The 72,089-nt window shown below is 45.3% G+C and overlaps 1 protein-coding gene across 1 annotated transcript; it reads left to right on the forward strand.

Annotated features, from left to right (window-relative positions):
• The first annotated feature begins 21,414 nt into the window (after window positions 1-21,414).
• On the forward strand, window positions 21,415-59,435 carry LOC144680379 (heme-binding protein 2-like). The gene is made up of 4 exons (XM_078541345.1): window positions 21,415-21,537; window positions 33,643-33,772; window positions 50,411-50,585; window positions 59,264-59,435. The coding sequence occupies exons 1-4, from the start codon at window positions 21,415-21,417 to the stop codon at window positions 59,433-59,435; spliced, it is 600 nt and encodes a 199-aa protein (XP_078397471.1).
• Window positions 59,436-72,089: the final 12,654 nt, after the last annotated feature.

The raw sequence follows: 72,089 nt of genomic DNA on the forward strand, positions 1-72,089 counted from the left end.
GAGGATTAGGAGACTAGCGGGGCCTCTGCCGGTCCGTGGACCTTTCAATATTGTTGTGGGCCATCTTCTCCTGAAACAACAGAGGAGCATTGATGAGTCCACTCTGTACCTGCAGCACCATTGCAGCCTGGCCAACCCCAGCTGAGGAGCACCTGGCAGGGCACATCCGAGTCATGGCCCTCTAGTCACAAGGCACCCAGTCCAAGCAGCCAGGGCTCACCCCCTTGCCCAGCTCCGGTGTGATTGACAGGTGGCACTCTAGTAGCCCTGAGATCCACGGGGAGACAGTCAGACCTTAACACATCTGCACACTGACCCACGCTAACACGGGTACTCACCCTTCCTGAGCGCAGCAGGTCATGGAAGCACTTCCGGCACTGCACCCAGGAGCGCCGCACCACGTCACAGCTGCTGACCAGTGCTGCCACCTCCTCCCATGCCCTCTTGGTGAGATGTGGTGGCCTCCTCCTCCCATCCCTGGGGACAAGGGTAACGCTCCTGGCAGCCACCTCCTCCAGGAGGGCGGTGAGGCACTCAGAGAAACCGGGGGTGGTGGTTGGGGGTGGGGGGCGGTGGGGGGAGTCATGGGGGGAGGTGCCGAGTGCCCACCCGACCTGCCTCCCACCTGCCATGTCCAGCTGCACTCTGGTCAATGGCGCCGGCTCAGGGAACGTCCTCAGTGGCAGCCTTCCAGGGGCTGCCTGGGCCGCTTTTAAACCGGCCGATGGGTCACCATTGGACCCAGCAGTCGACAGGCCCCCGCCCCTGCTCGGCCCTTCCCGGTCAGCGCGGAGCCGCATTTCCCGCGTTTAAGGACGGGCCTTCATTGGCCGGTCTGTGTGAAATCAGGGGCGGGGCCTGATCGCGGGCGGAGGTCCTTCTCGTGGCCTCTCCCTGGCCTGCCCGACGAAGGGGAAATCCTGCCCTAGGGGTTCTCGTGCATGAGTCACAAAAAGTTAGTTTGCAGGCACAGCAAATAGTTAAAAAGGTTCATGGAATGTTCTCCTTTATTACGAGAGGGATTGAACATAAGAGTAAGGATATTATGTTTCAGTTATACAGGGCCTTGGTGAGACCACATCTCAAAAACTGTGTTGAAGACGGTTCAGAGGAGGTTTTACTAGATTCATAGCTGGAATGAGCAGGTTGTCTGATGGGGAAAGGTTGGACAGACTGGGCTTGTTCCCGCTGGGGTTTAGAGGAGTGAGGGGTGATTTGAGTGAAGTATATAAGATTCTGAACGGTCTTGACAAGGTGGGTGTGGAAAGGATGTTTCCTCTTGTGGGTGAGAGCAGAGCTAGGGGGCACTGTTTTAAAATTAGGGGTCACCCATTTAGGACAGAGATGAAGAGAATTTTGAAGAGAAAGTTGTGCGACTTTGGAACTCTCTGCTTCAGAAGATGGTGGAGGTGGGGTCATTGAATATTTTTAAGGCCGAGGTAGGTAGATTCTTGATAGGCAAGGGAATCAAAGGTTATTGGGGATAGATGGGAACGTGGAATTCGAAACACAAGCAGATCAGCCATGACATTATTGAAAGACGGAGCAGGCTTGAGGGGCCGAATGGCCTACTCCTGCTCCTATTGCTTATGTTCACATGTTCATATCCTGAGAGAAATCATTTCTAGAAGCACTCTAGTCATAGGGTTGTTTTCTGTAAAGACCCTTTTTATAAAAGCACTTTATGCTTTTTCTCTGGGATTTCAATTGATTTTTTTTTGCCAAAGCTACAACGAATGATCAGGAATAGTCCTCCCCAGGGACATTTTAGTCCCACAGTGTGACCACATTCTGCTAGATTTTAAACAGGATGGTGCAGGGTGGGATGAATCTAGGATGGAGCAGGGATTAGTAAAACCTTCCTTTAACCCAGGCTTGTCCAACCTTTCGACTCCGGGGGCCACATTTGCATATTTTTCACACTCAAGAGGCCCACAAACAAATTTCAGAAAGATAAGATTTGGCACAACAATAAACTGAATATTTTTTAAAAGCTGAAGTTTTAAGGGAAGAAACATTTGCTGAGCAGAAGTACAGTAATGTCATAGCAATAAACTGTTCAGTTTAAAAAGAGTAATTAATAAAAATGACCAGAGTGTGAGAGGGTCAGATTGTGTGTGTGTGTGTGTGTGTGCGTGTCTGTCTCACTCCCAGTCTCAGGGTGCTCACTCACTCACCCACCCTCACCCTCTGTGTGTGTGAATGTTGCTGTGTCGTTGTGAGAGTGAGTGACAAACCTGAGACTGGGCGCAAGGCAGGCTTAGACTCACCACCCCCCACACTCAGTCACTCAGTCACTCACATTCCTGAATCACTCAGTCTCTCACACTACCCGCCACACTCAGTCACTCAGTCACTCACACTGCCCCCCTGCACACTCACTCACTCAATCTCTCACACTGCCCCCCTGCACACTCAGCCACTGAGTTTCTTGCATTCCCCCCGACCCAAACATTCAGTCACTCAGTGTCTCGCACTCCTTCCCCACACGCTCACTGAGTCACTCACTCTCACTCCTACACAAACTCTTAGACACGCGCTCTCAGTCCCACACACACTCAGTCACTCACTCTCACCCCCACAGAGTCATTCAGTCAATTGATTTCACTCCCACATGCACACTCAGTCACTCACTCTCTCATATGCACACAAACAGTGCCCCCCATTCACACACACACACTCTCAGTCACTCACTCTCACTCCCACACACATACTCAGTCACTCACTCACTCCTAAACACACTCTCAGTCACACACTCTCACTCCTAAACACACTCTCAGTCACTCACCCTCACTCCCACACAATCGTTCAGTTACTCACTCTCACTCCCACAGAGTCAGTCAGTCAATCTTAGTCCCACATATTCACTCAGTGACTTGCTCTCACTCCCACACACACACTCAGTCACTCGGTCTCACTCCCACACGCAGATAAGATCTGGGGTTTGAGTGGTAAGGTTGGGTTGCAATCAGGATTTGGGGGTAGTCAGGATTGTAGGCTAGTTTGGGGATGGGATAGTTGGGGCTGGGTGGCCTGGATGGTAATTGGGTGCTAGAAAGGGGCAGGGGTAGTCAGCGGTGGAGGGGTGATAATTGGAGAGGTGGGGTAGTCGGCAGTGGGGGGTTGGTAATTGGAGGGGTGGGGGTATTTGGGGGTGGGGGGTGGTAATTGGAGGGGTGAGGGTATTTGGGGGTGGGAGGTGGTAATTGGAGGGGTGGGGGTAGTAGGGGGGTGGTGGATGGTAATTGGAGCGGTGGGGATATTCGAGGGTGGAGGTGTGGTAATTGGAGGGGTGGGGGTATTCAGCGTTGGGTGGGTGGTAATTGGAGCAGTGGGGGTATTCGAGGGTGGAGGGGTGGTAATTGGAGGGGTGGGGGTATTCAGCGTTGGGTGGGTGGTAATTGGAGCAGTGGGGGTATTCGAGGGTGGAGGGGTGGGGGTATTCAGGGTTGGGGGGGAGGTAATTGGAACAGTGGGATATTCGGGGCTGGGGGGTTTAGTCAGATGGGTGGGGGGGCTTTAGTTGTAGTGGGTGGGCAGTTGGGGATTGGGGATTGGGGTAGTTGGGGGGTGGGATGTTTCAGGTGGTAGCCAAGGTGAGGGGGGAGGGGTGGGGGGTGCGGGGGGCTGGCGGGGAGCTGGCGGGGTTGGGGGGGGTGGCTGCTGGGGGGTAGTCAGGCCTCTCACCGGGTTACTTTTTCACTGGCATTGCCAGGGGGCGCTGTTCCCCTGGCTTTGATCCCACTGGGTTTCTCTTTCCCTCGCACTGACTCTCACTGGGTTTCTGTTTCCTGGGCGCTGCCTCTCACTGGGTTTCTGTTTCCTGTGCACTGATTCTCACTGGGTTTCTGTTTCCTGGCACTGCCTCTCACTGGGTTTCTGTTTCCTGGCACTGCCTCTCACTGGGTTTCTGTTTCCTGGCACTGATTTTCACTGGGTTTCTGTTTCCTGGGCACTGCCTCTCACTGGGTTTCTGTTTCCTGGCACTGCCTCTCACTGGATTCCTGTTTCCTGGGCGCTGCCTCTCACTGGGTTTCTGTTTCCTGGCACGTCCTCTCACTGGGTTCTGTTTTCTGGCACTACCTCTCACTGGGTTTCTGTTTCCTGACATGTCCTCTTTCTAGGTTTCTGTTTCCTGGGTACTGATTTTCACTGGGTTTCTGTTTCGTGGGCACTGCCTCTCACTGGGTTTCTGTTTCCTGGGCACTGCCTCTCACTGTGTTACTTTTTCACTGGCATTGCCTCTCACTGGGTTTTTGTTTCCTGGGCACTGACTCTCACTGGGGTGCAATTCCCCTGGCACTGACTGACTGGGGTAAAAGGGAACCTGAAACAAGGGGGCACAGTGTAAAAATAAGGAGAAGCCTAGACATGTGCATCTTATTAATGTTTTGAGGGCTTCCTACTGGACAAAGAGGACAGGGATAGATAGTACAACCTCTTGAGTCTGTCGCTCCATTCAGGACCAACAGTCTATATGAGTGTCACTCCAGGATCCACTCAAAACCCTTGTCCACCCTTCGGAACAGGCACCCCTTCACCTTCCCCAATTCCAATCACTTCGCACCTTTTCCCTGACCATTTTCCCAATGCCAGGGAATTCTCTCCAGCCTCAAGCGGTGGCCTTTTTTATGGTTCGACTATTTTTAGTTCCCGGCAAGGTAAGCCAATTCCCTTCAACTTATTGCTAGCTTAAAGTCTCAACTCAAAGAGATTTTAAGCATTAAATGAACGAAGTCTTAAATTGGTCCTCAAATACAAGACCTCTCCCCCACAAGTCTCAAAGCCCACATAATTATCTTAGGATGGGACATATATTAAGACATGTCTTAGTGGACCAACTTCTTTGAAAATTTACTAATATCAGCTCCTAGAAATCTTATTAAGACTTCTGCAGTACTGTATTTATGTGGATTGCCGAGATAATACATTTTTCAGACTACACGTTCCATATGCTTCAAGAACATACACATTTTAGTGAAGCTATAGTGAAGTTATAATTAATAATTAAAGCTAAACATAATGTGTCAATAAAAGCCTTAAATACATGAAATTTATAAATCCAACATGTCTGCAAATATTGAAACAGAAATATCTGGAAAAACTCAGCAGGTCTGGCAGCATTGGCAGAGAGGAGCAGAGTTGAAGTTGCGAGTCCTCATGAACAAACAGTAACAATTAAGAAAGATATTTACTCACGAATTCAATATGGTGATATTGAATTTTGATATATCTCTGTCTCAACCGGGGTAATTCTCAAAAGGGAACACTGACCCTTTATGTTCCAAAGGTGACTGACTGATCTAATCCTCATGGTGTGAACTTTTAAATGCAGTGAGTGGTATCATCTGTGCCCGCTGGCGTCGGGCGTGTTCGGTGGTGTGAGCGGACAATATGGCAAGAAGGCCAAAAATGGGTTCCAGGGAGTTGTGAAACCAGTTTGCGATCGTCCTCTCAGTCCATCGATGGCAGGCCGCATTTCCATCCATTGGACATGGGGAACCTCAATGTCGTACACCTGCATATCATTGTAAGGCTCACCTATCAGACTCATTCCTCCCCCAGCCGGATCGTCCACCCACGCTGATGTGTTTCACAACAGCATATAAAAGGCATGTGCTTGACTTTGAGGCAAACTCGGAGGCAAACTTGGAGGCGAGTGCACAGTAACATTGCAGAGCACTCACCAAGGACGCCTGTTAGACTTCAATGTTCAGGCGTGTTTTTCAGGGGGTTTGGGGCAAAGGCTGCCCTGCAGTTGAAGGTAGTGCACAAGCCCGTGTGGGGTGGTGGGTGGGGGAGTGGGTGAGGGAAGCGGCCACGCATTAGGGACACCTTGTATAAAGTGACCCTTACTCTGCAGCTGAGACAGTTCAGGAGCAGCCACATTGATATGATTGGAGTTGGGCCTCGAACTTATCTGCCCACTCAAGCAACACAGAGGCATTAAAGTGCCACCAAGTGCTCCAGAGTTTATTACCCCTCGGACACAGACTGTAAACTAATGAGCGTTTTGGTGGACTGCAGAACAGTTGGATGACTGGGCACATTGTACAATCTCCTTGCTAAAGCTGGCCATGGAGCAGTCACTGGTGGAGGTGCTCACAACCCTTTGCATTGTCATCATCCCGGTTTGGACCAGTCTCCCCCATGGTACAAGCTAACAGGGCAGTTTTGCAGCACGGGTTAGGAGAATGTCTGCCCCTGAGCTGAGAGCACAGCATGCAGTCCAATGGGCAAAGCTGCCGCCAATCGGCCGGGTGGAGTGGGGTGGAGGAAGGTGGGGTTTCGGGCAGCCATGCAGCGCAATAATCTCTGGCCATCCAAGTGGTGGCCAGCTCCCTCCGGGATGTGTTAAGGGGCCTTCAGACTTAACCCAGAGAGGCCCTTTGTGCAACCATGCTAACCCACATGTCTCTCTCTTTCATCCTGCAGGAGGAGTACACCAGGATAATGGAGTTGGCTGAATTAGCAGTCTGCCTCATGGCTTACAGGGAAGGAAGATGATGGCGAAGAGAGTGACTGAGGCACTGGCTGTGCAGAGGGAGGAGTAGCACCCTCAGGAAGAAGGGTCGACTGGGACTCCCGCTCACGCCACTGAAGGGCCACAGTGAGCCATCACTGGTCGGCACCTAGCTAGACCTAGGGACTATACGAGAGCCAGGATGCAAGAGTGATTAGATTTGTCCAGGTCTCATGTTTCCCACATGTGCAGGGTGCCATCGACTGCACTCATGTGGCGCTGAGATCTCCGTCGCAACACTCGGTCCACTATGTGGGTTTCTGCTCCCTGTCTCCCTCCCTTTTGGAATAAAGAAGTTACATTTGTTATTTCCAAATCTAACGCACCCTTCTCCAAATATAGGAAATTTTGGAAAATTAAAACCTGTGCATCAACTATCTCACTAGCCACTTCTGTCAAGACCTCACAGTGAATTCCATCTGTTCCTTGGGATTTGTCAGCCCGCAGCCCCAACAATTTTCTCAATACCACTTTTCTGGGGATTGTAATTTTCCCGAGTTCTTCCTCCCTTCCATTTCCGGATTTACAGCTAAGCCCATGATGTTACTTGTGTCCTCTTTAGAAGATCGAAGCAAAATATCTGTTTAATTCATCGGCCACTTCCTGACTTTCAATTATCAATTCCCCCGACGCACTCTCTAAAGGACCAACACTTACTTTGTTAACTCTTCTTATTTAAATATCCATAGACCAATCCATAGGCCAATCGGATGACCTGTTCTAGGGTTTTGTCTTTTGTGCCAAAGGAGAATGGGCAGGATTCAGCAAAAGTGTATAAACGTCAGAGCCCAAGAAGACATCAGCACTGCAGGCGGAGGATAGGGGCCTGGTCACTCACTGGGAGACATGGGGAGACATCGTCCAGCGGGCCGACCACCTCAAGGGTGACCCCGTGCACGGGGAGTGACCAAGCACCCGGTACAGTGAATACGAGCTGTCACTAGTGAATGAATAAAGGTTTCCCACCTGAAGTAGAAATTGCATCCAAGACTGGTTTTGTGTTGTTGATACCCAGAGAACAGGTCCTGAACCTTGTAGACTTCCTGCTTCTAGTGTCTTACACCTCCAGGACAACCGTTGCAGTTCAGAGCTGCATACAGCAGAACTAGACAACACCCTGGCTTGTCTGATGAGGGGTAAGGAAAATTCATGCCACCCAAGTGCCAGGCAATGACCATGAACGATGGCATCACCATTGCTGAGACCCAAGCATCAACCTCCTGGTTATCACCTTTGAGCAGAAACTGAAGTGACCAACCTCACAAACACTGTTTCTATCCGCCCAGATTAGAAACTTCATACTGGATCACCTCCTGCACACCCAATCCTCACTGCAAGGCAGACGTCTGGGTGTAATGTAATCCTCACCATTTTCCTGGATGTGTGAAGGTCCAGCAACACTCCAGGAGCTGACACAACCGTCCACAACAAATCAAACCCTTTAACCAGCACCACATCTATTAGCTTAAATATCCACACCTTCCACCATCGGTATGTTGTAGCTACAGGCTGTAATCTCTACAAGATTCACTACAGCGAGTTACTAAGACTTCTTCTGCAGCCCCTCCCAATTCCACAACCTTCACCACCTAGAAGGACAAGAGCAGCAGGTCAATGCAACACCTTCACCTCCAAGTTCCCCTCCAAGTTCTCAATCTCCATTTTCTCACTGTCGCTGGGTTAAATCCTGGAACTCCCAGTTTAACAATGTTGGTTTCCCTGCACCACATGGAATGCAGCCGTTCAGAAAGAGGCCTCACCACCATCTTTGGGCACCAAGGGAAGGGTAATAAATACCAACCTTGTCGGCAACTCTCACATCCCAAGAAGCAATAATAAATATCATGTGACCATAATGTGCAATGACTCAACTAAACGTGTTCCTGGTTAAAGTTTTTACAGTTTCATTTTTCTATGTGATTGAAGGGCACTTGAACAATTTAAAATATAAAAAATCAGCTCCATCTATTACTCTGAAATGTAGGCCTGTAATTGTCCAGATGGACAATTGGGATGTGTTTTCAGATCTGCCTTTGGAGGCAGCTTTACTTCAGTGATCATTGGGTGGTCCAGATCTCACTGACATTTACAATGACCCTGTTTTTGAGTGAGGTACTCAGCTTATTTTATTACTTTGCATTGAGAGAGCCAAAAGTCATGTGTTGGCCTCTCTTCTCAGGAACATTTACAATGTGCTTTGCATCTTTTGATGTAGAACTCATGAGAGATGAAGAAAAACAGCATCACAAGACCTCAAGTGACTTCATCTGCACCTGGACAAACCAAACACCTGAATTTTAATAATTGGAGATTTTACAACCTGAGACACAAAATGTACTTGTAATTCTCTCTGGCTCTTTATTCCCTGGGTTAGTTACAAAGCTTGTAGTCAAACCCGAATCTAGCAGACATGAGGAGGTGAGTGTTGGGGAGCAGTGCGATTGCCCACAGCATGAAGGTGTCAATTAAGTTACATATTAGGTGGCGAATCTAAGATTTTAAACTGTTAATCCCAAGATTAGCAGCATCAGGTTAGAAACATAAAATGGCAGAATTAACTTTAGCTAGATAACTTGAATTATTGCCAATGTATTTATAAAACAACGGAAGCTTCAGATGGTAAGAAATTGGAATGTATCCAAAATAGACATCTGTGCTCAGAGTCAGTCTGAACGCGAAATTACTTCAGATAAGCAAAAAGTAAAAAACACTTAGTACAGCGAAACCTTAAAGTTAAATTACTTTTAGAAGGTAGCCAACCGGTCAGTCATTTCAAAACGCCCCATTACACAGGTTGGAAAGAAAACATTTAGCCTTCACTAATTCTTAAATTGATAAGATTTATTAACAAAATAGACAATAGGAGCTTGTTTCGTCTCTGCAGACTGTCTATAAAAAGCACACACCATTAGCTTTCGGTCAGTCAGCTATCTTTGGAACATAAAGGGTCAGAGGGCAGTCTTTTGAGAATTCCCCTGGGTTGAGACAGAGATATATCAAAAGTCGATATGACTATAGTGAATTTCTGAGTAAATATCTTTCTTAATTGTTACTGTTTGTTTGAGTTACCCAACAATATTTGCTGATAAGATAGATTTATAAATTTCATGCATTTAGGACTACATTATTTACATGTTATGCTTAGCTTTAGTTATCATTTAGAAATTAATGTATAAGATATGATCTATAATGGGCTTCAATAAAATGTCTGTTTTTGAAGCACATAGAATGTGTAGTCTGAAATATTTATTATCTCGCCAACCCACATAAATACACTACCCTAGAAGTCTTAGTCAGATTTCTAAGAGCTGATGCTGGTTAACTTTCAAAGAAGTTCGCCTACTAAGACAGGCCTCAATGTATGTCCTGTCCTACGATAATTTTGTGGGCTTTGAGGCTCCTGGAGGAGAGGGCTTGTATTTGAGGACCCAGTCTAAGATTATCTTCCCTTAATGCTTAGAACCCCTTTTAGTTGAGAATTTAAACTGGCAATAAATTGAAGGGAATTGGCTTACCCTGCTGGGAGTTAAACTTGTAGAACCATTAACAGCTGGCGCCCAACGTGGGGCTCGAAATAATTTTAATTAAAACCATCCTAAACTAGAGTTATCCTCTGTGAGATAAGATATTTTAAAGGAATTCCTAAAAAAAACTCAATTATAAGCACTTACCTAGATAGGGCTTTAGCCTGGTGTAATAACCATGGCAACACAGCATGGAACAGGGCTGATTCACTCTTTAGGTGACCCAGGCAACTGCTTTGGCAGTCAACAAAATCTGATTGCACTTCCAGAAGCCGATCATGTAGTAATTTCTGCTGTGGAGGGAGGCAGGATAAGACGGGACACAGTTAGACCACCAGGGATTGTTGAACTTATTTATTTATTGGTACAGTACAGAATGAGGCCATTCAGCCCATTGTGTTTGTACTAGCTCTTTGAGCATTTTAACTTGGGCCAGTCTCCTGCCTTTTCCCCATATGTTTAAATAATCATACAATGCCCTCTTGAATGCCTCAATCAAACCTGCCTCCACCACACTTCACAGAATCACAGAGTGCACCTCCAGGCAGTGCATTCCAAACCCTAACTACTTGCTGCGTGAAAAAGTATTTTCTCACCTCACATTCGCTTCTTTTTCAAAACACTTTAAAACTATGCCCTCTGATCCTTGGTCTGCTTACGAGCAGAAACAGTTTATCTCTATCTGCACTGTCCAGACCGCTCATGATTTTGAAAACTTTTATCAAGTCTCCTCTCAGCCTTCTCCTCTCCAAGTAAAACAGTCCCAACTTCTCCAAACTTTCCTCATAACTAAAGTGTCTCATCCCTGGAACCATTCTTGTAAACCTCTTCTACACTCTCTCCAATGCGTTCATATCCTTCCTATAGTGTGGTGCCCAGAACTGTACACAGTACTCCAGTTGAGATCTAACCAATATCTTGTATAAATTCATCATTAGCTCCCTGCTCTATGCCCCTGTTAATGAAGCCTAGAATACTGTATGCTTTAGAAATAGTTCTCTCTCCCTGTCCTGCCACCTTTAATGACTTACGTACAAATATACCCAGGTATCTCTCCTCCTACACACACTTTAGAATAGTATCCTTTATTTTATATTGTCTCTCCATGTTCTTTGTTCCAAAGTGCAACACCTCACACTTCGCCGCATTGAACTTCATCTGCCACCTATCTGCCCACTCCACCAATGTGTCTGTGTCCTTTTGAAGTTCTACACTGTCCTCCTCACAGTTTACAATTCTTCCAAGTTTTGTGTCATCCGACAACTTTGAAAATGTGCCCTGCACACCAAGATCTAGATCATTTATATATATCAGGAAAAGTAAGTATCCCAATACCGACCCCTGGGGAATTCCACTGCAAACCTTCTTCCAGCCTGAAAACGACCCCTTAACCATTGCTTTCTGCTTCCTATCCCTCAGCCAATTTACTGCAAATGATGCTGGAATAGCACAAATCAACTGGCAGCCGAAAGTCACCTTACAGCCTTTAGACCAATAGGGTGTCTACTTAACAAATATACAGGCATTAGGTTACAGCCCATAAGATGCAGGCAGGACAGGCGCCCCAGCTTTTATCGAAGGGCAAGGCACAGCTTTCGCCCCTGGAGGGTTTGGTTACAGAGAAACCCCATGAGTGGCAAATTGTGATTTAAATGCTGTCAGACAAGCTTATGCAGTCTTAAAGGGTTTATTACGCCAGTAAAGATGCTTCAAATTTTGAAAAGGCCAGAACAGGCCACCACATTATCACACAAAATACTTAGCAAATTTCTGGGAAGCCAGAAGGCAGGACGAATATTAAAAAATTAGAATGGATGTTACAGAATTTAACTAAACTTAAGCTTGTACAAAACATTGGGGAAATGAAGACTTACATACAGTGGCCAGTCTAATGCGACAGTCCCTAAGCTGTACATCCTGGGAGCCAATTTATGGCCTTGTCTATAATAAAGCACATGGAAAGCCACTCATTTCTGAGATTACTCCTATGTTAGGAAGAATAACAGATGAACGTGGACTGTCTACAACCTATGAAATAGGGAGGATTTTAAATGACCATAACTGGAAATTGGGTCACAGGAGCCTATTGTGCAGCTATTTGGATTCAGCAATTAAATTAGACTGAAAAGGCATTAGCTCAAATCCCAGATCAAGAGGAAAAATTCCTACATGTCCATAGAATTCTTGAAGAAGTTCATGCTTTGTCGAATATTCCACTCGTAAAATTCATACTACTCTCCGTCAGGATTTTCGAATATCTCTTTTGCCTTGTTCACCTTCATTGCTTTCCATTTCTCTCCTGGTGTTTGACAAGGTGGTAAACATCTCTTTGTTCTTTTGTCTGTGACATCTTTTGGTTATCTCCTCCTATCACTGCTTGCTTGTCCCAACAACCACCCCCACCCCCTTCTCTCCCACCCCCACCCCCTTAAACCAGCTTATATTTCACCCCTCTCCTATTTTTACTTAGATCTGTTGAAGGGTCATGAGGACTCGAAACGTTAACTGTACTTTTCTCCGCCGATGCTGCCAGACCTGCTCAGTTTTTCCCAGGTATTTCTGTTTCTGTTTTTGTTTTGTGACGGAGATTTACAGACAAGTTAGCATAACATTAATAGTGGGGAAAATGCTAGGGTCTATTATAAAAGACGTGTTAACAGAACACTTGGAAAGCATTAACAGGATTAGACAAAGTCAGCATTGGTTTATGAATGGGAAATCATGTTTAACTAATCTACTGGAGTTTTTTGAGGATATAACTAGTAGAATAGATAAGGCAGAACCGGTGGATGTGATGCATTTGGATTTCAAGCAGGCTTTTGATAAGGTCCCACATATGAGGCTAGTGGGCAAAATTAAAGCACAAGGGATTGGTGGTAATATAGCGGCATGGATTGAAAATTGGTTGACAGGCCAGAAACAGAGAGTGGGAATAAATTGATCTTTTTCCGGATGGCAGGCGGTGACTTGTGGTGTACCGCAGGGATCAGTGCTTGGGCCCCAGATATTCAGGAGAAGTATAAATGACTTGGATGAGGGAACCAAATGCAATATTTCCAAGTTTGCTGATGACACAAAACTGGATGGAGTTGTGAGTTGTGAGGAGAATGCAAGGAGGCTTCAGGGCAATTCAGACAAGTTGTGTGTGCGGGCAAACATATGGCAGATGCAGCATCTTTTGAATAAATATGAAGTTATATGCTTCGGTGTGAAAAAGAGAAAGGCAGAGTATTATTTAAATGGTGATATATCTTGGGAAATGTAGATATAAAAAGGGATCTGGGTGTCTTTGTACACCAGTCAATGAAAGTAAACAGGCAGGTGCAGCAAACAATTGGGAAGGCACATGGTATGTTGGCCTTCATTGCAAGAGGATTTGAGTTCAGAAGTAGGGATGTCTTACTGCAGTTATACAATGCCTTGGTGAGACCACACCTGGAGTGTTGTGTGCAGTTTTGGTCTCCCTACCTAAGAAAGGATGTACTTGTCATCGAGGGAATGCAGAGAAGGTTAACTAGACTGATACCGGGGATGGCAGGACTGTCGCATCAGAAGAGATTGGTTCGACTGGGTCTGTATTCACTAGAATTTAGTAGAATTAGAGGGGATCTGATAGAAACGCATAAAATTCTAACAGGGTTAGACAGACTGAATGCAGAGAGGGTGTTTCTCCTGGTTGGGGAGTCCAGGGACTACACTCTTAGGATACAGGGCAGGCCATTTAGGGCTAAAATGAGGAAAAATGCCTTCCCTCGGAGGATGCTCAATCTGTGGAATTCACTACCACAGAAGGGTGTGGAGGCTAGGCCGCTGAGTATATTCAAGAAATAAATTGATAATTTTTTGGCTATTAGGGGCATCAAGGGGTATGGAGAGAAAGTGTTGAGATAGAGGATCAGCAGTGATTATATTGAATGGTGGAGCAGGCTCGAAGGGCCGAATGATATATTCCTGTTCCTCGTTTCTATGTTTCTTGTGCCACAGGAATCAGTGCTGGAGCCTCAACTTATCACAATTTATATAAATGACTTTGATGAAGGGACCTAAGGAATAGTTGCTAAATGTGCTGACAACACAAAGATAGATCGGAAAATAAATTGTGAAGAGAATGTAAGGAGGCTACAAAGTGACATAGGTAGGTTAAGTGTGTTGGCAAAGATCTGGCAAATGGAGTATAATTTGGGCAAATGCGAACTCGTTCAATTTGTCAGGGAGAATAAGAAAGAAACTCATTATCTAAATGGTGAGAGATTGCAGATCTCTGACATTCAGAGGGATCTGGGGATCTTAATGGATGAATCATCTGCAGTATTGTGTACAGTACTGGTCTCCATGTTTAAAGAAAGATGTAAATGCGTTAGAAGCAGTTCAGAGAATATTTACTAGACTAATGATAGGAATGGGCAGTTTGTCTTATGAGGACAGGCTGGACAGATTAGGCTTGTATCCACTGGGATTTAAAATAGTAAGAATTAACATTATTGAAACCTTTAAGATTCTGAGGAGTCTTGAGAGGGTGGATGTGGAGAGGATGTTTCCCCTTGTGGGAGAATCAAGAATGAGAAGTCACTGTTTAAAAATAAGGACTGCTCATTTAATACAGAGAGGAGGGGAGATTTTTTCCTCTCAGAGAGTTGTGAGTCTTTGGAACTCTCTTCCTCAAAAGGCGGTGGAAGCAGAGTCTTTGAATATTTTTAAGGCAGAGCAAGATAGATCCTTGATTTAAAAAAGGGGTGAAAGTTTATCAGGGGTAGACAGGAATGTGGGGTTCAGTTTACATTCATATCAGCCATGATCTTATTGATTGGCAGAGCAGGCTCGAGGAGCTGAGTGGCCTACTCCTGCTCCTAATTCATATGTTCATTTGTATAAGCCAAAATTGAAAGAAACACAGAGTACAGCTAAACCCTGAAGCTAAATTACTTTTGGGAGGGAGCCAACAAGCCATTCACTTCAAAACACCCCATTACACAAGTTGGAAAGAAAACATTTAGCCTTCACTAATTCTTCAATGATAAGATTTATGAATAAAATAGACAATAGGAGCTTGTTTTGTCTCTGCAGGCACTGGGCGGAATCGTCCCAGATTTGCTTTAAGTGCGGTAGCGGGCGGGTAAAACGACATTTTACCCATCGGCCGGAAAACAGCTTATTGTCCCAAACCCACCGTGTTAATTATGCATTCCCAGGAAACACACCATTTCCATGCCAGGCGGCCTCTCATTTGCCCTCCACACCATCATCTCACCGCTTCATCACACTGGGCACCATATTTAAAGTGTAGCTGCGGCAAAACATCTCAGTGCTTCCAGCCCACGGCTGCTGCCATAGACATAGTCCTGAATGGAAAAAAGACTGCAGCCCTCCCAGTTCAATGACATGTCTCTCGAGCACCTTTTGGATGTAGTGGAGACTCACCGTGATGTCCTCTAACCCCCGCTCTGGCCTCAGGATGGGCAGCAACATCACCAATCCGGCTTGGCAGGCTGTGGCAGTGTGGTCAGTTCCAATGCCCTGCACAAGAGGACTGCCACCTTGTGCCACAACAGGATGAATGACCTTCTCCATTCCACCAGGGTAAGTCTACCCTTTCTCCTCACAGGGTCAGCCAGGGGCCCTTGGGCACCCATAGGGGGGAGGATCAGCAGGTGCACACCCTGCGTCCTTCCATCCAGATTACTATGGGAGTGTCCGGCACATCTGAATCCCCTCTTCCTGTGGCCTCAGCAGCTCCAGCTGCACAGGCCAATGGGGGTATCAACACCACACAGCAGGACCCCGAAAGCAGGCTGGGGCCCTCCAGGTCTCAGCCTCCAGAGGATGCCAATCCTCTGTCTCCTTGTTCTGATGAGCACTGTCCATATCACTCAGATGCGAAACTTTTCTGCACAAGATAAAGGCAGGAGTCTCAGTCCACGGCCTCTCCCCTGTTCTCTGTGCAGCCTTCAGACCAAAGTAATGGTGTGTCCTCACACTCCCTGGACACATTCCTGATGCCTGCACCTCGGCTGTGCTTGTTATTGCTGCCGGAATGTCGTGGGCAGGCATCCCAGAGATCCATCATTCTCTCTGTGTGTTCTCAGCACCTTTAAGGTGGGGCTGGCCCCCATATCCTCAGCATCTGTGACCAGTGACGCTGTGCTCCTGAAGGGCTCAGTTGCTGAAGGTGGACAAAGGATCAGATGCTCCTTAAGATTCAGGGCTGTGTCTCTTTGATTTGACCCTGATCACAGAGCGGAAGCGAGCTGCCCTTAGCCAGACAGGAGTCAGACATTCTCAGAGGCTATGTAAAGATATTAGGCGAGTCCGCACTGAATTTCGTCATCATCCTTCTGCAATCAAGTGACTATTAGGGCCTCCACTGCCATGTGTTCTGCCATAAGCCAGACTGGATTCAAATATTCATAGCTGTAATGTGAGGATCTTATGGTGTCTCTCCACTGCATGTTGTCATCATACTCCACAAGTCTAGAGGCTATGAGGGCCTCCCGGCACATCTGCCTGCTCTGGCCAGTGTGAGGGCCTCATCCTAGTCATGGTTGCCTTCAAGGCCCTCCTCACCCTCATCACAGTCGATGTCCTCAGAGGTGATGGAGGAGGAGGAGACCTCCAGCTCCTCCATCTCCTCCTCAGCCAGCTCCTCTCCTGTTTGAAGCACCAGGTTGTAAAGGGTGCAGCAGGCGACGATGATGGGAGACACCCTCTGGAAACTGTATTGCAGGGCTCCTCTAGACTGGTCCAGGCACCGGAACCTCCTTTTCAGCATCCCGATGGTTTTCTCCACCAGGTTGCAGCATGAGACTCACTATAGCGTTGCTCTGCTACAGTCTGAGGCCGCCGCACGGGTGTCATCAGCCACCTCCTCTGTGGGTAGCCTTAGTCCCCGAGGAGCCATCACTGCAGCCTCTGTGGACCCTGGAAGACATCAGGGATCTGTGACTGATTGAGAATCTAGGAGTTGTGAACACTCCCTGGAAACGGTGCACGGACCTGCAGGATGTGTTTGTGGTGGTTGCACATCAGCTGCACATTCAGCGAATGGAATCCCTTATGGTTCACATAGTGGACCGTGTGTAGCGACGGAGATCTGAGCGCCACATGAGTGCAGTCGATGGCAACCTGCACCTGTGGGAAACCTGAGACCAGGACAAATCTAATCACTCTTGCATCCTGGCTCTCGTATAGTCCCTAGGTCTAGCTAGGTGCCGACCAGCGATGGCTCACTGTGGCCCTTCAGCGGCGTGACCGCGAGTCCCAGTCGCCCCTTCTTCCTGAGGGTGCTACTCCTCCCTCTGCACATCCAGTGCCTCAGTCACTCTCTTCTCCATTGTCTTCACTCTCTGTAAGCCATGGGACATACAAGTAGTTCACCAGGCTCCATGATCCTGATGTACTCCTCCTGCAAGGTGAAAGACAGAGAGGCGTGGGTCAGTATGGGTGCACAAAGAACCTCTCTGGGTTAAGTCTGAAGGCCCCTTAACACATCCCGGAGGGAGCTGGTCACCACTTGGATGGCCAGAGATTATTGCGCTGCATGGCTGCCCGAAACCCCACCTTACTCCACCCCACTCCACCCGGCCGATTGGCGGCAGCTTTGCCCATTGGACTGCATGTTGTGCTCTCAGCTCAGGCACAGGCATTCTCCTAACCCGTGCTGCAAAACTGCCCTGTTAGCTTGTACCATGGGGGAGACTGGTCCAAACCGGGATGATGACAATGCAAAGGGCTGTGAGCACCTCCACCAGTGACTGCTCCATGGCCAGCTTTAGCAAGGAGATTGTACAATGTGCCCAGTCGTCCAACTGTTCTGCAGTCCACTAAAACGCTCATTAGTTTACAGTCTGTGCCCGAGGGGTAATAAGCACTGGAGCACTTGGTGGCACTTTAATGCCTCTGTGTTGCTTGAGTGGGCAGATAAGCTCGAGGCCCAACTCCAATCATATCAATGTGGCTGCTCCTGAACTGTCTCAGCTGCAGAGTAAGGGTCACTTTATACAAGGTGTCCCTAATGCGTGGCCGCTTCCCTCACCCACTCCCCCACCCACCACCCCACACGGGCTTGTGCACTACCATCAACTGCAGGGCAGCCTTTGCCCCAAACCCCCTGAAAAACACGCCTGAACCTTGAAGTCTAACAGGTGTCCTTGGTGAGTGCTCTGCAATGTTACTGTGCACTCGCCTCCAAGTTTGCCTCAAAGTGCAGCCTGTCAAGTGCACGCCTTTTATATGCTGTTGTGAAACACATCAGCGTGGGTGGACGATCCGGCCGGGGGAGGAATGAGTCTGACAGGTGAGTCTTACAATGAAATGTTGGTGTACGACATTGAGGTTCCCCATGTCCAATGGATGAAAATGCGGCCCGTCATCGATGGACTGAGAGGACGATCGCAAACAGGTTTCACAACTCCCTGGAACCCATTTTTGGCCTTCTTGCCATATTATCCACTCACAGCACCGAACACGCCCAATGCCAGCGGGCACAGACGATTCCACCCACTGCATTTAAAAGTTCACACCATGAGGATTAGGTCAGTCAGGCACCTTTGGAACATAAAGGGTCAGTGTTCTCTTTTGAGAATTACCCCGGGTTGAGACAGAGATATATCAAAATTCAATATCGCCATATTGAATTTGTGAGTATATATCTTTCTTAATTGCTCCTGTTTGTTTGAGTTATCCAACAATATTTGTAGGTAAGTTGGATTTATAAATTTCATGTATTTTCAACTATTATTGACACGTTATGTTTCGCTTTAATTTATCATTTATTACTTCATGTATAAACTATAAAGCCTAATGGGCTTCAATAAAACGTGTATTTTTTTGAAACATGTGCAACATGTAATCTAAAATATTTATTATCCCGGCAATCCACATAAATACACTACTCCAGAACACTTATTAAGATTTCTAAGAGATGATATTGGTTGACTTTCAAGGAACTTGGTCGACTAAGACATGCCCCAATTTATGCCCCATCCTCAGGTAATTTTGTGGGCTTTGATACTCCTGGGGGACAGGGCTTGTATTTGAAGACTCAATCTAAGATTATGTTCCGTTAATGCTTAGAATTTCTTTTACTTGGGACTTTAAACGAGCAATTAGTCGAAGGGAATTGGCTTACCTTGCCAGGAGCTAAAAATAGTAGAACCATTAAAAAGGCCACCACTTGAGGCTGGAGAGAATGACCCCTGGTATTGGGAAAGTGGTCAGGGAAAATATCTGCAAATGATTGGAATTGGGGAAGGTGAAGGGATGCCTGAACCGGAGGTGGAAAAGGGTTTTGAGTGGATCCTGGAGTGACACTCAGATAGACTGTTGGGCCTGAATGGATGGTCAGTCTCGAGGGGTTGTGCTATCTATCCCTGTCCTCTTTCCCCAGCCTTCAAAACATTAAAAAGATGCACATGCCTAGACTTCTCCTTACTTTTACACTGTGCCCCCCCCACCCTCCCATTCCAGGTTCCCTTTTACCCCAGTCAGTCAGTGTCAGGGGAATTGCACCCCAGTGAGAGGCAGTGCCCAGCAAACAGAAACCCAGTGAGAGGCAGTGCCCAGCAAACAGAAACCCAGTGAGAGGCAGTGCCCAGCAAACAGAAACCCAGTGAGAGGCAATGCCAGTGAAAAAGTAACACAGTGAGAGGCAGTGCAAGGGAAAGAGAAACCCAGTGAGAGGCAGTGCCCAGGAAACAGAACCCAGTGAGAGGCAGTGCCCAGCAAACAGAAACCCAGTGAGAGGCAGTGCCCAGCAAACAGAAACCCAGTGAGAGGCAGTGCCAGTGATAAAGTAACCCGGTGAGAGGCTGTGCCTAGAAAGCTTTTTTTAATTATTCAATAAGGGTAGTGGGCTTCGCTGGCTGGGCCAGCATTTATTGCCCATCCCTAGTTGCGCTTGAGAAGTGGGCGGTGAGCTTCCTACCTGAACCACTGCAGTCTGTGTGGTGCAGGAACACCTGCAGTGCTATTAGGAAGGGAGTTCCAGGATTTTGACCAGGCAACAGCGAAGGAACGGCGATATATTTCCAAGTCAGGATGGTGAGTGACTTGGAGGGGAACTTCCAGGTGGTGGTGTTCCCATCTATCTGCTGCCCTTGGCCATTTATATGGTAGTGGTCGTGGGTTTGAGAGGTGCTGTCTAAGGAGCCTTGTTGAATTCCTGCAATGCATCTTGTAGACGATACACACTGCTGCTACTGTGCGTCGAGGGTGGAGGAAGTGAATGTTTGTGGATGTGGTGCCAATCAAGCGGGCTGCTTTGTCCTGGACAATGTCAAGCTTCTTGAGTGTTGTGGGAACTGCACTCATCCAGGCAAGTGGGGACTATTCCAGCCCACTCCTGACTTGTGCCTTGTAGATGGTGGACAGGCTTCGGGAAATGTGGAGGTGAGTAAAATGTGGCAGGATTCCACGTCTCTGACCTGCTCTTGCAGCCACAGTATTTATATGGCTAGGCCAGTTCAGTTTCTGGTCAGGATGTTGATAGTGGGGGATTCAGTGATGATAATGCCATTAAACGTCAAGGGGCAATGGTTAGATTCTCTCTTGCTGGAGATGGTCATTGTCTGGCACTTGTGTGGCACAAATATTACTTGCCACTTGTCAGCCCAAGCCTGGACATTATCCAGGTCTTGCTGCATTTGGACATGGACTGGTTCAGTATCTGAGGAGCGGCGAGTGTTGCTGAACATCGTGTAATCATCAGCGAACCCAAGGCAGTGTCAGGAACTGGACTTCAGTGGGAGTTGTTACCAAGGGTTATGTAACTCAGCCAGTCTCAGTTACCTCAGGAGAGGAGGGGAAGAAACAAATAGGAACGATGTGAAATGCTCAAGTCATTGGGCAGTGATACCCACACCAGCTTCACCTACTCAGTGAGGAAATGGTGGTCTGTCCCGCGGTTGGAGTGCAGCCTGGCCACTGGGTTCCCACTTTCTGCCATTGCAGGAAACCCAAGAAATGAAACTGTGCAGACATGAAACCCGAATGTGAAATTCTTTTCTCCCGGGTCACTAACACCAGCGACCGGCAGATCAATCTTCAATTCCAGGCGACTCCCAAACAGGGAGGGTTGACAATCCTGAGTGTGTGAACTGGAATCAATTGTAAAATAGCTTCCCGAGTGTTCAGACTTCCCGGGGACCGGCACTCAGAGAGTTAATGGTTTCTAACTTCAAGTAACATTTCCATAATGAATCAGCTAGTGCGTTTCTTCAACACATGATGTTGCTACCTGCAGCTTAACTTTATTCAAAATCATCTTCATAAAACAGTATAAGAAGACCTGAGCTCTCTGCTCAAACTGCAGGTCCACCTGAAGGTGCTGAGAGTCATTCAGGGCTTTCACCAGTGATCTGAGCGGACACCAGGATGCTGAGACTCTTCCTAACTGTGTCTGTCCTCTTCTGGCAGCAACTTGCTGCACACGATGAGGCAGAGAATTTCTGTTATGAAAATGACTGCATTGAGCCCACAGAAGTCATTCAACACAAGGTAAGTATATTTCAGAGTTTACTGCGTTCTGTCATGTTTGTACCAGGGGAAATTATTCAATGCCTGTTCTTGGGGTAAATAACCTGCAGTGAATCGACAGCGCATCCCCCAACCCTGAAACATGAGACTGGACTGAAATTGGTCCTTGGGTCTCAGTAACATTTTATACATGAGCTGCTGTCGGCTGATTGGTCTCCACTGCCAGCTTGTGTAGTGAGAATATCAGGGTTTCCGTCTCCAGCAGAGGGTCAAGAGAGGGGTTGGCGTGGTAGTAGAGAGGTTAGAGGGACAATGCGAAGGACTGTAGAGTCGGGAACATTCCTCCCACTCCTGTATTCACTGAATCTAACCCAACTTCGGAAATTTATAACAGACTTAAGATCACTATGTTACATCTGTAAGAAGCCAAGTCTTGCTTTAGGCGATACCCCCACACCACAGATACCTGCAAAGTCACATCAATACAGCAGTGTCCTTAAAGCAGGTTTGGCTGTGAGAATTACACTCCATCCTTGCTAGGGTAATATAAATTGGCCCAGAACTTCTGATCTCCGGGGAGATTTACCCAAGAGGTTCCCCTGAAGATGTGCCGGGGACATCCTGGAAGTCCCCACGCAAGGACTGCATGGGATGTGTCCGGCAATATTTAAGCTTGTGATGGGCAATTATCCTGTACTGGGAACTATCCAATACTCCAACTTTAATCAATGACTTTAGATGGTTCCGACTCTCTTAGCAGAATAGTTACCTGGGAAAAGTTAGACAGATTAAACCCACTTTACCCCCTGTGGTACTGATCCTCCAACTCCCCACTGAAACACATCCCCCCCGCCAAATCCAACCACCCCCCCCACTGCCCAACTACCCCTATCCCCAACCCCAAACTACCCACCAACCACAACTAACCCCCCACCCACTGACTAAACCTCCCACCCCTGACTACCCCACCCCGCCAATTACCACCCCTGGACTAACCACCCCACCCCCAAACATTTCCCGACTACCCCCCACCTCTCAAATTACCATTCCCCGACCTCCGACTACCCCCACACCTATTTAGCCCCCAATTACCATCTAAGCCGCTCACCCCCAACTATCCCATACCCCAAACTAGCCCACCATCCTGACTACCCCAATGCCCTGACTGGATCCCAACTCTTCCACCCAATCCCCAGATCCTCCCTCATACCATGACCACCGACAACCACCCCCTGCCCCATCTACTCCCCACTACCCCCAGACAACCCCCTGGTCCTTCCACCCCATGGTTTGCCCATGACACACTGACTTACCCCCCCGCCCCACTACTCTACCTGATACCCCCACCACCCAAACCCCAGACCCTCCTCCCACACCACAAATACCTCCCTCCACCTCAACTAAACCCCACCCCCTCCAAATACCCCCTGGCCCTCACACCCCCTGATTACCCCACAACTCCACAAACTAACCCCACACCCTGACTACCCCCACCACCCCAACGACAGGACCCACCCCCACCTCAGCCCCCCTCCACCCCAAGGAAGTTGTGAGCCATTAGCACGAATGGGGGATTGGTTAATAGACAGAAATACCTTCCACCACTCTGACCACTCACCACCACCCCCCACCATTATCCTCTGACCCTCCCACTCCCTGATTACGCCACAACCCCCTGACTAAGCCCCACATCCCACCCCTTTGAACACTGGACTCCCCGCCCCTCCTTCAATCCATGACTATCCCAAAACACTCTAAATACATCCCACCCCTGACTATCCCCCAACTACCACACCCCTTTTCTACTTTGATGACCCTACAACTAACCCAGAGATAAAAACAAAAAACTACTGCGGATGCTGGAAATCCAAAACAAAAACAGAATTACCTGGAAAAACTCAGCAGGTCTGGCAGCATCGGCAGAGAAGAAAAGAGTCGACGTTTCAAGTCCTCATGACCCTTCAGCAGAACTGAGTATAGTTAGGAGAGGGGTGAAATATAAGCTGGTTTAAGGTGGGGGGGGTGGGGGGGCGGTGGGGAGAGAAGTTGAGGGGGGGGTTGGTAGTAGGGACAAGCAAGCAGTGATAGGAGCAGATAATCAAAAGATGTCACAGACAAAAGGATTAAAGAGGTGCTGAAGGTGGTGATATTATCTAAGAAAATGTGCTAATTAAGAATGGATGGCAGGACACTCAAGGTACAGCTCTAGTGGGGGTGGGGTGGAAAGACTGACAAGGTATTAGTTGTAGATTTTAAAATAATGGAAATAGATGGGAAGAGAAAAATCTATATAAATTATTGAAAAAAACAAAAGGGAGGGGGAAGAAACGGGGTGGGGATGGGGGGAGGGAGTTTAAGATCTTAAGTTGTTGAATTCGATATTCAGCCCGGAAGGCTGTAAAGTGCCTAGTCGGAAGATGAGGTGCGGTTCCTTCAGTTTGCGTTGGGCTTCACTGGAACAATGCAGCTAGAGCTGTACCTTGAGTGTCCTGCCATCCATTCTTAATTAGCACATTTTCTTAGATAATATCACCACCTTCAACATCTCTTTGATCCTTTTGTCTGTGACATCTTTTGATTATCTGCTCCTATCACTGCTTGCTTGTCCCTACAACCAACCCCCCCGCCAACTTCTCTCCCCACCGCAACCCCCCCTCCCCCCCACCTTAAACCAGCTTATATTTCACCCTCTCCTAACTATACTCAGTTCTGCTGAAGGGTCATGAGGACTCGAAACGTCGACTCTTTTCTTCTCCGCTGATGCTGCCAGACCTGCTGAGTTTTTCCAGGTAATTCTGTTTTTGTTCTACAATTAACCCACACTGACCCAACTCTCCTACCAGTCCCGTTGATTATCACGTGAACTCCCATCCCTCCATGAATACCCCCCACCTCCTCTCACTGCTCCCTACCCTTCCCGACATCCTGACCCTCTCCACACTTGGGTGAGTGAAAAGGAGCGGAGTGGCATCCGAAGGTGATTATCACTCCCCGGATGTTGTGAGCCATTAACATGAATAGGGGATTGGATAATGGACAGACAGAGCTATGGGATTTTGATAAACTGTGGTCAACATTTAAAGAAATAATTGCAAATTCTCAGTGAAAACACATTCCATTGAAAAACAATAAATTCTGCAGGAATACTGGTCCACCCATGGCTTAACACATAAAATAATGGGGAGCGAAAGGGTGAAAGAGAGTGTGGAATTTAAAGTAATCTATCTAGAAGAAAATAAGCACTAGGGAAACTAATGGGAGTAAAATCTGACCAATTCACTGTACTTGATAGTTTATATCCTTGGGGTCAGTTCAGTGGATCGATACGATTCTCTGCAGCTATGACCGGGTGTTCTGAAGGTTGTGCTGTCTGTTCTGCTGCCAAGAGATATATACCGGTTAGGTGACAGGGCAACAAGTTGGCAGATGGAATATTTTGTGAGCAAGTGTGAGGCTATTCACTTTGATAAGAAGAAAAACGGAGGGTCACCAGAATGGTGGGGTGGTAATTAGTGAGGAGGGTTGCCTTAGATTACAGGAGGATATAGGCAGGAGGGTCAGATGGGCTGATCAGTGGCAAATGGAATTTTATTCGGATAAGTGTGAGGTGATGCACTTGGACAGGACAAACAAGGCACGGGAAGACACGATGAATGGTAGGGCCCTGGGAAGTATAAAGGATCAGAGGGACCTTGCTGTGCATGTCCACCGGTCCCTTAAGGTAGGATGGCAGGTGGATAAGGTGGTTAATAAGGCATATGGGATACTTGCCATTATTAGCCGTGGCATAGAATAAAAGAGCAGGGAGATTATGCTGGAACTGTATAAAACGCTGGTTAGACCATAGCTAGAGTATTGCATGCAGTTCTGGAATCCGCATTATAGGAAGGATCTGATTGCACTAGAGAGAGTGCAGAGGAGATTTACCAAGATGTTGCCTGGGCTGGAGAGTTTTACTTATGAGGAGTGATTGGATAGGCTGGGGTTATTTTCCTTGGAGCAGAGGAGATCGAGGGGGACATGATTAAGTTGCATAACATTTTGAGGAGCATAGAATAGGGTAGACAGAAAGGAACTCGTCCCCTTGGTGGAGGGTTCAATAACTAGGGGGCATAGATTTAAGGTAAGGGGCAGGAGGTTTAGAGGGGATGTGAGGAAGAATTTTTTTGTCTAGAGGGTGGTGTGAATCTGCAAACTCAATGTCTGAAAGGTTGGTATTGGCAGAAACCCTCATAACATTTAAGAAGTATTTGGGTGTGCACTTGCGATGCCATGGCATACACCGCTATGGGCCTAGTGCTGGAAAATGGGATTAGAATAGTAAGGTAACTGTTTGACCAGTGCAGACTCGATGGGCCTCGATGACTCTTTAACTCTAATTTTTTAATTGGTATGAAGAACATTTCCATTTTGGTATTTAGAAGCATTTGGTTTCTTAATCCAAAAAACTCAGAAAGTTTGTATTTGGGTATAACAAATGATTAGAAAGGCAAATAGTAAGTTGCCCCTTATTGAAAGGGGTTTGGAGTTCTAGAATAATGAAGTCTTGCTCCAATTGTACAAGGCATTAGGGAGACCACACCTGGAATACTGTGTGTAGTTTTGATCTCCTTATCTAAAGAAGGATGTACACACTTTAAAGGTGATGCATGAAGATTCACGGGGGTGATTTCTGGGATGAGGAGGGTTGTCCTGTGATGAGAGGAATTATAAATTGGGGCATGCTCTCTGGAGTTTAGTAGAGTGAGAGGTGATCTCATTGAGGCTACAAGATTGTGTAGGGGCTTGGCAGGGCAAACACAGGGAGGCTGTTTCCCCTGATTGGGAACCGAGAACACGGGGGGACAGACCCTGGTTAAGGGGTTAATCATTTAGGGCTGAGAGGAGGAGAAATTTCTCACTCAAAGGCTTGTGAATCTTTGGAATTCTCTATCCCAGAGGGTTATGGATGTTTAGTCATTGAGATAGATTTCTGGATTCTAGGAACATCACAGATGGGGGCTGGGTGGGAAAGTGAAGTTGAGGTAGGGGTGCGGGAGGGTGGTGTGGGTTGGGAGGTCACTTTTAAGGTTTAGTACCAAAAATTAATACTGTACATTTCTAAAAATTCCCTTTTCAATTGAAACCAACATTCCAATAGCGTTATAACTTTTCATGATGTCCTAAAGTAGGAACAATTCGAATGACATGCTGTGTGGTGTACCAGAGGCTTGAGAGTCTTGGACCTCATTGAAACGAGTGGTATAAAAGAGGACATTGACTCACTTATTGCTCTTGCAAAGTCTGGGAATTAAATCCTTATTTGGCATTGACCTAGGCACTACAAACGACAGTGGGAATCGCAGCCCTGTCGACCCTGCAAAGTCCTCCTTATTAACATCTGGGGGCTAGTGCAAAAATTGAGAGAGCTGTCTTACAGACTAGTCAAGCAACAGCCTGACATAGTCATCCTCACAGAATCAGACCTGAAAGGTAACGTTCCAGACACCACTGGAAGTTTCCCTACCACTGACGTGAGACTCACTGATCTGTAGTTCCCTGGCTTATCTCTAAAACCATTCTTAAATAGCGGAACCACATTAGCTGTTCTCCAGTCCTCTGGCACCTCCCCCGCGGCCAGAGAGGAATTAAAAATTTGGGTCAGCGCCCTTATGATCTCCTCCCTTGCCTCCCTCAGCAGTCTGGGACACAAATCATCCGGACATGGAGATTTGTCCACTTTTAAGCCCGCCAACACCTCCAATACCTTGTCACTCCCTAAATCAATTTCCTCAAGAACCTCGCAGTCTCTCTCCCCGAATTCCACACCTTCATCCTCATTCTCTTGGGTGATGACGGATGTGAAGTATTCGTTCAACACTCCAGCGATGTCCTCTGGTTCCACCCATAGATTGCCACATTCGCCCCTAATGGGCCCTACTCTTTCCCTGGTTATCCTCTTCCCATTGATATACTTGTAGAATATCTTGAGATTTTCCCTACTTTTCCCAGCCAGAGCTTTCTCATATCCCCTCTTTGCTCTCCTAATTGCTTTCTTAAGCTCCACCCTTCACTTTCTGTACTCCACTAATGCCTCCGCTCTTTTACTCCCCTTGTTCCTGCTAAAAGCCTCTCTTTTCCTTCTCATCGTATCCTGAATATCTCTGGTCATCCATGGTTCTCTGGGCTTGTTACTCTTTCCTATCACCCTAGAGGGAACATGTTCAGCCTGTACCCTCCCCATTTCCTTTTTGAACGCTCCCCACTGCTCTTCTGTAGATTTCTGCACAAGTAGCTGTTCCCAGTCTACCTTGGCCAGATCCTGCCTTATTTTACTAAAAACCGCTCTCCCCCAATCCAAAACACTTTTTTGCAACTTGTCTATTTCTTTGTCCATAAGAAGTTTAAATTGTACCATGTTGTGGTCGCTATCACTAATCCGCTCACCAAATGTTTCTTTTCTGAAAATTTTCAATGAAATTCAGTTTATTTTTGTGCCAAATCTTATCTTTCTGAAATTTGTTCATGGGCCCCTTGAGTGTGAAAAATATGCAAATGTGGCCCTCGGAGTCGAAAGGTTGGACAAGCCTGGGTTAAAGGAAGGTTTTACAAATCCCTGCTCCATCCTAGATTCATCCCACCCTGCACCATCCTGTTTAAAATCTAGCAGAATGTGGTCACACTGTGGGACTAAAATGTCCCTGGGGAGGACTATTCCTGATCATTCGTTGTAGCTTTGGCAAAAAAAAATTAATTGAAATCCCAGAGAAACAGCATAAAGTGCTTTTATAAAAAGGGTCTTTACAGAAAACAACCCTATGACTAGAGTGCTTCTAGAAATGATTTCTCTCAGGATATGAAGATGCAATAATACAAAATAGGAGCAGAAGTAGACCATTTGGCCCCTCAAGCCTGCTCTATCTTTCAGTAAGACCATGGCTGATCTGCTTGTGTTTTGATTTCCACATTCCCATCTACAACTGACAACTTTGATTCCCTTGCCTAACAGCAATCTATCTACCTCCGCCTTAAAAATATTCAATGACCCCGCCTCCACCATCTTCTGAAGCAAAGAGTTCCAAAGTCGCACAACCCTCTGAGAGAAAAAAAATTCTCTTCATCTCTGTCCTAAAAGGGTGACCCCTAATTTTAAAACAGTGCCCCCTAGCTCTGCTCTCACCCACAAGAGGAAACATCCTTTCCATGTCAACCATGTCAAGGCCGTTCAGGATCTTATATACTTCAATCAAATCACCCCTCACTCTTCTAAAGTCCATTGGAAACAAACACAGTCTGCCCAACCTTTCCTCGTAATACAATCTGCTCATTCCAGGTATTAATCGAGTAAATCTCCTCTGAACCGCCTCCAATGCATTTACATCCTTCCTTAAATAAGGAGACCAAATCAAAGAATCACAGAATCACAGTGCAGAAGAGGCCCTTTGGCCCATCGAGTCTGCATCAACACGTGAGAAACACCTGACCTACCTACCTAATCCCATTTACCATCACTTGGCCCATAGCCTTGAATGTTATGACGCACCAAGTGTTCATCCAGGTACTTTTTAAAGGATGTGAGGTAACCCGCCTCCACCAGCCTCCCAGGCAGTGCTTTCCAGACCGTCACCACCTTCTGGGTAAAAAAGTTTTTCCTCACATCCCCCCTAAACCTCCTGCCCCTCACCTTGAACTTTTGCCCCCTTGTGACTGACCCTTCAACTAAGGGGGACAGCTGCTCCCTATCCACCCTGTCCATGCCCCTCATAATCTTGTACATCTCGATCAGGTCGCCCCTCAGTCTTCTCTGCTCCAACGAAAACAACCCAAACTGCAGCAGTATTCGAGATGTGGTCTCACCAATGACCTGTATAGCTGACGCAAAACATCATTACTTTTATGTTTAACCTCTCTCGGATTAGAGGATAACATTCCATTAGCCTTCTTAATTACTTGCTTTATTTGCACACTAACTATTTGTGACTCCTGCACTCGAACAGCTCGATCCCTCGGCACCTCGGAATTCTGCAGCCGTCTTCCAGTTAAGTAACACTCTGCTTTTTTATTCTTCCTGCCAAAATGTAAACAATTTCATATTTTCCTACATTACATTCCATCTGCCAGATTTTTGTCCAATCGCTCAACCTGTATATATATCTCTCTGCAAACTCCTTGTGTCCTCTTCACAACATACTTTCCTACCTATCACCTGTAAATTTAACTACCGTGCCTTCACTCCCCTCATCGAGGCCATTAATAAGTTGTAAAATGCTGAGGCCCCAGCACAGAGATTTGCAGAAGCCCACTCATCACATCCTGCCATCAGAAACAGACCCATTTATGCATACTCTCTGTTTTCTGTCAGCCAGCCAATCCTCTTTCAATCCTAATATGTTACCAGCTACACTTTGCGTTTTTATTTTCTGCAAAAGCCTTTGGGTGGCAGTTTATTTTTTGTTCATTGATGGGATGTGGGCCTTGGTGAATTACTGCAATGCATCTTGTAGATGGTACACACTGCTGCTATTGTGCATCAATGTTTCAGGGAGTGAATGTTTGTGGATGTGGTCCCAATCAACCAAGCTGAACGGTGTCAGGCTTCTGGAGTGTTGTGGGAGCTGCACTCATCCAGGCAAGTGGGGACTATTCCATCAGACTCCTCACTTATGCCTTGCAGGTAGTGGACAGGCTTTGGGGAATCAGGAGGTGAGCTACTCCTCGCAGGATTCCTTGTCTCTGACCTGCTCTTGTAGCCACAGTATTTATATGACTCATTCAGTTCCGTTTCTGGCCATTGGTAACCCCGAGGGTGTTGATAGTCGTGGGGGATTCAGTGATGGTAATGCCATTGAACATGAGGGGGCAATGGTTGGATTCTCTCTTGTTGGAGATAGTCATTGCCTGAAACTTGTGAAGCGCAAATGTAACTTGCCAATTGTCAGCCCAAGCTTGGACATTTTCCAGGTCTTGCTGCTTTTGGACCTGGACGGCTTCAGTATCTGGGGATTTGCGAAAGGTGCTGAACATTGTGCAATCAGCAGCGAACATCCCCACTTCTGACCTTATGCTGGAAGGAAGGTCATTGATGAAGTAGCTAAAGATCGTTGGGCCTAGGACACTTCCCTGAGGAACCCCTGCACTGATGCCCTGGAGCTGAGATGACTGACCTCCAACAACCACAATCATCTTCCTTTGTGCCAGGTATGACTCCAACCAGTGGAGAGTTTATTCCTGAATCCCATTGACTCCAGTTTTGCCAGGGCCACACCCAGTCAATGCTGCATAGGTGTCAAGGGCAGTCAATCTCGGGAGTTCAGCTCGTTTGTCCATGTTTGAACCAAGGCTGTAATGAGGTCAGGAGCTGAGTGGCCCTGGTGGAACACAAACTGGGCATCAGTGAGCAGATGATTGCTAAGCAAGTGCCTCTGATTAGCCTTTTAGTCATTCGCTGCCATTCTTTGTATTCTGACCAATCACCTGACTGCCACTCAAATTTGTACTGTTATAGGCTTTTTTCTTCAGTTTTATACTTTCCTTAACTTCTTTAGTTAACCACGGACAATCGGTCCTCCCTTTAGAATTTTTCCTTAGAGTAGGAATATATTATTATATTATATTCTGAGTATTCAGAAATATCCCCTTAAATGTCTGCCGCAGCTTTTCTATCGATCCTTCCCCTGTAGTAGAGCAAGAACCAGATCCTACAGGTGAAAAAGTGAGAAAAAGCAGAATTGCACCTTCCTCCCTTCCTCACTGAACTCACAGCAGTGCGCTGAGGTCACACTCCAGTGCTAAGTTGCACTGAAATGTTTGAATTCATGTGCTCTGAAAATAAAGGCACTAGCTGAGCCCAGGTACAGAAAAACATTGCAAGCTATCTACAGCTGTGCCCCAGTGGTTAGATATTCTCTCCCTGCTTGGGGCCCCTGGATGAGATTTAGAATTTAAACAGTATTGGCAGTTAAATGTTAAATGCTAAATATAAACATTATTAGACGTTTAGAAAGGGATTTAATGTTCTCTCAACTCACCAAACTCTCGGGACTCTGTTGAGGTCACACTCCAGTGCTCGGTCACACTGAAAATTGCTGTCACTTTTTTTTTCCTTTTGGAGATTCTTCTTTATTAATTACACTTTTCCACTTAATTTCCCTGTTTTTCACACATCTCAAAAGCAACCAGAATTAAAAAAAAGATACTATTTGCACATTTATTTCATAGAAATAAAATGCAACATCACATTGAACCTGTGGATAGGCTGTAAATTCAACACAACTTGTACGACAGCTTCTGGGCGCAAGGGAATCAATCCAGTTCTTGAGTGATGGCCGTACGGAATGTTTGTACCATGTATCATTCTACTCTGAAACATTCAGATCAACGATTCTCTCTACATTTTTTCTGAGCTGCTGGTAAATGTCTGATTGACAAACCCTTGGATAGTGGCATTAGCATACAAGGGACCAATGCCATTTAAAGTATAATATGAGTTGGTGCCAATGAAGTCAGATGGAAAGGTTATATTGTTACAGAGTTAACTTGTTTTGTAAATGTAGTGTTTTCTTTGTAGCCACTTTGCTAACACTAGTCGATTGCTCTGTGATTAATTATCCTAAGAGAATCAGCATTGGTCCTGCAATATCACCATTGCTACAGTCACTCTGCCTACTGAATGCAGGTGTAATGAAAGAACGTTAAACATGTATTTATACAGCACCTTTCACAATGTCTCAAATCACCTTCTAGCCAATTAAGTGCTTTTGAGAGGTAATCATTTTTATAGTTTAAGGAATGTTATTAAATGGCAGAGCAAGCTCAATGGGCCAAATGGCTCACTCCTGCTCCTAATAGTATGTTTGTGTGTCATTCTGGATGGATCTGATAAGCTGGTCTAGATTACCTTTATCATCCATAATTATCTTGTCGTCAAGGAGTTCAATCATTGCTGGAGTTCTGTTTATTTTTTTGCCAATGGAAGTTTACTGTGAGCAGGCTTTGTGGGGTGAAATTGCAAGGACACAAGAGCGTAATGGGCTCATAGTGAATCTGTAACCTATTTTACACTCTACATGATTCTCAAAAGTCTTTTCCATTGACTTCAATCTTGTCTTTTAATCTACTTACCTATTACCTCACTCTGTCTTGGTGCTTTTATGAGTTTCTTGAGGCATTGAAATATCATGATAAAGTTGTATTGCATACTAGATATTAAAAATATATCCTAGTAAGAAGCAGCAATCAGAAGAGTCTTCAGACTTCCTGAACAAGAAAATAAAAATACAAATGTGAGCCATTCAGACTTTGTCCTTTGGCCTCTTAAATGTTGCATTGCACAGAGACACATTAGGGCTCCAATGCTTCTCACTGACAGTGAAGACCATGTTGTGCCATCACTCCACTTTATTGACAAGGAGGTATTTGATATTTCTATCCTGTGAGTTTACTGGTAAAGTAGAATCTATTAAGGTAGGGGGCAGGATGTTTAGAGAGGATGTGAGGAAGAATTATTTCACCCAGAGGGCGGTGGGAATCTGTAACTTACTGCCTGAAAAGGTGGTCGAGGCAGAAACCATCATAACATTTAAGAAGTATTTGGGGATATTTACAACCAGATGCCAACAACGTGAGTTACCATTTTACTGGGACCTTTCTGTGATTATTTGGTGAACTAATTGATGAATCTTGAATGGGGATAAATGATCATGCATCATTGAGGGGGGAATGATGTGGTGGTGGGGGAAGCGCATGGGGTGTAGGTGGTGTTGGGATTAAGGGGCACGGAGACAGGTGGAGCACTAGGGCTCATGTCTCCTCTCCCTGGCCCTGAGAACACTAAGAGGGAGGTGACTCAGTGTGAAAGGCTGTCAATAACAATCTCTACTTTCTTTATTGAAAACCCAAGGGGAGGAGCAAGGCCAATAGTGCAGGAAACGCTAAAGTTGAAAGACTGAAAGAGAATAGAAAATGAACCAGGAAGTGTTAATGCCAAGAATTCCATCAAAACCCCTAACTCTCTTTCAATCCCAGTCCATCCAGGACATGAATGCTGCTACCACACCTGGGAAATTAGCATGTCCTCTGAACACTGACGCTTTACAGAGGGACTTCAGTTGTGTCATATGGTAATACATTCTCCTCTTTTTGTCTTAGAATTATGAAGAGAAAAAATTCCTACACTTTCAAGCTGTTGCAACAGTGGTTACTGGAATGGATATGAATCGTGCAATAGAGACCGGCCTGGAGAGACTTTTCAATTATTCACATTTCTCTAATGCTGCAGGTACATCAAATGTTCCCTCAAAATAACAAAAGAATAGAAAACAACCTTTCGATCTTTGATTTGTCTTGTTTCAAACTTAGTGTGTAGACTGAGACACTGACCGAAAATCCCCCCATTGTCAATCCCAGAGGCTTCCGTGTTCACTTGTTCCCAGTGGGTAGAAGTGCCACTTGGGCTATTTCTTTGATATTTGCAGACTTTATGCTCCCAGAATCGGAAGGTTTCCCACATATGGGGCGGAATCATCCCAGATTTGCACTCAGTGCCGAAGCAGGCAGGTAAAACGATGATGGGTTTTCACGCCGTATCATCCCAAGCCCACCACATTATTTATGTACTCCCGGGAAACGCGCTATTTCCATGACGGGAGGGCTGTCATTCGCCCTCCCACCATTACCCCGCCGCTGCATCACGCCGGGCACCACATTTAAAGTCCAGCTGCAGGCATACATCTCAGTGCTTCCAGACCACAACTGCTGCACCTAAGACATGGCCCTGAAACGGAAAAGACTGCAGCCCACAGGTTCAGCGACGCACCCCTCGAGCACCGTTTGGATGCCGTGGGGGCTCCCGGGATGTCCTTTCCACCACTCTGGCCACAGGAAGGGCATCAACAGCACTAACCCGGCTTGGGAGGCAGTGGCAGCAGTTGGCAGTGCCAACGCCCTTCAATAGAGGACAGCCACCCAGTACCGCAAAAGGATGAAATACCTCCTCCTTTCTGCCAGGGTAATTAGGGGAGGCGGTGGTGTAGCGGTATTATCACTGGACTGGTAATCCAGAGGGTAATGCTCTGGGGACTTGGTTCAAATCCCACCGCAGCAGATGGTGGAATTTCAATTTGAATTTAATTAATATCTGGAATTGAAAGTCCAGTGACGACCATGAAACCATTGTCAATTGTCATAAGAACCCATCTGGTTCAGTAATGCCCTTTAGGGAAGGCAATCTGCTGTCCTCAGCTGGTCTGACCTACATGTGACTCCACACGCACAGAAATGTGGCTGACTCTTAAAAATGCCCTCTGAATAAGAGTAATTAGGGATGGGCAATAAATGCTGGCCTAGGCAGCAACGCCTACATCCCATGAACGAATAAAAATAGAAAGGTCACTCATCATTTTCAACTCACACACTCACAAACCCATTGCACATCCAGAGGGTTCTGGCACTTGGAGGACTGCTGGAGGCCAGAATTGTGCTGAGCCCGAGTCAGATGATGAGCCTCTGGACTCGGTCATGTCACAGTTGCTGGAGCTGCAAAGGCAGGCTCGGGAACAACAGGAAGGGATGTCCGCTGCACTCCTCAGTTTGAAAGGCATGATGGAGGAGTCCGTCCGCCTTCAGCCTGAGGTGACAGTGCCGACATGCCAATGCACTGAGGTTAACACAGGTAGGACGGCAGCCACCATGGAGACCTTGGTCCAGGATGTTGCTCCTGCACTGCTATGTGGGCGCAACTCCATCGCTGATGCCATAGTGAACCTCCAACAATGCACCCAAGATGGGTGCCAGGCAGCTCGATCTCAGCCTGGCTACCCCTGCTCCTCAAGGGGTCAGCCTGGGACCTCTAGGCACCGACAGGGAGGAGGACCAGCAGGTGCACTCTCCAGGCCCATCCATCCAAGTGGCCCATGGAGCATCCAGCCCACCCGACTCCCAAGAATATTTCCCTGCCTATGGCCCCTTGTTCTGATGAGCAGTGCTTTTGTCACTCAGATATGAAACCTTTCTGCACAAGATAAAGGCAGGTGTCTCAGTCCAGGGCCTCTTCCCTCTGCTCTGTGCAGCCCTCAGAGCAAAGTGATGGTCCGGCCTCACACTCCCTGGGGCAGAAATTTGCCCTCATTGGGCGGGCTCGCTGGGGGCAAGTGGAAGTGGTCGGGAAGCCGCCCGTGAATGGGCCACAACCGTGATTTGACGCTGGCGGGCCAACTAAGGCCTGCCCGGTGTGAAAGGTGCAGGACAGCGCTCAGCACTGCCTGTGTAGGGGGAGGGGGAGAGGAGGGCCAGCACAGAAGTTCACACATGCGCACGGTTAAGCAAAGGAAAAGCTCCCTGAGGCTCAGAGCTGCCTCACGGAGATGGAGATTCTTGGAATAAAAAGAAAGATTGTAAAAATTTTAATAACATGTCCCTGCTCATGTGACTCTGTGAGATGAGCAGGGATGTGTTAGAAATTAGTTTAAACATTTAAATTTTTTTTGTTGACTGATTAAAACCTCATTCCGCCCGTGGATGAGGTTTCACAAAAAATCCAAAGGCCGCTTGGCCTTTTCACCCACCCACCAACCGTAAGGTCGGACGGGCGGTGAAACATTTCAATCAATTGGACCTTTAATGTCCTTAATGGGCCTGTTAATTGTCGGCGGGTGAGCTGCCGGCTGCTGCACGCGCCTGCCCACTGAAATACCGCGTGAGGGAGCGATGACGTCGGGATGCTCGCCTGATGTCATCCTGCATCATTTTACACACGTTCAGATCGGGCGCGCACCCGCACGACGAACGGAAAATTCTACCCCGGGAAATATTACTGATGTCTGCACCTCGACAGTGCTTGTCATTGCTGCCAGAATGTAGTGGGCAGGTGCCACAGAGCTCGCTCATTCTCTCAGTGTGCTCTCAGCACCTTTAAGGAGGGGCTGACCCCCGTCTCTTCAGCATCTGTGACCAGTGACGCTGTGCTCCTGAAGGGCTCAGGTGCTGAAGGCGGACAAATGATTAGATGTTTCTAAAGTTACATGGCTGCGTCTCTATGATATGTCCCTGATCACAGAGCACAGCCGACCTGCCCCTCAGCCAGACAGGAGATGACATTGTCAGAGGCTATGTGAAGATCTATGGAGTGTCCTCACTGCAGGTCATCATCATCCTCCTGCAATCAAGCAACTATTAGGGCCTCCACTGTGTCTCCATGACAGGAGCATTATCACAGAAGGTATTTGCACTGCCATAAGCCAGACTGGAGTCAAACGTTAACAGATGCGATGTGAGGATCTATGGTGTCTCCTCACTGTATGTCGTCACCATCCTCCACAAATCTAGCAGCTATGAGGACCTCCTGAGCACGCCTGCCTCATCTAGTCAGTGCGAGGGCCTCATCCCCATCATTGTCGCCTCCCAGGACCCCCTGACCCTCATCCCTGTCGGCGTCCTCCTCATCAGAGGAGACGTGCAGCTCCTCCATTTCCTCCTCAGCCAGCTCATCTCCATGTTTCAGGATCAGGTTGTAAAGGGCGTATCTGACGATAACAATGTGTGTCACCCGCTGAGGACTGTATTGCAGGGCTCCACCAGACTGGTCCAGGCAGCGGAACCTCATCTTCAGCATCCTGATGATCTGTTCCAGTAAGTTACGAGTTGCAGCATGAGCCTCATTATACCGTTGTTCTGCTGCAGTCTGAGGCTGCCGCACGGGTGTCATCAGCCCCGGCCTCTGCGGGTAGCCCTTGTCCCCGAGGAGCCAATCCTGCAGCCTCTGTGGACCCTGCAAAACTCCAGGGATCTGTGACTGACTGAGGATGTAGGCATTGTGCACACTCCCTGGAAACCGTGCGCAAACCTGCAGGATGTGTTTCTGGTGGTCGCACACTAGCTGCACATTCAGCGAATGGAACCACGTGTGGTTGATATAGTCCACTATGTTGCAATGGAGACCTGAGCACCACACGGGTGCAGTCAATCACACCCTGCACCTATGGGAAACCCGAGATCTGGGTGAATCCAATCGCTCTTGCTTCCTGGTTGTCCTGGTCCCTGGTGAAATGCTCAGAGTTGTGTGCCCTCGTGAAGATGGCATCCGTGACCTCATGGATGCATTTGTGGGTGGAAGCTTGTGATACCCCACAGAGGTCACCTGTGGAGCCTTGAAAGGAGCCACTGGCATAGAAATTGAACGCCACTGTCAATTTCACGGCCACTGGCAGCGGATACCCTCCATGTCCTCGTGGCACCAAATCCTGCAGGAGCCGGCAGATGGGACCGACCAGTTCCCTAGACATGTGCAGTCTTCGGCAACACTGGTTCTTGGTCATCTGCAGGAATGACAGGCAGCGTCTATAGACCCTGGGTGTGGCTAGGCACTGGCCTGCAATGGCTCGTTGGGGCTCTTGGGTGATGTTTGTTGGAGCACCAGCTGCCGCTTCTTCATGAGGTTGCTGCTCCTGCCTCTATGCAGCCAGGATCCTCAGTCGCTCTCTCCTCCATCGTCTTTGCATCCTGTAGGCCATCAGGCATACAGCTAGTTTACCAGGCTCCATGATTCTGATGTACTCAGCCTGCAGGATGAAAGTGAGAGACATGTGGTTAGCATGGGTGCACTAAGAACCTGTCCTGGTTAAGTGTAATGGCCCCATAACACTTCCCGGAGAGTGCTGGCCACCACTTGGATGGTCAGAGAATAGTGCGCTGCATGGCTGCCCTATTAGCTTGAGCTATTGGGGAGATAGGTCTAAACTGGGATGCTGACATTGCAAGGAGCTGTGAGCGTCTCCTGCAGTGACTGCTCCTCGGCCAGCTTTAGCGAGGAGGTTGTACAACGTGCGCAGTCATCCAACTGCTCTGCAGCCCACTAAAATGCTCATGAATTTGCAGTCTGCCTGTGGGGTGGGCTGAGGGTGGGTGGGGCGGGTGTGGTGTACATGGAGTTCTGGGGTACTTGGTGGTAATTTGCTGCCTCTGTGTTGCTTGAGTGGGCAGGTAAGCCAGGAGCCCGACCCCAACCATATCAATGTGGCTGCACCTGAGCTGTCTCAGTTGCAGAGGAATGACCACTTTATACAGGTTCCCTAATGTGTAGCCACTTCCCTCACCCACCCTACCCACCCACACCGAATACTTGGGCACTATATTCAATGCCAGGCCTGCCCTTGCCCGTCCTCCAGCCACCAGTCGCCTCAATGGCAGGTCCGCCCTTAAACCCGAACCCCCCGATTCTCCTGAAGCTTAAAGTCCAACAGGTGACCCTGGCGAGAGCTGTACAAAGTTACTGTGTACTCACCTCCGAGTTCCCCTCAAAGTGCAGGCCGCCAAGCTCACTCCTTTTATGTGCTGTAGTGAAACACATTGGCGGACTATCCTGCTGACATGGACGGATGACCCGGGGGAAGGGGGTACGATTCTGGCGGGCTGGATGATAATGATATGCAGATGTATTACAATGAGTTTCCTAATGAGTTACAATGATGTCCGATAGCGGGCTGAGCGGGCAATCGCAAACTGCTTTACTGCTGTCATGAAACCAATCGCGCCATATTATCCGCTCACGCCACCGATCATGCCGACTCCAGCGGGCACTGACAATCCTGCCCATGGTGGGATGGGATTCCAAACTCATGTTCCTACTCCAGCAGTGGCTGCTGAATTTTCCTAGTATAATAAAGGCTCCATATGCCAGGCATGAATCCCACTACTGCAGTCGACATGTACCCTTGTGGAAGCTGATACATTGCATCTCTCTCAGGTTACTGGATGCTGCTGGAATGCTGGGTCCAGACTGAGGCTCAGTGGCAGGAAATTCTGTCTTGTTACAGATAAATCATGTTTGACTAGCTTCATTGAGATATTTAATGGTTAATGTTGGATGAGGGTAGTTGATATTATGTCTATACACTTTCAAAAGATGTTTGAAAAATTAATATATAATAGGCTGTTATTAAAATTAAAGCCCATGGGATTAAGGGGATTGGCAGTGTGGATACAGAATTGGCTAAGTGACAGAACACAGAGAGTAGTGGTGGACAGTTGTTTTTCAGACTGGAAGGAAGTTTACAGTGGTGTTCTCCAGGGGTCAGGAACTATTACACATTTCATAAATATTAATGATCTAGAATCGGGTATGCAAGGCATAATGCCAACATTTGCAGATGATATTAATGTTGGGAAATGCAGTAAAAAATAAGGAGGTTCTAACAGGACATCCAATATGAACGTAGGAGCATGGGAGCAGGAGCAGGCCATTTGGCCCTTTGAGTCTGCTCCACCATTCAATAAGATCATGGCTGATCTGGCTGTGCTCTCAGCTCCACTTTCCTGTCTGCTCCCCCATAACCCTTGACTCCCTTGACTAACAGAAATCTTCTAACCCTGCCTTAAATAAATTCAAAGACCCAGCCTCCTCTACTTTCTGGGGAAGAGAATTCCACACACCAACGATCCTTTGGGAGAAAAAGTTTCTCCTCATCTCTGCCTTCAAAGGGAGATCTCTTATTTTTAAACTCTGTTCCTTCATTTTAGCTGCCCTACAACAGGAAACATTCTCTGGGTATCCACCTATCACATCTCCTCAGGATCTTGTATGTTTCAATAAGATCACTTCTCATTCTTCAAGACTTCACTGGGTATAGGACTAACCTGTTCAACCTTTCTTCATAAGACAACTCCCTCATGCCAGAGGGTTCCAGTGAACCTTCTCTGAACTGCTTCTAAAACACTTATGCCTTATTTTAAAAAGGGAGATCAAAACTGCCCAGTTCTACAGATATGGCCTCACCAAGGCCCAGTACAGCTGTAGTAAAACTTTCTGACTTTTATATTCCATTCCTCTTGCAATAAACACCAACATTCCATTTGCCTTCCTAATCACTTGCTGTACCTGCACACTAACCTTTTGTGATCTATGTATGAGGACACCTAGATCCCTCTGTAGGATCGGGTTATGCAATCTCTTTCCAATTAAATAGTATACTGTATAATACTATTCTTCCTGCCAAAGTGAACAAGCTCACATTTGTCCATGTTACACTCAATCTGCAGTAATTTTTCCCACTCACTTAATCTGTTTATATCCCTTTGCAGACTTATTACCTCCTCTTGACAACTTACTTTCCTACATACCTTGGTGACCTTGGCAAATTTAGCTGACATACATTTCTAAAAAAGCATTCAAGGGATGTGGGCATCGCTGGCTAGGCCAGCATTTATTGCCCATCCTTAATTGCCCTTGAGAAGGTAGCGGTGAGCTGCCTTCTTGAACTGCTGCAGTTCCTGTGGTGTAGATACACCCAAAGTGCTGTTATGGAGGGAGTTCCAGGATTTTGACCCAGCCACAGTGAGAGAAATGGATTTGCATTCACTCCCTTCATACAAGTCATTGATATAGATTGTAAACAGTAGAGGTCCCAGCACTGAACTCTCTGGCACTCCACTAGTTTCAGCTTGCCAAATGGAAAACGATCCATTTATCCACACCCCCTGTTTCATGTTAGCCAATCAATCTTTTATCCATGTTAATATGTTACCCACTAAACCATGTGCTCTTATCTGGTGTCGTAACCTTTGATGTGGTCCCTTATCAAATCCCTTTTGGAAATCCAAGTGCACCACATCCACAGGTTCCCCTTCATCTGCCTTGAGCGTTGCTTTGTCATAAAATTCGAACAGATTTGTTAAAAACGATTCCCCTTTCACAAAGCCATGTTGGTTCTGCCTGATCAAGTATCCTGCAGTAGCCTCCTTAATAATGAATTCTCGCACTTTCCCTTTGACTGATATTTGGCTAAATGTCCCATAGTTCCCTGCTTTCTGTCATCCTCTTTTCTTGCATTAATGTGTTACTTTAGTTATTTTCCAGTCCGTTGGATCCTTTTCAGAATCTAAAGAATTTTACAAGATTATAACCAATGCATCTCTAATCTATGCCACCGCTTCTTTTAAGACCCTCGGGTGCAGGCCATCCGGTACTGGGGGCTTCTCAGCCTTTAGGTCTTGTTTCAGCTGCAGCTGATGTTAATGCTCAGCAAGCCAGATCTCAGATTGAAACCCATCTCGGCTGATTGTAATTTTCTTTTTCTGTATTGTAGAAATGAGGAGGGAAAGCTACAGAACACAAAAGTACAGTTACTACTTTTAAAATTTTAAAAATTAACATGTTTATTGAAAAAAAAGATAAAGTAAAACTTAAACACACAAGATAAAAGTTACAGTAAGAAAATAAATTGTACAAAATGACACCCAAAATGCTTGATCAAAGTTACACAAAAAAACTATTTTTCCGCAACAACTCTTATAGATTCTTAACCATTAAAACCAGGAAATATTCCCCAAACCGAAAAATTGCTTTTGCTTTAAACAGAAGTACAATCCATGACTTCCCATAACAAATCCATGCTTCTGTGGTTCTTCCAAAGGGAGAGTTCGAACAAATTGTTTCTAAGGACACATATTCTCCTGGCCCAAAACTGAGCTGCTTTCCTCAATTAAAAGGTTTTCAGAGCATTTCTGCACACTCCAAAACACTGGGATTGGCCTTCAGTGGGACGTCCCCCACAGCAACTGCTACAGCTGAAAACCCATTTGTATAAATACCTTTTCACCCCTTTCTTCATAGTTCTCCATTGTCTTTAATTATCTCCTTGAAAACTCAGGCTCCCAAATATCAAAACCTTGCATGTTCCTATTTTACCTCTATTTTGGATCCATAAAATTTAAAATGCCTGCCCCTGTTTACTCACAAATCTCCTGTAAAATGCAAATGTTCTTGTATCTTTGAGCCTCGTATGAAATGCAGCAACTTCAAATCAATTTCAAAACTTATCCCCAAATGCTCATTTCAGACCAACTCTGTTTCCTTGTAATTTAACACTCACTATAAGGCCTCTTTACGAAATGCAAGAAGATAACACCCTTAGTCTTTTGTGCGTTACACTCTACAGAGAATCTGACTTCAACAATCTCACATTGATTAACTCTGGACACAGACAGACACAAGTTACCCTTACCTACACAGAATATACACATAAACACAGGAATATAAAAATGTACTCCTATCATCATAGTCTAATAGTTCAAAAGCAAAATATTATGTATGCTGGAAATCTGAAATATAAACAGAGAATGCTTTAAAAATTCATCAGGTCTAGCTGCATCTGTGGAGAGAGAAACACAGTTGACATTTCGAGTCCACATGATTCAGCTCTGAGAAAGAATTGTACAGATTCAAAAGGTTAACTCTGTTTCCCTCACCATAGACACTGCCAGACCTGCTGAATTATTCTAGCATTTTCTCTTGTTATTTCAGGCCGAATAGTTCTCCTAGCAGCCTTTCCCAGGTGATGGTGATTGTATTATGTTCATCCCTCCCTATCATTTCTTGATTCTCAAGACTCCTTGGAAAGTTTTCTAAGTCCCCTACTCTGAAAACAGACACAAAATACCTGTTCAACGTCTCCACCATTTCTTTGCTTTCTGTTACTGATTCCTCACAATCACTCTCTAGATTTAGTTATTTTTGCTAACTGTTTTTAGATTACTAGCGAGCTTTCTCTCATACTCTGCTTTCTGCCAATTTATTATCGTTTAAGTCATTCTTTGCTGGTTGTTAAAATATGTCCATTCCCCTGGCCTACCACTAATCTTGCAGATTTCTACAGTGTTTCTTTCAATTTGAAACTATCATTTTAATATTCCCTTAAATTTTGTCACTGCAACTTTACTGCATTAAGTTTTAGTTTTCAAGTTCACCTAAGCCAACTCTGCCTTCACACTCACCTTTATTTGGGTGTAAAACACTAGGCATGGACCAACACTTCTCCATTTTAAACTGAACATGAAATTCTATCAAATGATCCCTGTCCCTAGAGGCTCCTTTACCATGAGGTAAATCCTGTGTCACTGCACATTACCAGATTTTACCTGTTCCCTGGTTGCCTCTAGAATGTACTGCTCAGAGAAATTGTCCCGAAAACTCTTGGTTCCAGGCTACATTTGCCAACCTGATTTTCCCAATATAAGTGTAGATTAAAGACATCCACGATTATTGCAGTATCTTTCTTACACACCCCATTTATTTCTTCCTGTGTGCTTTGTCCTACAGTATCATTACTGTGAGGGGGCCTATAAACTCCTCCCACAAGTAACCTCTTGCCTTTACTATTTTTTATCTCTCCCCAAACTGATTCTACATCTTGCCTTTTCAAGCTAAGCTCTTCTCTCAGTATTGAACTATTGCCCTATTTAATTTACAGGGATACACCACCACCTTTTCTTAGCTTCCTCTCATTCCGATTTATCAAACGTGCTTCACCATTCAGGCCCCAGCCTTGGACCCGTTTCAACTATATTTCTGTAAGCCCTATCAGGTCATACATATTTATCTCTAGTTGTGCTAACAATTCATCTCTTTTGCTACAAATGCTGCGTGCATTCAGATGCTAGGCCTAAAACTCTGCTTTCCTTCCCATTTTCTGCTTCATCTGCTGGTGTACTCTTATGGTTGTATATTCTGTCCCTTCCTGCCACACTCTGGAACTCATTCCCCAAATTTCTGCCCTGCACCATTGCATTGTTGTTTCCCTTTACTTTACTGTATATCATTACATATGATTCCTTCCCCTCACTATTCAGTTTAACACTCTCTCTCTCTCTACCACCTTAGTTATATGATTCACTAGAACACTGGCCCCAGCACGGTTCAAGTGTAGACCATCACAATGGTACGTCTCCCGCTGCCTGCACCCTATGAATCAAAACCCATTTCTCACACACCAATTCTTTGAGCCATGAATTCATATCTCTAATCGCAATTACCCTGCACCAATTTGCTCGTGGCTCAGGTAATAATCCAGAGATTGTTAACTTGATGTTCTGCATTTTAATTTAGCCCCCAGCTGCTCATAATCCATGAGGAGGGAGGAGGGGGTGGCATAGTGTTATTGTCTGGTATTACAGAGACCCAGGGTAATGCTCTGGGGACCAGGATTCGAACCCCACCACAGCAGATGGTGAAATTTGAATTCAGAATGAATCTGGAATTAAAACACAGATCATGACCAAGAAACCATTGTCGATTGTTGTAAAAACCCATCTAGTTCACTAATATCCTTTAGGGAAGGAAATCTGCCATCCTTACCTGGTCTGGTCTATATGTGACTCCAGGCCCACAGCAATGTGGTTGACTCTTAAATGCCCTCAGAATAAGGACAATTAGGGATGGGCAATAAATGCTGGCTTAGCCAGCGATGCCCTCATCCCACGAATGAGTATGAACAAAAATGTAGAACCTCTTATCTATGTCATTGGTACCTACATGGATCACAACCATGAATTCTCTCCCTCCCACTGCAAGTTCCTCTCCAGCCCACAACAGATAGTCTGAACCCTGGCACCAGGCAGGCAACACAGCTGCCTGGATTCATGTCCTCAACTGCAGAGAATTGTAACTATCCCCCTGACGATACTGTCTCCTATCACCACCACATTCCTCTCTGCTCACCCACTTGAATGACATCCCTCACCACGGTGCCATGGTCAATTTGCTCATCCAACTTGCAACCCTTCTCCTCATCCACACAGGTAGCAAACACCTCCGCTGGGGAACTCCGCTATGCAGCTTCCTCCAGTCCGAAGAACAGGCTGTTTCTGTTTCCTGTCACTCAGCCAATTTTGTATCCATGTTGCTACTGCCCCTTATATTCCACGAGATAAATCCTTGCTCACAAGTCTGTTGGAAGTCCATGTACACCCACATCAAAAGCATTAACCTCATCAACACTTTCTGTTACCTCATCAATTAACTCAAGCAAGTTAGTTAAACACGTTTAGTGCTTAAGAGGTCTGGGCTGGTTTTCCTTCATTAACCCACGTTTGCCGAATTGGCCATTAATTTTGTCCCAAATTATTGTTTCTGGAAGTTTCCTCACCTCCGAGTTTAGCCTGTAGTCGTATTTATCTTGATATTCTAATTTGAACAATAGTGTAACATTTGTAATTCTCCAGTCATCTGGCACCACCCCTGAGTCTAAGGTCGGCTGGATAATTATGGCCATTGCGTCTGCAATTTTCTCCCTAACTCCCCTCTGTCTTCTTGGGTGCATCTCATCTAGTCCTATTGCCTGATCAACTATAAATACAGGCAATCTATTCAACACCTCCTCATTATCAATTTTAATCCTTCCAAATGTCCTCTTTCACCATGACCTGGTCAGAAACTTCTTCTTTGGTAAAGACAGATGCAAACTATTCATGTAATACCTCAACCCTGTCCTCTACCTCCACGCATTCATTCCCTTTTTTATCCCTAATTGGCTCCACTCCTCCTGTTACCACTCCTTTACTATTTATATGCCTACAGAAGGCTTTTGGATTCCATTTTATGTTAGCTGTCAGCCTCATCTCATACTCTCCCTTTGCTTCTTTCATTTCCTTTTTCAATTCCCCTCTGAACCTTCTATATTCAGCCTGGTTCACAGCTGCATTACCAACCTGACACCTGTCATGTGTACACTTTTTCTTTTTCAGCTTAATCTCTATCCATTTTATCATCCAAGGAGCTCTGGATTTGTTAGCTCTAACTTTCCCTTCTGTGGGAATATACCTTGATGGTGACTGAACGCTCTCTTCTCTAAAGGCAGCCTGTTGTTCAACCACCTGCTAACTTGTGAGTCCAGGTTTTCTGGGCCAGATCCATTCTTACCCCACTGAAGTTGGCTTCCGCCTGTAATTATTCTGACTATGGATTGTTCTTTGTCTTTTTCCATCATCAACCTATTCCCAATGATTACTGTCTCCTAAATGTTCCCCTTCTGACCCACTGGACCCACCGCATTCCCAAGAACCAGATCTAGCATTTCCTCCTTTCTCTTTGGACTAGAAACTTACGACTGATGAAAATTCTCCTGAAGACAATCTAGGAATTCTTGCCCCTCACTGTCCTTTCCACTCCTACTATCCCAGTCTATATTCTGATAAAGATCCCTATTGTAAATACTCTGTAATTCTGACACCTCTCTATAATCTCCTTGCAAAATGTACATGTTCTCTGCTAGTTGGTGGCCTTTAGACTACATCAAACAATGGAAATCACAAGACTTTTTCTTCCTTAGCTTTAGCCAGATAGTTTCTATCCTTGACCCCTCTGGGACACACTCCCATCCAGCTTTGCAATGTTCTGATTAAACAATACTGCCACCCCTCCCCCCTTTCCTATCTTTCCTGAACACCATGTATCCAGGAATATTTAATACCCACTTCTGCCCTCCCTTAAGCCAGGTCTCTGTTATAGCCACAATGTCACATTACCATGAGGCTATCTCCACCTGTAACTCACCAATCTTATTAAGCACACTCCATGGGCTGAATCTTCCCCCCTTTCAGGGGGGGGGTGAAGTTGAAGGGCAGGTGTGTAGAGGCGCCCTTCCGATCAGCGTCCCTGATCAGAGGCGCACCGCCATTTTACGTGTCTATCTGCTCCCTGTGCGGGGGCGTATCCCAAATTCGAGAGTGCGCTCTTTGGCGCACGCGCACGAAAGAGCGCACTCATCTCCCTGAGGCTAAGTGCAGCCTCAGGGAGATCAGTTGTAAATGGAAAAAAGATAAAAATAGAAAAATAAAATATCCCTAACATGTCCCCTCATGTGACAATGTTACATGAGTTGGAACATGTCCATAATTTTTACAAAAATTTTATTAATTTTTTTTAAAACCTACATGAAACTTCATCCCGTCCGTGGTTGAGGTTTCATGTTATTTCTAGTTCCCGCTGGGGCTCCTGGCCTGCTCGCCAACCTTAAGGTTGGACGGGCAGGTCCATTAATTACTTAATTGACCCTGTCAATGGCCTCAATTTTTTTTTTCAGTTTTTAATTTCCCAGCTGCTTAAACTGTCTCCTTAAATTTGGAGACAGGGAAACAAGCTACAGTAGTCACAAGCCAATCAATTCATACTTTCCAGTGATGTGACATTTTGGTTTATTTTTTTCTCTCCTATTTAATTTCAAACTCCAGCATGCCCAGGCCCACTCCTCCTCCGCAGACTCTCCTTGAGGAATGGAATGGAATATAAAAGTAGGGATGTTTTTCATGTAGCTTTACAGGGCATTGGTGAGACCACATCGAGGAAACTGTGTACAGTTCTGGTCTCCTTTTTTAAGAAAGGACATAGTTGCGTAAAAATCAGTTCAGAGAAGGTTCACACGACTGATTCGTGGGCTGAGCAGATTATCGTATGAGGAAAGGTTGGGCAGGTTGGGACTGTATCCATTGAAGTTTAGAAGATGGAGGTGATTTTATTGAAACATATAAGACCCGGAGGAGGCTGGACAGGGTGGATGTTGAGAGGATATTTTCCCTTCTTGGAGAGACCAGAATTGGAGGACACAGTTTAAAATTAATGGGTTTCCCATTTAAGAGAGATGAGAAGAATTTTTTTTTTTTCTCAGAGGTTGTGCGTCTGTCTAACCCACTTCCCCTGAGATGGGTAGAGGCAGGTCATTGAATATTTTTAAGGCAGAAATAAGTAAATTTGTGACCAACAAGGGAGTCAAAGGTTTCAGGTGGTAGCTGTTCAGATTCTGTCAATCGCACCTCCTCCAGGCACATCTTTGTTTCTTTACAATAGGAAGGAGATCAAGGCCTTGGAGAGGGTGCAGAAGAGATTTACTAGAACGATAGGAGTGTGGATGGGCCTCAGTTACATGGAGAGGCTGGAGAGGATGGAGGTCATTTCCCTAGAGCAGAGAAAGTTGCCAGGAGATTTGAGAGAGGTTTGCAGAACCAAGAATGGATTTGACAGAGTAAATAAGGAGAAACTGTTTCCAGTGGCAGAGCGGTCGATAACCGGAGTGCATAGAATTTAGATGATTGGCAAAAGGATCAGGTGCAACATTTATTTAAACAATGAGTCACTGTGATCTGGAGAGCACTGCCTGAACTGGTGATGAAGCAAATTCAAGAGTAAAATTCAAAAGACAATTCTTGAGATAATGGGAAACATTTTTGTGTGTCTGTGGGAAAAGAGGAGGTCAGGGTGATTAGTGGGATATGTCTACCAAACAACACAGGAGCAGCCTGCCTGGAAGCTGTATCATTCTGTGTGTCTATGATTCAATGTAACCACATCAGTGTTTTCCACATCTCAGCAAAGTTTCCCTGACTCACCATTAGCAATATTTTGCCTCAGTTTTCACAGTGGAGGACACTAGTACCACCCCAATAGGAACAGGTAGTGCAGAGGATATAGAGAAGGAGGAACTTAGAACAATCACCATCACTGGAGAAAAAGTACTGAGCAAACTATTAGGATTAAAGGTTGACAAGTCCCCAGGACCTGATGGCCGACATCCCAAGGTCTTAAAGGAAGTGGCAGCGGAGATAGTAGATACATTGGCTATAATATTCCAAAATGCCCTGGATTCTAGAAAGGTCCCGTGGATTGGACAAATGCTAATATAACGCCCTTATTCAAAAAGGGCGGGAAGCAGAAAGTAGGAAACTATAGACGAGTTAGTTTAACGTCTGTTGTTGAGAAATTGTTGGAATGCATTATTAAGGAAGTAACAATGGGGCATTTGGAAAACCAAAATGCAATCCATCAGAGTCAGCGTGGTTTTACGAAGAATAAATCGTGTTTGACTAATTTGCTAGAGTTCTTTGACAATGTGACAGGCAAAGTGGATAATGGGGATCCTGTAGATGTAGGATATCTGGACTTCCAGAAGGCCTTTGATAAGGTGCTGCACAAAAGATTAATACACAAGATAAGATCACACTGAGCTAGGGGTAATATATTATCTTGGATAGAGGATTGGCTAACCAATAGAAAGCAGAGAGTCGGGATAAATGTGTCTTTTTCTGGATGGCAAGCTGTAACTCGTGGGGTGCCACAGTGTTCGGTCCTTGGGACCCAACTATTAACAATCCTTATTAATGACTTGGATTCAAGGTTAGAAGGTACTATAGCTAAATTTGCAGATGACACCAAAATAGGTGGGAAAGTAAGTTGCAAAGATGAAATAAGGAATTTACAAATGGACATGGACAGGTTCAGTGAATGGGCCAAAATTTGGCAGATGGAGTTTAACGTGGATAAGTGTGAGGTTATCCATTTTGGTCAGAAGAATAAAAAGGCGACTTATTATTTAAATGGAGAGAAACTTCAGAATGCTTCAGTGCAGAGGGATCTGGTTGTCCTCATGCATGAATCGCTGAAAGCTAGTATGCAGGTACAGCAGGTAATAAGGAAGGCAAATGGAATTTTGGCATTTATTGCTGAAGGAATAGCGTATAAAAATAGGGAAGTGTTGTTGCAGCTGTACAAAGCATTGGTGAGGCCGCACCTGGAGTACTGTGCACAGTTTTGGTCCCCTAACTTGAGGAAGGAAGTAGTTGTACTAGAGGCGGTTCAGAGGAGGTTCACTAGATTGATTCCAGAGATGCGGAGCTTGTCTTATGAGAAGAGATAGAGCAGTTTAGGCCTATACTCACTAGAGTTTGGTAGGATGAGAGGAGATCTAATTGAGGTATATAAGATGCTAAAGGGGACAGACAAAGTAGATGTGCAGCGGATGTTTCCCCTTCTGGGGCTTTCTAGAAGGAGAGGCCATAGTTTTATGCTAAGGGGTGGTAGATTTAAATCAGAGATTACTTTGATTTACTTTTCTCAAAGGGTCATGAATCTATGGAATTCACTAACTCAGAGTGCAGTCGGTGCCGGGATGCTGAATAAATTTAAGGAGGAGATAGACAGATTTTTAATTAGTAATGGGTTATGGGGAGATGGTGGGAAATTGGAGTTGAGGCCAAAATGAGATCAGCCATGATCGTAATGAATGGCAGGGCAGGCTCGAGGGGCTGAATTGCCTACTCCTGCTCCTTGTTCTTATGTTCTTATTAGCAATGCTGTAACATTGTGTTTCTTTGTCTACAGGTACAATTGTTCCCATCTCTGCACCTTGGGCAGTTTCTGGATTCATGGAAAATGGCACAATGGAACAGACATTTGTTATATCTGTTTTGATAGTTGCTGAAGTCATCAGTCCACCAGAACCAACAGATCAAACAGTTCAACTATGGAGTGGATCTTCTGATTGGTACTATGTCAGGTGAATTCAGTTACTGATACATTGTGTTTGATATTGCTTTAACTCAGCTTTCATGTCAACATCACTCAACCTAGAGTCGGACTGTGATAAATGAGCTTATCCGGGTACATAGGAACATTGGTCAATATTAATTGTATAATGGAGTGATTCATATCTCACAATCTGCAGTTCCTTCTTCTGAGAACACAGCGAGACCTCCCCATTCACATTAGTCAGGTTCATATGGAGTTGGCTCCTGTTTTTCCGACATTCTCACATCCACCACGTTGTTTATTTTTGGAAGAACAAATTCACATCCTTATATATAGATACAATAAGCATAGTGGGAGAGGAAGTATTGGAGGGACTGGCATTCTTGAAGGTGGATAAATCACCAGAGCCGGATGAATTGTATCCAGGCTGTTGAACGAAGCCAGGGAAGAAATTGCAGATGCTCTGAGGATCACTTTCCAATCCTCACTAGACACAGGCGAGCTCACAGAAGATTGTTGGCTTGCAAATGTCGTACCATTTTTTTTAAAAGGTGTGAGGTATATGCCAGAAAATTACAGGCCAGTCAGTCTGACTTTGGTGGTGGGCAAATTATTGGAGACAACTCTGAGAGACAGGATAAACTGTCACTTAGAAAGTGGCAGATCGATCTTGGATAGTCAGCATGGTTTTGTCAGGGAATATTGTGTCTTGTTGGCTTAATTAAATTTTTGAAGAAGCAACAAGGAGGATTGACGAGATTCGTGAAGTGGATGTTGTCTATATGGATTTTAGTGAGGCATTTGACAAGGTCCCACGTGGAAGACTGTTCAGAAAAGTGAGAGCCCATTGGATACAGGGGAAGGTGGCTGGTTTGATCCCAAATTGGCTCAGTGAAAGGAAACAAAGGGTTTCCAGTGGTTTTCCACTGGGCTCAGTGTTGGGACCTTGCTGTATGTTGTATTTATTAATGACTTAGATGTAAATGTGGGAGGCATAATGAGGAGATTTGTAAATGACACAGAAATTGGCAGTGCAGATGATAATGAAGCGGACAGCTGTTGACTCCAGAACTATATCAAAGGTTTCATTGAGTAGGTGGAGAAATGGCAAATGGAATTCAATCCGGAAAAGTGTGAGGTAATGCATTTGGGGAGGGCAAAAGAAGCAAGGGAATATTCAATAAACGGGAGGTTATTGAGAAGGGTTGAGGAAGTGAGACTTTGGAGTGCATGACCACAGGTCCTTGAAGGTAGGACAGGTAGACAATGTGGTTAACTTTACTGGACGAGCTATTTAATATAAAAGCAGGAATGCAATGATGGAACCTTATAAAATGCCGATGATGCCACAGCTGGAATTCTGTGCACAGTTCTGGTCACCACATTACAGGAAGGACATAATTGCTCAGGAGAGAGTGCAGAGGAGATTTACAAGAATGTTGCCAGGGCTTCAAAATTGCAGCTATGAGGAGAGATTGGATCGGCTCAGGTAGTTTTCCTTAGAACAGAGGAAGCTAAGGAGTGACCTAATTGAGGTGTACAAAGTTATGTGGGGCCTAGAATTGGTAAACAGGAAAGACTTGATTCCCCTGGCTGAGGGGTCAATTAGCAGAGGACATAGATTTAAGGAGATTGGTACGAGTATGAGAGGGGACATGTGGAAAATCTTTGGGATTCACTGCTTAAGTTGATGGTTGAGGCTGAAAAGCTCAACTCTTTTAAATGGTACCTGGACCTGCATCTGAAGCGCTGTAACCTGCAAGGCTACGGACCTATTGCTGGAAAGTGGGATTAAAATGAGCGGTTAGTTTTGTTTTCCTCTTTTTTGGTTGGCGCAGAAATGATGGGCTGAATGGCCTGTTTCTTCACCGTAGCTTTTCTATGGTTCTATGGTTAATCAGTGCCTCACACAAAACCATTTCCTTTCATCATCTCATTGAGATATCTGATGTTCTATTCTAATTAATTTAAATGTCTCTTTATCTGCTCTTTCTGTGCTTAGTCATAAATGGCACAGTTGCAATGTTACTGGCTTCCCTCCCATACCCTTTGGAGGGGACATTTTCCTCATATGTGTCTGGATGATGAATGTCGGTGTGATTTGCTGATCTCAGAGAGGATCAAGCTGGGCTCAGTCCTTTCCTCACTCAACATTGACTAATTCACACTATCATTGAGGGTCACTACACAGGACGATCTCCAATGTGGACATTGTCCTCTTGCTGCAATGAACAGTGATGCTATTTTGTCATCTGTAGTGTTTGCACATTGAGCTTTTACAGTGAGCAGTTGTGATCACAGAGATTGCTATTTGGTAAAATTACGGCCTAGTTTTCACTCTGTTTAAATTATTGATAGAAAGTCAGACTTGGGGCCTATGAATTCCCAACCAGTGACCCCTGTGAACAACAATTCACTCCAGGAATTCCCGATCACAGATTCTGTCCTCATATTTTAAACAATCAAAGAAAATGGTAGTGTTCCCTTCAAAGAGGAAAAGTTGGGGTGGGAGGAGTTTCTGAGATATCAGCTGGGTGTGGGTCATCCTTTATATGGGTTGGCAGTCTGTGGTTGATTTGTAGAGAGCAGGAAATGCTGCAGGCAATTTGTGCACAGCAAGATCATACAAACATACAAATTAGGAGCAGGAGTAGGCCATCAGCCCCTGGAGCCTTCTCTGCCATCCACTAAGATCATGTCTGATCTGATTGCGGCCTCAATGTCACTTTCCTGCCTACCCCCTGTACCTTTCACTCCCTTAATAGTCAAGAATCTATCTCCCTCTACTTTAAAACTATTGAATGACCCTCTTCTGCTCTCTGGGGATGAGAGTTCCACTGACTCAAGACCCTCTGAGAGAAAAAAAGTTCACTTCATCTCCATTTTCAATAGGAGAGCTCTTATTTTTAAACTTTGCTCTCAGGTTCAGGTCTCTCCAACAAGGGGAAACATCCTCTCAGCATCCACTCTGTCAAGCCCCCTCAGCATCTTTTATGTTTCAATAAGATCATCTCATTCTTCGAAACTCCAAATGGCCCAACATGCCCAAGCTTTCCTCATAAGATAACTCATCCCAGGAATCATTAGAGTGAATCTTCTCTGAACTGCTTCTAAGTCAATTATGTCCTTTCCTAATGTAGGAGACCACAACTGTCCACAATACTCTAGATGTGGTCTTGCCAGCGCCCTGTAGAAATGTAGCAAAGGATCCCTCCTTTTATATTCCAATAACGATACCATTTCCCTTTTCTAATCACTTGCTATATCTGTATACTAGCTTCTTCTGATACATCCACCCGGACACCCAGATCCCTCTGCACCTCAAAGCCCGCAATCTCTCTCCGTTTAAACAATCTGCTGCTTTTCCATTCTTCCTGCCAAAGTGGACAAGTACCAAAACGGGCAAGAGGAATTACATTCACTATTTTCCAATCTGATGGGACCCTTCTAGAATCCAGGGAATTTTGGAAACTCAAAACTAATGCATCTATTATCTCAGCAGCCGCTTCTAAGACTGTAGGATGAAGTCCATCAGGGCCTGGGGGCTTGCCTGCCTTTACTTACAATAATTTCCTCAGTACTCTTTCCCTGGTGATTGTAATTGTTTTAAGTTGCTCCCCCACTTTCATGTCTTGGTTCACAATTATCCCTGGGATATTATGTTTTCCTCTACAACTCAGGTGGATGGAAAATATCTGTTAAATTCACATGCCATGTCCTTATTTTCCGCTATTAATTCCACATTCACTCTATAGAGGACAAACATTCACCTTAGTTATTCTAATACTTTTAAAATAATTGTAGAAATGCTTATTATTCATTTTTATGCTTCCAGCAAATTTTCTCTCATAATCTAATTTCTCTTTATTATTATTCTTCTTATTATTTTCATTGTTCTTTGAGTCATTCTTTGTTGTTTTTATACTCAGTCCAATTTTCTGATCTTCGTGGAATTCTATGCTCTTGCTTAGAATTTGATCCTATCTTTAACTTCTTTAGATAGCCATGGATTGTGTGTTCCTCCCCTAGAATCTTTCTTGCTCACTGGAATGTATCTTTGCTGAGTGTTATAAAATATCTCCTTAAACATCTGCCACTGATCTCCATTGACCTATCTCTAAACCTATTTCCCCAGTTCACATTAACCAGCTCTGTCGTCATAACCTCATAATTGCCCTTATTTAAGTTTAAAGCATCAGTCTTAGACCCGCTGGCCCATAACTTCTGTTCTCCGGGGCGTCAAACCCAGGAGATAGCCCAGAAGATGCACTGGGGCATCCCGCGGAAGTCCCCAATCAAACATTGTATTCAAGTTCAAACTTCCCATTGGCAATTACCCTGCACTGGGAACCATCCGATACTCCAATTTAATTCAGAGACTTTGGATGGTTCCAACTTTCTCAGCAGGATAGTTACTCAGGAAAAGTTAGAATAATTAAAACCACATCTAAATCCTGGCAAACTATCGTACCAACATTCCCCTCCATGCCCAGAAACAGCCAGGGGCTGCCCTTGACACCAACAACCCACAACTACCCGCTGAATCTCCTGATTGTCACCAGATTCCTGACTACTCCCCGACCAATTACCGAGGTCGCATCCATCGCCCCGACTGCACTCCAGACACGCCGACCACACACCACTTCCCTGACTACACTCACTAACCCCCGACAAAACGGCAGCACACTGACTACACTCACTAACCCCCGACAAAACGGCAGCACACTGACTACACTCACTTACCCCCGACAAAACGGCAGCACACTGACTACACTCACTAACCCCGACAAAACGGCAGCACACTGACTACACTCTCTAACCCCCGACAAAACGGCAGCACACTGACTACACTCACTAACCCCCGACAAAACGGCAGCACACTGACTACACTCACTAAACCCCGACAAAACGGCAGCACACTGACTACACTCACTAACCCCCGACAAAACGGCAGCACACTGACTACACTCACTAACCCCCGACAAAACGGCAGCGCACTGACTACACTCACTAACCCCCGACAAAACGGCAGCACACTGACTACACTCTCTAACCCCCGACAAAACGGCAGCACACTGACTACACTCACTAACCCCCGACAAAACGGCAGCACACTGACTACACTCTCTAACCCCCTACAAAACGGCAGCACACTGACTACACACTCTAACCCCCTACAAAACGGCAGCACACTGACTACACTCTCTAACCCCCTACAAAACGGCAGCACACTGACTACACTCACTAACCCCCGACAAAACGGCAGCACACTGACTACACTCACTAACCCCCTACAAAACGGCAGCACACTGACTACACTCACTAACCACCGACAAAACGGCAGCACACTGACTACACTCACTAACCCCCTACAAAACGGCAGCACACTGACTACACTCACTAACCACCGACAAAACGGCAGCACACTGACTACACTCACTAACCCCCGACAAAACGGTAGCACACTGACTACACTGACTAACCCCCGACAAAACGGCAGCACACTGACTACACTCACTAACCCCCGACAAAACGGCAGCACACTGACTACACTCACTAACCCCCCGACAAAACGGCAGCACACTGACTACACTCTTTAACCCCCGACAAAACGACAGCACACTGACTACACTCACTAACCCCCGACAAAACGGCAGCACACTGACTACACTCACTAACCCCCGACAAAACGGCAGCACACTGACTACACTCTCTAACCCCCGACAAAACGGCAGCACACTGACTACACTCACTAACCACCGACAAAACGGCAGCACACTGACTACACTCACTAACCCCCGACAAAACGGCAGCACACTGACTACACTCACTAACCCCCGACAAAACGGCAGCACACTGACTACACTCACTAACCCCCGACAAAACGGCAGCACACTGACTACACTCACTAACCCCGACAAAACGGCAGCACACTGCCTACACTCACTAACCCCGACAAAACGGCAGCACACTGACTAAACTCACTAACACCCGACAAAACGGCAGCACACTGACTACACTCACTAACCCCCGACAAAACGGCAGCACACTGACTACACTCACTAACCCCCCGACAAAACGGCAGCACACTGACTACACTCACTAACCCCCGACAAAACGGCAGCACACTGACTACACTCACTAACCCCCGACAAAACGGCAGCACACTGACTACACTCACTAACCCCCGACAAAACGGCAGCACACTGACTACACTCTCTAACCCCGACAAAACGGCAGCACACTGACTACACTCACTACCCCCCGACAAAACGGCAGCACACTGACTACACTCTCTAACCCCCGACAAAACGGCAGCACACTGACTACACTCTCTAACCCCCGACAAAACTGCAGCACACTGACTACACTCACTAACCCCGACAAAACGGCAGCACACTGACTACACTCACTAACCCCCTACAAAACGGCAGCACACTGACTACACTCACTAACCCCCGACAAAACGGCAGCACACTGACTACACTCACTTACCCCCGACAAAACGGCAGCACACTGACTACACTCACTAACCCCCGACAAAACGGCATCACACTGACTACACTCTCTAACCCCCGACAAAACGGCAGCACACTGACTACACTCACTAACCCCCGACAAAACGGCAGCACACTGACTACACTCACTAACCCCCGACAAAAAGGCAGCACACTGACTACACTCACTAACACCCGACAAAACGGCAGCACACTGACTACACTCACTAACCCCGACAAAACGGCAGCACGCTGACTACACTCACTAACCCCCGACAAAACGGCAGCACACTGACTACACTCACTAACCCCCGACAAAACGGCAGCACACTGACTACACTCACTAACCCCCGACAAAACGGCAGCACACTGACTACACTCTCTAACCCCCGACAAAACGGCAGCACGCTGACTACACTCACTAACCCCGACAAAACGGCAGCACGCTGACTACACTCACTAACCCCGACAAAACGGCAGCACGCTGACTACACTCACTAACCCCCGACAAAACGGCAGCACACTGACTACACTCTCAAACCCCCGACAAAACGGCAGCACACTGACTACAATCCCAACCCACCAACTAATCCTCTAACAACCCCCTCCCCCACCCCCAGACACCCTTCCGACCCCCCTGACAACCCCCTACCACCTTCCCACTACTCTCCTAATCTCTCAACTACTCCCTACCCACCCCCAACTACTCACCCAGCAACTGGTAGAACCCTCCCCTTCCCATGACCAACTCCCATCCTCCCCGGATAAACTCCCATTCCCGTGCCTGCCCCAGGCTCACCCTACAATCCCACCAGCCCAATGACCACCAGACCTCCCCCGATCCTACCCACTTACCTTGCACACTTACCTTCTCTCTGGCTTCTCAAAATGGCTGGGTCCATAACTTCATAAGACGTAGGAGCAGAAGTCGGCCATTTGGCCCATCAAGCTTGCACAGCTATTCAACGAGATCATGGCTGACCTGATACTCCTCAACTCCACTTTTGTGCTTTTTCCACATAATCCTTGATTCCCTTACTGATTAAAAATCTGTCTATCTCAACCTTGAATGTATTTTGCAGCTCAGCCTCTTCAGCTCATTAAACTTTAAACTTACCTGCTTTATAGCAGCTGCTGCCATAAAAAGGGGTCTGGCCTCCTCTCGAATGATTCTGCTGCCCTCGACTGAAGGCCTCGGGAACACGCTGCACTGCACATTTCTCACCTGGCCCGAGGTGAAAGGTCGGGAGAGGAAGGTGGAGCTCCTGAGTAAGGTCGGAAAAAGGATCAGAGTGGCAATCAAATAGTCGTTGTCAATTCTCGGAAGTTCTGGCCCAAGTTCTCTGCCTCAAACTGAAAGCAAAATTCAATAATATTATGGACACTGCTGCCTAGATGTGCCTTTACTGTTATGTACCATTAAATAATCCTGTCTTGCTGCCCATGACCAGATGTAGCATCGTCTGCTCTCTGGTTGGCTGTAGAATGTGCTGCTCTAAGATACTGTCCCAAAAACACTTGATGAACACATCTTGCCAACCTGATTCATCCAATTTATATGTAGATTAAAATTACCCATGATTATCACTGTACCTAGATGGTAGTGATTGTGGGTTTGGAAGATGCTGTCTAAGGAGACTTGGTGAGTTCCTGCACTGCATCTTTTAGATGATAGACACTGCTGCCACTGTGCACCAGTGGTGGAGGAGTGAATGTTTGTGGATGGGACGCCAATCAAGTGCGCTGCTTTCTCCTGGATAATGTCAAACTGCTCAAGTGTTGATGGAGCAGCACTCATCCAGGCAAGCGGAGAGTATTCCATCAAATTCTTGTAGTTGGTGGACAGTCTTTGGGGAGTCAGGAGGTAAGTTATTCACCACAGGATTTCCAACCTCTGACCTTCTCTTGTAGACACAGTATTTATATGACTAGTCCAGTTCAGTTTCTGGTCAACGGTAACCCACAGGAAGTTGATAGTAGGGGATTCAGTGATGGTAATGCCATTGAATGTCATTTCCCTGTATTAAATCCAATCTGCCACTTGTCTGCCCATTGGGCTAGCTTATCTATTATGTCACTACAGCTGTGGATGAACTGAATGGTGGAGGGTCCTCAGTGGGCTGATTGTCCTGACAATCCATTTGGCTTCCATAAGGGCTTTGTCAGGAGGAACAAAAATGAAAATTATATATTCTTAATTCTGTTGCAGAGCTTTTGACCAGAAACTTGATGGGCAACAATATGAAAAACTTGTGACTGCATTCCTGAAGGACTTGGAACAAGACAATCAACACGTTGATCCGGAATTTTCCATTTCTTTTTATAACACACATGGGCTCATGCAAATAGCTTTTAGCAAGATAGTAAATCCTCTCGGGTAGGTTTGGTTATCTCTGTAGACATCAACAGTGAGATGTGCTTAACTCTATTCTTAAACTGACTGAACCTTCCACTAATTACACATTGGGTTTAAGCTGGAGTACTGTGCAAAGTTCTGGTCTCCTTTCCTAAGGAAGGATATATTCACCTTAGAGGGAATGCAACAACTGTTCATTAGACAGATTACATATATGTGCTGGGATTGGGATTGGTATTGGGACACATTCAGCACTGAGACCCTGTTTAGAATATTGCCCTCTACTGACAGATAACTCTGACTCCCACACACACTGCTGCATTTAATCAACATTCAAAATTATACAAACACGTTAGCATCAACAGTGAGCATTCCTTCCCCATTTACATAAACTGGTCCCTTTAGTTGTTTTGTTCAGTGATTCTAAACAACGGCTCTTTCCGGGTGTCCAGCTCAATGTCTCCCACACTATCCTGAGACAGACAGATCATGGTTCTCACCAGGGGCTGTCCCTCCTTGTCTTTCCCAAAGTCAAATAAAACAGAGGCTCTTCAATCCTGCTCCACCATTCAGTAAGATCATGGCTGATCTTCTACCTCAATTCCACCTTCCCACACTATCCCTCGAGTGTGTAATCTGTCTAATAAACAGGCATTGCAGTCCCTTGAAGGAAAGTTCATCCAACCTTAGGTAAGGAGGCCAAATCTACAGGTGTGGTGTCACCTATATAATTGAAGCAAAATTTATTTTCTCTTTACTCTCTTAGTAATAAAGGCTAAGATACCATTTGTTTTCCTAATTGCTTGTTGTAACTGCATATTACCTACCCAGGCTTCATGAGTAAAGACACCCAAGTCCCTCTGAATACCAACATTTTCCAGTCACTAACCCATGCAAAAGATTCCACTTTTATATTTTTCCTATATTTGGCTGACTTCACACATTCCCAAATAAGATTCCATCTGCCACATTCTTACCCATTCACTTAACCAACCAAATATGGAGAAACCACATGGTCTTCTAACCCCACGTTAACCAGACATGAGGATCCAGCCCTGGCAGATCTGACTGTCCCTGACAGAGGGGTCCTGACTGCTGTTGTTGCTTTTCATATTGTTTATAATTAGGTTCCTCCTTCAATTCCAAAGTATTTGGGACCCTCTTCTCCGGTGGGGATTGGCTCCCTGCCTGCTGGAGATTGGGTCAGTCCCGCCCGCATGACAGGCAAAATATTCAGCCCCTTGAGTTCACCTGCAACATTCCAATTACCCCTGCTGAGAGTGATCTCAGACAATCTCCTTTACAATGCATAGAAGGGAGAGGCAGCTGAGCCGGCAACTTCAGCTATGTTCCACAGAGCGGTGAGTGCAACACTGGACACTAACATAAACATTCAATAAAGAGTGGACCAAAAAACACCTTTATTGTGGAAGAGATAATATTGTGTCTCCCTAATTCTTCTGTAACCATCAAGGCGTGCCAACTATGAGCTGTGCCAGGACATTGAGCTTTCTGATTAAATTAGTCTCAACAAATAACGATGGTGCCGACATGAATAAAGAGAAACCAATGTAATGTGAAATACTTACAAGTGAAGTTTAAATTTGAAAAACACGCAGCCCACCTTTCTGCTCTCAATAAATCTCTTGTTAGTAACAATAGAGTTGGGCGGGAATGTTGTGGTCATGATGAAGATCCTCCCTATTTGTCCAGGAGACTCTTTTATAACCCGCCTGTACCTGCTGCCTTGTCAGCTGACAACAGTATTCACCACTGAAAAGCTTCCCCGCAGCATGATCACACACGTCTCTTATGCACACCATTTTCATTAGAATCATGAGGAAACTGAAGATGAAGATTTGACGACTCTGGTTTGAAGCAGCATAAAACTGAGAAAGAATCCCAATCTAAAATTAGAATCCAGAGACTGAACATGGAAAAAAGGTCAGATTCCCATCTCCTCACACCCATACTGGGAGGTCACATTCGGAACATCGACAGTCTGAACCTGTGATTGAGAACATGATCTATTCAGATATTACCCCTGTTAACAGGTGACCCATATACAGGCTTCTCTCATGGAGTAAATTAGCCATTGTCTTCTTGCCCTTGTTTGTCTTTTATTTTTCAAACTGCTGGGAATGTATTCTCACTGTGAAATAAAGAGGATGATGCATTTCAACATTTGGTCTCATGTTAGATTCTTACTCAGAAATAAATCTGGGTCACTCATTTACTATTTTTGGGGAGATAGTGGTGTCGTGGTAATATCACTGAACTAGTAATACAGAGACCCAGTTTAATGCTATGGGAGCACATGTTTAAATCTCACCATAACAGCTTCTGAACTTTAAATTCAGTTAATAAAATCTGGAATTGAAAGCTTTTAATAGTGATAAAAGCAAAATTCTGCAAATGCTTGTAATATAAACAGAAAATGCTGGAAAAAATCTGCAGGTCTGACAGCACCTGTCACCCCTTCTTTAAAGATCATATGGACTGGAAGCATTAAGCATTAAGCATGTTTCTCTCTCTGGTAGACCTGGTGAATTTTTCCAGCATTTTCTGTTTTTATTTCAGATTTCCAGCATCCGCAGTGTTTTGCTTTTATCTTAGTGTTTAATTCAGTGCCACCTCTCTTCCAGGAATGCCTGCATTGAAGAAGTACTGCTCTTCTCTCAGTAATAGTGACTCTGAAACTAACATTGATTGTTGCAAAAACCCATCTGCTTCACTAATGCCATTACCTGGTTTGGTCTACATCTACAGCAATGTGGTTGGCTCTTTATTGCCTTTTCAAAAGGCTGAGCATGCCCCTTAGATCAAGGGCAATTAGGGATGGGCAACAATATGTGAGCCTTGCCAGCAACAGTAGAGATAAGACAGGGATCTACAGGCCAGTGAGTCTAACATCAGTTGTACGGAAACGATTGGAGAAAATTCTGAAGGAGATAATCTGTCTCCACTTGGAGAGGCAAGGTTTGATCAGGGATTGTCAGCATGGCTTTATCAGAGGGAGGTCATGCCTAACAAAGTTGATTGCATTTTTTGAGGAGGTGACCAGGTGTGTAGATGAGGGCAGTGTAGTTGATGCAGTTTATATGGATTTCATCAAAGCTTTTGACAAGGTCCCACATGGGAGATTTAGAGTGCACATGGGATAAAGGGTAATTTGATAAGGTGGATTCAAACTAAGATTGGCTTAGTTCTAGGAGACAGAGGGTGATGACATAAGGATGCTTTCGTGACTGGAAGCCAGTGTCCAGTGGCGTACCACATGGATCTATGCTGGGTCCCCTATTATTTGTCATTTATATAAACGACATAGATGACTATGTGGGGGGTAGGATTAGTAAGTTTGCAGATGACACAAAGATTGGCCGTGTGGTTAATAGTGAGGTTGAGTGTCTTGGGCAGCAGGATGATATAGACGGGATGGTCAAATGGACAGATAAGCGGCAGATGGAATTTAACCAGAAAAGTGTGAGGTGATACACTTTGGAAGGAGTAATTTGACAAGGAAGTATTCAATGAATGGCATGACACTAGGAAGTTCTGAGGAACAAAGGGACCTTGGTGTGTGTGTCCATAGATCTCTGAAGGCGGAGGGGCATGTTAGTGGGGTCATGAAAAAGGCATGTGGGACACTTGCCTTTATCAATCGAGGCATAGATTACAAAAGTAGGGAGGTCATGTTGGAGTTGTATAGAAACTTGGTGAGGCCACAGCTGGAGCACTGTGAGCAGTTCTGGTCGCCACATTATAGGAAGGATGTGATTGCACTGGAGGGGGTGCAGATGGAGATTCACCAGGATGTTGCCTGGGATGAAACATTTAAGTTATGTTTTTGTTGGAGCAGAGAAGACTGAGGGGCGACCTGATCAAGGTGGATAAGATTGTGAGAAGCATGGAGAGGGTGGATATGGAGCAGCTGTTCCCCTTAGATGAAAGGTCACTCACAAGGAGGCATAAGTTAAAGGTGAGGGGCAGGATGTTTAGGGGGGATGTGAGGAAAAACTTTTTTACCCAGAGGGTGGTGACGGTTTGGAATGCGCTGCCTGGGATGGTGGTGGAGGCGGGTTGCCTCACATCCTTTAAAAAGTACCTGGATGAGCACTTGGCACATCATAACATTCAAGGCTATGGGCCAAATGCTGCTAAATGGGATTGGGTAGCTTTATGAAGTGTTTCTCACATGTCGGTGCGGACTTGATGGGCCGAAGGGCCTCTTCTGCACTGTGTGATTCAGTGATTCTGTGGTTCTGTGAACACCCAAATCCCAAAAAATATTAAATAAAAATGTTAGATAAACTCTCCACATTTCAGTGAAATGATTCTGTCAAACTATTAAGGTGTAAAAGGAAAGAATGAGAAGGGATGAAGAGACAGGGATAATTTCTTGAGAGATGTGACACTTGGTGAGTGAGCTCCATATTCTCCAGGTGACAGCTCACACACCGTACAGCCTGACACTTCAACCTGTCAAACTCCACTCTGAACAGGGTTTAAAACTCTCTCAATGGGATTTCACTGATAAACTCCCAGGATAGACAGAGTCCAACACACAACAATTCATGGATCAATCATCGGCCGGGTGTTGTGAAATTCATCTCTCTTTGAAACTCTCCCAATCTGGGCAGGTAAGGGAGGATTCTGGGGAGGGACCTGGTTAATCCGGGTCTCATTCCCCTTTCCTCACTTGTTCCAATTTCCACCCAAGAAGGGTCCGGAACTCCTTCCCTCCACACTTTCCATTGCAGGGGTCACAGGAAGAGGTTGAACGGGAGAATCTCATCAATTGGGATTTCTGTCAGTTCCACCTCCATTGTGTGAAAGCTGCATCTCCCTGTAAAAAACTGGGAGACTAGCATTCCAGGGACTGATTCTGGCTGGAGTGAGACCTGCTTTCCATCTAAAGGACACTTTCCCTGCTGCAAAAACAAAACATTTAAAATCAGGTCTTGTTATTTTTTTAAGGATCTTTGTTCCAGGGAAGAGGCCCCACTTACATAGCAACAAGATAACACAGTGATATCCCTCCAAACCCCACTCAGACAGACACACCAGTTAGTGAGGACATCACAGCCACAGCCCCAATATATTCCAATCGTCCTGATCCTGGAATTCCAGGCAGGGGCAGCAGCATATCCATGGGGCAGCCGGATATTCTGCTCCATGATGATCCTTCCCAGGAAGCAACCATTCAATTCAAGGATAACTCCCAGAGGTTGGGAGGTAGGGTTCTGACAATTGTGTTTTGAGTGTAGCCTCCGACAGGGTCAAAACTGTGTCAGGATGAAGTGGATTATAATCCTAGCCCCTCTTTGGGCTATTCCGGATCAGACGCACTCCTCGGATCATCACTCTCACTTCAGGTTGAGAGAAACAGGCCTCACAGATATTTAGAGCTGATCTAACTCTCCCTGAGTGAAAGGAACTACCAGAGAATTTTGCTGTCCTCCAGATAGCCTTTTTAACAAGTTTAAGCTCGATTATAACAGCCCAGATATTATTGAGGTTCGGGCATCTCTCCCCAACAATATAACTCTCCACTGAAGGCTGTACAGAGATGTGTTTCTGGGTTTGGATATAGAAGTTGATATGAGACAATATACTTTCTAAATTATATAAATGTTTATTCAGGAACTGAGCATGTAATTCATTTTTATGGTAAATCAATCACAACATTGACAGTTCGAGGAAAACTTAGTATAATCTTGTCTCTAACAGAGAATGCAGTCTTATTAATATTACAATATTGGTAGTAGGGAACATGATTATTGCTGAAAACAGAGACATGTCAAAGTTTTTCATTTTATACTCATCAGGACTCTTCTCAAGAATAGCAATATAAGGGGAAAACAATAATTTATACTGTATGAGAAGAGAGTCCTGATTGATTGGCAAGTGGACTCTGACTGGTAGAGGCGTTGCCATGACGTGAATCAGTTTTCATTGAACTTATGAACATGACAACTCACGCAGTTGAGTTCAGCTTTGATGACATCATGTAAGCCCAAATAGATGGCGTTGCCATGGGGTCAACTCGAGGCCCATCTCTCTCAAACATCTTTTTTGGTTTCCATGAGAAACGTGTCTTTGATGGAGTGACACTGAGCCTCCTACCCCTTGTTAGGAAAATATAATAATTTTTATCTGATGAAGAGTCATATAGACTCAAAACGTTAACTGTATTCCTCTCCACAGATGCTGTCAGACCTGCTGAGTTTTTCCAGCTATTATTGTTTTTGTTTCAGATTTCCAGCATCCACAGTATTTTGTTTTTGTTATAATAATTTTTCGAATGGTATCGCAATTTATTGTAAGGTAGGACTTAATTGAATTAAAGATAGCTGGTCTGAAGGATTTGATGTAACAGAAGTGAAGCCGGGTTTGAAATTATAAATAGTTAAACATGGCTGAAGTTTTAGAATGTGATGTGTAAAGGGAAATTTGCATTTTTAAATAAACCAGAGTAGTTTGAATTTCAAAATTGGCGTTAAAATGTTATACTTAACCAGAAGAAGCCAAACAGTGTGTTTATTTTCCCCAAAGCTTACTGATAAAATAGGAACTGTGAAAGATCTTTACAAAATATTTTTTTTAGAAAAATAGAGTTGAAAGGCATATTGGGACAATGGGATTTACATTAAAAAGGGAGAAACCTGTACAGAGGAGATGCGGTTCTGTGTAAGAGGAAGGCATTCTAAGATCTAACAAGTGTGAAAAGCCTCCAGCCTCTTAGCCTCAAGTTGCTTCGATATGAACTGAAGTGAAGAAAACTCACTTTGAATTCGACTGTTCAGGGCATCATGTTACTTTGCCTGGGTCACTTAAAATCTCTGTGTTTTACTGTTGAATTAATGGAAGTGTAACTGGGAGTTAGATTAACCAGTGGATCCAGGAGCTTTCACAGTAGAAATTTGTAAACCCATATATGTGCTTAAAATCATTTTTATTAATAAAGGTTTAATCTGGATTTACAAGGAACCTATAAAACTTGGTGGGCCTATTAGTACTGAACTTAAATCACACAGCTTGAAATAAATAGAAATTGTAAAATAGTTGTGGCAGTTGTTTCAAGTTTCCCTCTGGGATTTGAACAGTTCAGCATTTACCGTCCGCTGTGCCATAACACCATTGCAATTTCCTGATATGTGGATGGTACGTTTGCTACATTTAAGTCCTCAGCTGCATGTAATAATTTCCTAACATTTCTTAATGGGCTCCATCCTTTCCTCAAATTCACTTGAGAAATGGAGCAGTCAAATTCACTCCCCTTCCTTGATGTGCTAGATTAGAAATCTGCCATGAGTTTCTCTACCAAGGTCTACCACAAGCCTACCTGCACTGGTTAATTATGGCGTTGGGATTCTTACAGTTCCACACGCTATAAGATTGATCTTATCGGCAACCTTCTAAATAGGGCGCGAGCCATTTGCTCCCCATGCAAGCCTGATGCTGAAATAGGGCGTATCAAAGATATCCTGCTGGAGAATAGCTACCCTGATCAGATCATTTCATGTTGTGTATCACGCAAACTCATGAATGGGGCTAAGGCTGTCACTTACAGCCCTGAAAAGTGCCCAGTCTACCTCTGATTACCCTGGAAGGGCAAAGTACCCAAATCATTTGTGCAGCAGCAACAAGAGTGGTATTCACTAGTAGCAGGATGCTGGCATCAAGCCAAAAGTCATTCTGCCTCTCACACAAATCAGTAATGTGGTATATGAATTTCAGTGCCAGTGTGATGCGAGGTATGTGGGCCGTACATGCCAAAGGCTGTCAGATCGTATCAAACAGTCTGTCCCAGACGCTGCTTAGAACGGGCAAAGTCCAGACCGTACCCGACCAGCCCGTGCTTGTAAAATTCAAAACACATTGTCCAACATTAGATGCGATTCCGCGATTGGACAATATTTGTTAATTAATCCTCTGTCTGCTAAGAATTAGGCTGACAACCAATTTAAGGTTGTCAGACAGGCTCACAGTATGGAGCATTTGTGTGTGCTGGAAGCTACAGATATTAATATTAAAGGTCATCTCTCTCTATTGTGTTAATACCATAATTAACTAACAGAGGCACCCCTCCTCCTTTTCATCACTTCCAGTTCTTCCTAAAGGTTTTATACTCTTTAATGTTCAGATCCCAATCCATGTCCTCCTGCTGCTATGCCTCTATAATGGCTATCAAATCATATATATTCATTTCTATGAGCGATCTCACTTCATCTGTTTAGTTTTGAAAGCTTCTTGCATCAGATACAGAACCTTTAGTTTTATCATTTTATTCTTTTTATAATCTCTCATTTGATCTGTTGATTTACTGTTAGATTTCTACTCTCAAACCCTTCCTGTCACTTCTGTTTTATATTTCCCATAATATTAACTTCCTCTTTTGTCATGCCTCTCCTCTTTGATTTACCACATCTTCCCAAATTTACAACCTTGTCCGCACTACTTAATTTAAACCCCTCAGCACCATTCGTGACTCTTCAGATACTGAAGCAGTCCCTGCTCAAATGCAGCAAGACCTGGTCAACATCCAGGCTTGGCCTGGCAAGTGGCAAGTAACATTCGCACCTCAGGAGTGCCAGGCAATGACCATCTCCAACCAGAGAGAATCTAACCAGCTCCCCTTGACAGTCAATGGCATTGCCAATGCTAAATCCCCCACTGTAAACTTCCTGGGGGTGACCATTGTCCAGAAACTGAACTGGATGAGCCAAATAAATTCTTTGGCTGCAAAAGCTGATCAGAGGCTTTGAATCCTGCACCAAGTATCTCACCATCTGATACCGCAAAGCCTGTCCACCATTCACAAGGCACAAGTCAGGAGTGTAGTGGAATACTCTCCACTTGCCTGGATGAGTGCAGCTCCAACAACACTCAAGGAGCTTGACACCATCCAGGACAAAGCAGCCTGCTTAATTGGCACCACATCCACAAATGCTCACTCCTGAAACCACCGACGCACAGTATCAGCAGTGTGTACCAACTACAAGATGCACTGCAGGAATTCACCAAGACTCCTTAGACAGCACCTTCCAAACCCACGACAACTAACATCTGGAAGGACAAGGGCAGCAGACACATGGGAACGTCACCACATGAATTTCCAAGCTAAGCTACTCACCACCCTGACTTGGAAATATATCGTCGTTCCTTCACTGTTGCTGGGTCAAAATCCTGGAACTCCCTCCCTAACAGCATGGTGGGTGTACCTACACCACATGGACTGCAGCGGTTCAAGAGGGCAGCTCACCGCCACGTTCTCAAGGGCAATTAAGGAATGGCAATAAATGCTGGCCTAGACAGCAATGCCCACATCCCATGCATGAATGAACAAACATATGAAGGTGAATTGCTGGCTGCCGAATGAAGCACAGGAGACACAGCGGCCAGTCCTGTTGTTGGTCCTGAAAGCTAAGAGTCTCTGTGCAAACGTAACATGCGGCAAACAGGGGAAGATGTTCACTGGATGTCTTCGTGTTTCTGAGGATCAAGGAAAGGCGGTAAAAATTCTCCGAGATGCTGGGTGTTTACAGACGCTGCTCATGAGGATAATTGGAGGTTTCCCATGCAGAAACAGAACAAATTCCATTGTGCTCGTCAAAGGACTCACTGGAGAAGGAATTGAGATATGTTCAGTAAAAGAAAATCACTGAATGAGTGAGCTTGTTATGGGACTGCTAATGGTGAGTGTGATCCCAAGCTTGTCTACTGGGGAATAACCTGGCTGGCTGCCCATTACTACCCACCACATGTCCACAACAGTCCAGGGAAACTGAAAAGCACCAACCGATTCTGCAGAGTTTCTGCTGAGAAAGAATTAGATGGCCTGCAGGGGGCGGCAGAACCTTTGAGGGTTGCAGTGGCTGAGAGAAAGCAAACAGAATGAACCAGGGCCAGGTTAGTGCCTTCTGTTCTGTCAACCAATGTACTATTTACCTTTTTAATGTGTAATCACTTTTCAATGATGTAACTGTTAATTTATTTTGTTTATATTAATTGTTGTGTGGAGTCTGTCTCATGGTGGTAACAAGGAACATCAAGGCATAAGAAGCACCCAGACTGAAGATATGTAAAGGACTGTACTGAACTGCGCTATGGGCTCAGAACACAAAGCAAGATGGTTAACTGAATCAAGAGAAAGCCTTGCTAGAATCAGCAAGTTCTGCAAATGACTTAACCTGTAGAAGTGCTCGTACCAGTGAAGATAAACAGACTGAGCTTCATGAAGGGACAATAAATACGCCACCCTCTCCCAGCTCTGGGGATTGATAACAGTGTTGGAGATAACAAAAAAAATCCCAGCTGGTTATGGTGCCTCAAGTGTGACCTTTAAAGGAGGCCTAGCCAATGGATATCTGGAGAAAGCATGGAGATGAACCGTGATGTCATTAATAACCAATTAAATGGATGAAAAGCAGGCTTTACCTTATATGGCACAGGAACATAGCAAATAAGTTATGAAGAAAGCGCCCACAGAACCATCTTTACTGCAATGGTTAGAGCAATTTGGCCAGTTGGTCAGAAGACACACACGGAGGATTCATCACTGGATTGGCCACTGAGACGGACTCCGGCTCACAGGGAAGCTAAACAACCGGTATTATTGTGAGTGTGTGGACTTGCTTAGTGGTTTAATAAAGGGGAAATTTTGGTGCAATTTCATCCAAGTTGTTGTGTGCTGTTGATATCCAAGACAAGAACCTTTAGACCAGGAACAGGGTCTTACAGGATTTGGCGAGTTAGCCCAGGAATCATGAAGATGAAGAAATGACAGAACATACTATGGATGGATTAGTCACAAATTACGTGGCAGGGAAATCACCCCTTGAAAAGTGGCAGCTTCTGGTTAAAAGCAAAATACCGCAGGTGCTGGAAATCTGAAATAAAAACAGATAATGCTGGATAAACATAACGGGTCTGGCAGCATCTGTGGAGAGAGAAACAGAGTTAATGTTTTGAGTCCGTCTGAATCTTCTTCAGAACCTGGAGGGGGATGAGGCAGACAAGATGCTTATTAAACAGGTTCAGACACTGCTCCCCGAATGTCTAGAGAAGGAGGAGAGGGTTCCTTTTAAAGAAGTAGCAGTTATCCAAGGACAGATGTATGAGAAAAGAGCGAGAGCTGAAAAGAGTGAAGACTTTTCGGTTCAGACACCTCACTGTCCTGAGAAATGTGACAAGTTTTTTCAGGAGTCAGATAATAAATTAAAACAATCCGTTTCTGTAAATCCCACCACATGGCAAGTAAGGTGGAGATGTAAAAGAATGTTTGGGGTTAAAGATAATGGTTCGCGGAAAGTAAAAATTAAGCTGATAGACCTACAGTATAGTTAAGATGCTGTGTGAAAAGGCAAAAAAATTGAAAGAGATGACTGGTGTGTGAGGAAGTATTTGCTTGAGTATTTTGTTGAGGTATAAAGCATTTTACTGCCTGAATGTGATTGATTTGTGTCTGTAAGTGCTGGGTTAGTGTCGCCGAACTAAAGGATTAGTAACCCTCTGTGTTCTGCTTTGCTTAACGTTTTTTATTCGTGGTTGTTTAATGTGTTTATACATTTATATAATGTTTGAGACTTTAAACTGGCTTCAACTCTAATTTGTTTTTATTCCGCTCCCCCCTGGAGTTCACAATCTGGGGATAATTTTGAGTTTATCTCATTATATTTCTAGGGGCGCATGGAAACATGAAAGTTTGAACGTGATTATTGAGTGAACCTATGTTAATTTAATATAAAGTTTATTTGTGGATTTGTGGGAACTCAGTGACCAGTTAAATATGATAATTATAAGCTTGGTCTAGAGAGATGTGCAGTTAGTATTGGAACTTTGTTGCGCTGTCACATCTCCGCCAGATAAACGAGGAGAAATTCTGTAGGAAGTAATGATGTATTTGGGTGAGAATAAGATTGAGATTCTGGTTCAGTGCAGAATGGGTAATGGAAATCATCTCAGCAATTAGAAGTTGATTTAAACAGGAAAAGGTAAGTTAAGCGAAAAAGAATGGAGAATTAAAAACAAAAAGCTAAAAGCTACTGCGGATTCTGGAAATCCAAAACAAAAACAGAATTACCTGGAAAAACTCAGCAGGTCTGGCAGCATCGGTGGAGAAGATATCAGTTAACGTTTCGAGTCCTCATGACCCTTCGGCAGAACGGAGAATTCTCATTTTGTATTTTGATGAAGGCATTGTGAGGTTGTAGTGTTCTGTCTTTGAAAGCCTGTGTGTAGCTGTGAGAGAATGCTGAGACTCGACTGCTTGGATTTTGTGAGCTGCGAGAAACTCTGTGATTGCTTTTCTTTTGTGTTGGAGCTTACAGGTTCCAGGCATTTTAGACTAATGATGCTGAAAGTTTTCTTGTGAGAATTCACTGTTTCTTTAGTTATTATTAATTAATTGGAAACGCAATTGAAGAAAGAACCACAAGACCGCTGACTTCATTCATTTGTTCTCTTTTTTTAAAGCATGTGTTTTTTGTCTCTGTGTGGGGAATAAACTGATTGTTATTGTTTTAATGTTTCTCTTCCCGATATTGTGATTTTTATGGTAGTAGTTTCATTACTTTAAGTTTAAAAGCTAACAAAAGGGAAGAGTAATTCCGAAAGTACAATTTTCAAGTTATGAACCTGGAGTCATGGTTACTAACCAGAATCATGATTCCAGAGT

The sequence above is a fragment of the Cetorhinus maximus genome, chromosome 5 (genome assembly GCF_964194155.1).
Source record: "Cetorhinus maximus chromosome 5, sCetMax3.hap1.1, whole genome shotgun sequence".
NCBI classification, from domain to species: domain Eukaryota; kingdom Metazoa; phylum Chordata; class Chondrichthyes; order Lamniformes; family Cetorhinidae; genus Cetorhinus; species Cetorhinus maximus.

Excerpts from the sequence above, each read along its gene's own strand:
- LOC144680379 (XM_078541345.1), top strand. The coding sequence starts at position 21,415 with ATGCTGAGACTCTTCCTAACTGTGTCTGTCCTCTTCTGGCAGCAACTT. Across the intron at positions 21,538-33,642 it reads CAGAAGTCATTCAACACAAG|AATTATGAAGAGAAAAAATT; the intron begins GTAAGTATATTT and ends TTTTTGTCTTAG. Across the intron at positions 33,773-50,410 it reads ACATTTCTCTAATGCTGCAG|GTACAATTGTTCCCATCTCT; the intron begins GTACATCAAATG and ends CTTTGTCTACAG.